Here is a 60,948-nt window from a genome sequence, read left to right on the forward strand (position 1 = left end):
TTGCATTTCACTCTACAGGGTGCATTAGTTTTAGATAGTTATAGAGATTATGGTTAAAATTGATATTTTACTCTCTGAGTCGAACGCTCACTCCTGTTCAATATTTTTTTTCAGGCTACAGGAGGATTTTATTTTTGGTTAACCTGCTTTTCTCCTTCGCAGGTTGTTTATCAATATTTGTGTAATTTTATTTACTCATAGAATTTTCGCATGTGTTAGAAGTATTTATTTGATTATGGTCTGTAATATTATTATCATGTTGGACCTGTAAACGTATAATGATATGTATGTTTGATGGATTGGATGAGGGAGCTGAACTCCCATTTATTTTTATGAGGATATGAGAATGTGGAGGGTTAGCTGAGCTCCCCAATTGAGTATTTATTATGTTTACAGGTCGGGTGAGTTGAAAACTCCCCGTTGGAAAGTCCATTTTATGGCCGGATTCTGTCCGTTTGGTTTCTTGAAATTGGGCCCAAATGGGCCTTAGAGTTGGGTTAATGAACAGTTAGGCTTACTACGGGCCTCGGGGGCTTTAGGCTGGCCCAGGTCCTAGTGCCGGTCCGGCCCATAGGTTGGGTCGTGACATAGATAATCAAAATATTAATTATTATTGCATTAGATATATAATTATAATAAAATAAAATATTAAAAAGTTTAAAAAATATTAAATAAGAAATTTGTAAAAAAAATTAATAATTAAATAAATATTAACTAAATATATTTAAATAAATAAATTTTAAGAATAATAACTAATGAATTTTGATAAAAATAGTATAAATAGTGTAAATAAAAAAAAAGATTTGAGAATATTTAGGTAAAATGAAAATATTTAGGAAGAGATGAGTGTTTGATTTGTATCAAATATCTCAACTAATTAAATAAAATATTAATTTATAATTAAATATTATTTAATTAAAAAATAATAAAAAAAATATTTAAATTCAATTTTTATAACAGTAAAACATTTCCTATTTATCTGACTGTTTCAATTAAATTATCATAAGTTAGTTATAATGATAATTATAATAAACATTAATTAATTTTAGAAATGTGAAATAAAAAAATAAATTATTAACATAAAAAATAATACATACTAATTATAAATAAGGCAAATTTCTATGTTTTATTTTTATAACTTTTGATATATACTATACTTTTTATCTATCAAATTTTTTGATAAAAATTTTATAATAAAAATAATAAAAAATGTACAATGTAATAAAAATATTTATTAAATATATAAAATAATTTTATTTTAATTAAATTATATAATAATTAATTATAAAATTATAAATTAATAATCAATTTTCTTTAAATTAATCGCCACCATAACCTTTATTATTATTATTATTATTATTATTATTATTATTATTATTACTACTACTACTACTACTACGACGTTGGTAGAGGGTAACATGCGGTAAAAAATTTTTCTGCATAGATGAATTTGTAAAAAAGTAATATAAATAAATTTAAGTATTATATTTAATCATAAAATATTTTAATTTTTAAAAATTAAATTTTAAAAAAATAATAATTTAAATTATAAATGTTAAAGTAATATTATAAATAATAATAATTAAAAAAAATAAAAAATTAAATAATAATTAGTATTTATAAAATAATATAAATAATTTTTAAATATTACATTTAATTATAAAATATCTTAATTTTTTTAAAATTAAATTTTAAAGAAAATAATAATTCAAATCATAAATATTAAGGTAATATTATAAATAATAATGATAATTAAAAAGAGAAATAAAAAAAATTAAATAATAATTAGTATAAAATAAAATATTTATAATTGATTATGAGATTACAAATTAATATTTTTTTTTAAATTAATGATTAATTTTTTTTAAATTAATAACCTCCAATAATCTTTTATTATTATTATTATTATTATTATTATTATTATTATTATTATTATAATAGAGGGTAATATGTAACAAATAATATTTTTTATATAAAAAAATTTATAAAAAATTATATAAATAATTTTAAAATATTACATTTAATTATAAAATATTTTAATTTTTTAAAAATTAAATTTTAAAGAAAATAATAATTTAAATAATAAATATTAAGTAGTATTGTAAATAATAATGATGATTAAAAAATAAAAAAATATATAATAATTGGTATTTATAAAATAATATAAATAATTTTTAAGTATTACATTTAATTACAAAAAGTCTTAATTTTTAAAAATTAAATTTTAAAGAAATAATAATTTAAATTATAGATATTAATATAGTATTGTAAATAATAATAATAATAATTAAAAGATGAATAAAAAATTAAATAATAATTAATATAAATAAAAAAATTTATAGAATGTGACACGTGATAAATTTTTTAAAAAAAGTGTCATATATTATTTTTTTAAAAATATCTTTCTGCTTTCTGTATATAAAAACGTTAACTTTTCAATGAATTTATAATAATAAAAAAGAGGTCAATTGATTTTTTTTAATTATTTTTATATATTTATGTAAATTAATTCCTTATAAATTTAAGTATTAAATTTTTTTTATGTACTTTTATTAATAGGAACTTAAAAACTTTGTTGACCCAGATTTTTTTTTTTTTTTTTCTAGATCCTCCACAAGGTTAATTAGGTTGGACTGTTTCATTGTTCATTAATGGCATGAATTAAAAAGTCCACAAATGCAAGTGTTTAATCGTCAGCAACCATATGTGCTCATCAATTTTGAACAGCCCATATTGCGATTTCAGTCATTTAAACAAGCCTTTTTAATAGCTAGTATTGTGACCCTTTTCTACCCTAAATAATAGGTCAAAGACGTGGACCAAAATTTTCTAATCATTAGACGAGCTCTATATCAACGCTTACAAATAGAGGCTCATTACTCGTTAGTAAAAACTCAAGAGGTATGTATAGTGACAATAATAATAAAGGTAAGCTATAATTTAATTTTTAAAATTTAATAAAATTTATAATTTATTCTATATATTTTAAAATTAAATAATTTAATTTATAAAATTTGATAAAATTATAATTTAATACTTAAGTTATCATTAATTTTGATAAAAATAATTTTTATCCATTTATTTAATAAAATTTTAGATATTAAAAAAATTATTATATTTTTAAAATGAGTTTAATTATACATACTTCAAATATAAGTTATAAATATAAAAATTTATTCCTTGAAGATGGCAACTTGCGAACCCGAAATAATGATTTTAATTTTTATTAATAAATGTTATTTACTGTTATTTTGAATTTAAATTATATATATTTTAAGTGCATTTAAATAATGAATTATTTTATAATTATATTTTTATTTATTTATATAATAAATAATATAATATAATAATTTAATCATTATATATTTATTTTAATAACAAACAAATAATATGATATAATAAATTAATAATTATGTATTTATTTTAATAATAAAAAATTATATATTATAATAAATTAATAAATAATAATAATTTATTTTAATAGTAAAATAAAAATATCATATATACTTTTATTAATCATTTTGTTCAGCAACAATAACAGTTAGACATAGTTATCACTTAACATACTATCAGTTATTAATTATCAGCGAACAACAATAATTATTAGTTATCAATTATCAGCAACATCTAGCAATTAAACCAAACAGACTCTTAGTCTTTTCAAAATTTTTCTAGCAACATTTTTTTTTAATAATTCAGAAATAGAAGAAAAATATACAAAATTAATCTCCTAATAAATATGAAGTTTGTTTAAAAAATGTATTTAAGTGGTGTAATTAAGTATTAAAAGTGTACTAAGGTTAACATTTTTATAATTAATTGAATACAATCAAACTGGACAATAATTTACATCTTGCATGCTTCAATTGAAGAAAAATGGAGAAGGTAACTAATTAGTGATATGCTTTAATTATTGGTAAATAGACTTTATGACTGCAATGAAACTTCAATTATTAAATGTTGCTCTCTCACAATCACTAATTAGTGCTCTATTTGTTGGATTGCATCTTCCTTACTTCATGGCTATACTTTCTTTTTATAGCTAATTTAATTATTTTTTAATTAATTAATATTATTATCTATTTTTATCTGTTATATTTATATTTTACAAAATAATTAAGAAAATAATTGAATAATCTTATTTTTATAAAAATATAATAGTAATTAATTAAATTATCATTTATCTCACATAAAAAATTATATAAATATTTATTATATTTAATAGGAATAAAGAATAAAATTAAAAAAATAACATTTCTTCATTTTTTAATAGTGATAAATAATTTTAAATAAAAAAAAAACTTAAACGCAACCAATAAAAATAAATGGAGATTGTATTATGTTTAAAATTAAAATTTTAATTATTTTTTATTTAAAAAAATTATAATAAAATATTTTAAAAAATTAAATAAAATTATAAGAAATTTTAATTAATTTTTTTTTATAGAAAATAATTTATTTTAGAAAATAATTTATTTTGCAAAATAATTAAATTAATGTTTATGACTAAAATTCAACGTTTATCTGGACTGTTGCTTGAAATTTTTAATGTTAATTTATGAGAGCAGGGAAAAAGGAGGACGCGAACGCAATGGGAAACAATATCAATATCAATATCAAGAAATAGCAAAAAAATTTGCATGCTTATACTAACCTCTATATTTGAGATGGCATTGAATATTTGATGATGCTGGAAATGAAAGTTTACCAGAACAAAGTGATCATACGTGGGTCCAAGGAATTTCAACACATTGTTATGGAGGGCTAAGCCATAATGGAGCCACGGGAGTACTAAGAATAGCAACGGGGTGAGTTAGGGAATGGAAATCGCTCCACCATATTTGTCTCACAAGAGATAAAAGTGAGGCAAATTTTCTTTGCAGGGAAAATATAAGTCTTAATAATATACATATATGGGAACCTCTATGACCATGAACCATCACTTTTTCGATCACCTCGAACCTCAAGTAGAAGCAGATCAACTGGGCAACCCGCTTTTCTTTTTTATTTTTTTATTAAAATATTATGCCATTTGCGATAATTTTTCCTCCTATTGCTGCCAATACAGACAAATTTATCTTTTTGAAATTTTTTTGATACATAATACATAATCTTCTGCAAGTACAAAGTTTTAAACACTATTAAGAAGAAGATTTCGACTTTAAAAGTTATTTTGTAAAGTTTTAATTGAATTAATTAAGTTGTACAGGGGAATTTTCTTGTCTTTTTACTATTAGAACTAGCAATTGATTATCAATATCATGAGCCTCCAAAACAATAATCATGAAAATTAATAAATAATAAGAGTTAATTATTTATAAAAAAATTTGAGAATCATGTGAAAAATGAAATATATGCACAAAAATGAAAATAATAGAAATATGAGACAACAAATTAAAAAAGTATGAAACAATTGTATGGTATTGGAAATGTAAAGTAAGGAAATTAAAATATTGATGATATAAATATACAAAACTAACATTTGCAAAGAAGTCCATTATTTAGAACATCAGTATTTATTTGTTTCAGGAGCAATTGGGATGATAGTCTTCAAAGATTATTAGACTTTTTTTTTTATTCCTTTTTAAGTTTTAAGTTTTTTTATTATTTTTAATTCATATCAAATATAGTAGAATTATATGTTACAAATATGGGATGCTAATTAAATAAGATACAAATATTAATTATAGGAGGGGCAAATTAGTCTATATGCAAAGAATATGATACAGGGCGATCCACTATCCCCATACTTGTTTTTGTTCTGTGTGGAAGGGCTCTCACATAAAATTGAGTGCTCTTCTTTACAAGGGCTAGCTATTTCAAGATATGAGCCATCTATCACACATTTGCTTTTTGCAGACAACTCAACTTTGAATTCTAGAGCCTCTATGGAGGAAGTAAGGAAGATTAGTTAGGTCCTTACTGAATACTCTCAGGCTAGTAGGCAGCTCATCAATTTTAGTAAATCTAGTCTCATATTTAGTGCTAACAGTCCTTTTGAGCTAAGATGCAGAATTGCTATTATTTTGAGAATTAAGAGAGTAGATAGACCGGACAAATTCCTTGGCCTTCTAGCTGATGTCTCGAGAAACAGAAGCCAAATATTCTCTACCATCAAAGAGAGAATTAGTAATAAAACTTCAGGATGGAAATACCAACTGCTTTCCAAAGAAGGAAGGGAGACCCCCATCAAAGCAATCACCACTGCAATTCCGATTTATGCCATGTCCTACTTTAAATTTCCATCTTCTCTTTGTAGGTCTATTAATTCAGTGGTAGCTAATTTCTGGTGGGGACAAAAGAAGGATGAGAAAAAGATGCATTGGATTTCATGGAACTCTTTATGTGATCCTAAGTCGAAAGGTGGACTGGGTTTCAAACATTTAAAGAGTTTTAATATGGCTTTTCTAGCCTTGCAGGGATGGAGAATCTTATCCAACCCCAAGTCCTTATTAGCCAAACTTTTTAAAGGGAAATATTTTCCATCCATATCCTTTATGCAAGCACAACAAGGAGGCAACTCGTCTTGGGTATGGAAGAGTATTTTATGGGGTAGGCAAGTTCTTGAAAAAGGGGTAAGATGGCATGTAACGATCGAGCTCCAACCATTAGAGGAATTGTCCACTTTGACCATAAACCTCACGATTTTGTCCCATAGGTGGAATGGAGAACTTCCCAGGAGGTCACCCATCCTAGGATTTCTCTTAAGCGAGCACGCTTAACCCTACAGTTCTTCCAACTCTCCAGGTCATTCCACCAAAAAGCACCTCTAGTGATTAGTTCCCCCATTTTCTATATTATTACTTTTTGAACCTAATACCATCTCCGTGCTTTGCCGATGTGGGATTTACCTAAAGGACCTTTCTCCCTCCCTTTTGAGACTCAGCGTCCTCGCTGAGGTTTGCCCCACCATCGCCCAAGAGGACACTCGAGCAGTTCTGATACCAATTGTAACGATCGGGCTCCAACCACTAGAGGAATTGTCCGCTTTGGCCATAAGCCTCACGGTTTTGTCCCATAGGTGGAATGGAGAACTTCCCAGGAGGTCACCCATCCTAGGATTTCTCTCAAGCGAGCACGCTTAACCCTAGAGTTCTTCCAACTCTCCAGGCCATTCCACCAAAAGGCGCTTCTAATGATTAGTTCCCCCATTTTCTATATTATTACTTTTTGAATCCAAGACCATCTCCGTGCTTTGCCGATGTGGGATTTGCCTAAGGGACCTTTCTCCCCCCCTTTTGGGACTCAACGTCCTTGCTGAGGTTTGCCCCACCATCCCCCACGAGGACACGCGAGCGGCTCTGATTCCAATTGTAATGATTGGGCTCCAACCACTAGAGGAATTGTCCGCTTTGGCTATAAGCCTCACGGTTTTATCCCATAGGTGGAATGGAGAACTTCCTAGGAGGTCACCCATCCTGGGATTTCTCTCAAGCGAGCACGCTTAACCTTGGAGTTCTTCCAACTCTCCAAGCCATTTCACCAAAAGGCACCTCTAGTTATTAGTTCCCCCATTTTCTATATCATTACTTTTTGAACCCAATACCATCTCCATACTTTGCCGATGTGGGATTTGCCTAAGGGACCTTTCTCCCCCCCCCCTTTTGGGATACAGCGTCCTCGCTGAGGTTTGCCCCACCATTGCCCAAGAGGACACACGAGCGACTCTGATACTAATTGTAACGATCGGGCTCCAACCACTAGAGGAATTATCCGCTTTGGCCATAAGCCTCACGGTTTTATCCCATAGGTGGAATGGAGAACTTCCCAGGAGATCACCCATCCTAGGATTTCTCTCAAGCGAGCACGCTTAATCCTGGAGTTCTTCTAACTCTTCAGGCCATTCTACCAAAAGGCGCCTCTAGTGATTAGTTCCCTCATTTTCTATATCATTACTTTTTGAACCCAAGACCATCTCCATGCTTTGCCGATGTGGGATTTTCCAAAGGGACCTTTCTCCCCCCCCTTTTGGGACTCAATGTCCTCGCTGAGGTTTGCCCCACCATCACCCAAGAGGACACGCGAGCGGCTTTGATACAAATTGTAACGATCGGGCTCCAACCACTAGAGGAATTATCTGCTTTGGCCATAAGCCTCATGGTTTTGTCCCATAGGTGGAATGGAGAACTTCCTAGGAGGTCACCCATCCTAGGATTTCTCTCAAGCGAGCACGCTTAACCCTGAAGTTCTTCCAACTCTCCAGGCCATTCCACCAAAAGGCACATCTAGTGATTAGTTCCCCCATTTTCTATATCATTACTTTTTGAACCCAAGACCATCTTCATGCTTTGCCGATGTGGGATTTGCCTAAGGGACCTTTCTTATAAATTATAGTTTTCACAATGAAAATTGATTTGTTATACATTGTGAATGTGTTTTATTCATTATAAATTTTGAGAATGTTGTGTTGCCTATTTTACAATGGAAATTTGAAATGAAGATTATTTATTGATTTGTATGAAATATTTGAACAATATGGTTTTGAATTTGGTTATGGCCTTGAAAATTTTAATTGAGAATTTGTGTATTGCCTACTTTGGAAATGGAGATTTGAAATGAATTTTGTTTAATTGTTGTATCAATTATAATTGAACATCATAGTTTTAAATTGTTTTTGATTCACACTTGGCATGGCAATATCACTATGTTCTTCCTCCATTTATGGGGTGAGTTTGACTATATTCCTCCCTCTCTGGCTTCCCAGTCTGAGGGGTGAGTTTGGATGAGTACTCATTAGCTAGCTAGCCACCTCCCTCATTGATTTCGATTAGTGGGGTGAGTTTGCCTTGTCGTGGTGTACAACACGGCATGTTTGAAAATTTTGTGTCATAGCCTAAGTTCTGTTATTGATTGGCAACACTATGATTATTAAATTGTTTGATCAAATTTGTGTTATATTAAGCTTTGAAAATTATGATTTGCTATAACTGTGATTTGAAAAATTGTGAAATGTGATTGTGAGATTTTTGAATTATGAATTGTTCATAATATTTTATATTATGCATTTTATACTTTATTGTGACCACTGAGTATTTTTATACTCAGCAATAGCTTTAACTTGCTGTCGCAGATAGAGAAAAGGACATAGCAGCAGAGTGAGCTGTTACAGTCAGAGAGGAGCATAGTTGAAAAATTTTTGTATTGGTATTTGTCTATACCCTGGTAGTTTAGTTTGATGTAAATATGATAGTATGCATATGTATCTCTATAGTTTGAGCAGTGGTACAGATAAAATTGTAATAACATTATTTTGAATTTTCTTTCTGTATATTAAGATTATGTATGTAAATTTAATTTTAATGACACGTTTATGAATGGAATTATCTTAACAATATTTGAAAAGTGAATTTTGATTTAAATTGTGATTGACTGTATTATTTGGGATATTATTAGAGATTGAGGCTGTGAAATGAAATTATTTAGAAGTGTTTTTCACAGGTTTTGAAGAACTGTTTTCTCAAAATATAGACGGCACTCTCCCAAAATTTTTATAAAATTCGCGAAAAAATAAAATGGGACAAAAATCTTAACTAGTTTTCAAACTTCAATTAAATGTTTTTAATTCCTACCAAAATACTCACCACTTCTAAAATGAAAGAAAATGGTTTTAAAATCCCTTGTAGTATATTTAATGGGTTACCAGTAGGCGAAGTATGGTAAATCATTAAATGTACTACGGGATCATGTTACATCTTACTGAGGGGTAGGGTGTTACATGTTTCGAAAAGGTCCCTTAGGCAAATCCCACATCGGCAAAGCACGGAGTTGGTCTTGGGTTCAAAAAGTAATAATATATAAGATGGAGGAACTAATCACTAGAGGCGCCTTTTGGTGGAATGGCATGGAGAGTTGGAAGAACTCCAGGGTTAAGCGTGCTCGCTTGAGAGAAATCCTAGGATGGGTGACCTCTTTGGAAGTTCTCCATTCCACCTATGGGACAAAACCGTGAGGCTTATGGCCAAAGCGAACAATTCCTCTAGTATTTAGAGCCTGATCGTTACAATTAGTATCAGAGCCGCTCGCGTGTCCTCTTGGGCGATGGTGGGACAAACCTCAACGAGGACGCTGAGTCTCGAAAGGGGGGGAGAAAGGTTCCTTAGGCAAATCCCACATCGGCAAAGCACGGAGTTGGTCTTGGGTTCAAAAAGTAATGATATATAAGATGGGAGAACTAATCACTAGAGGCGTCTTTTGGTGGAATGGCCTGGAGAGTTAGAAGAACTCCAGGGTTAAGCATGCTCGCTTGAGAGAAATCCTAGGATGAGTGACCTCCTGGAAAATTCTCCATTCCACCTATGGGACAAAACCGTGAGGCTTGTAGCCAAAGCGAACAATTCCTCTAGTAGTTAGAGCCCGATCGTTACATGGCATATGGGGGATGGATGTTCCATTCTTTGTAAAACGGATCGTTGGATTCTACAAAAGCTTCCCATCCAAGCCTATGGTCAAGGAAAATCACAATTTGGGTATTGTTTGGGTTCGTCAGCTCTTAGAGCTGCAAAGGAATACATGTAACCTCAATATCCCTAATGCAAACTTTGAGGAAGAAGAGGTTAAAAATATTCTAGCTATTTTGGTAGGGTTGTTTAGAAAAGAAGACGAACTAATTTGGATTTTGATAGGAAAAGTGTTTGTTCAGTTAAATCGGGGTATTATATAACACCTCGAACCTTCGAGTTCTGAATAGTACTATCTTTGTATATGAATAGTACTATTCAAAGCTATCTTAAGGATAAAAAATAAAGGGAAAATTAATTGAGATAGACACAGTAAAAATTCAAGTAAACCAAAGACCTAAGGTGTCACGACCCAACCTATGGGCCGGACCGGGACTAGGACCTGGGCCAGCCTAAAGCCCCCAAGGCCCATAGTAAGCTTAACTATTCTTTAACCCAACTCTAGGGCCCATTTGGGCCCAATTTCAAGAATTCAATCGGACAGAGTCTGGCCATAAAGTAGACCTTTCAACGGGAAATTTTTGACTCACCCGACCTGTAAACACAATATATAATCAATTGGAGAGCTCAGCTCACCCTCCACATACTCAATATGTCATAAAAATAAATGGGAGCTCAACTCCCTCATCTAGTCAAACAAACATGCATATAATAATAAGTTTACAGGCCCAACATAACAATTATATTATAGTTCCCAAAACAAATAAATATTTCTAACACATGCGGAAATTTTAGGAGTTAATAGATTACACAAACATTAATAAACAACCTGCGAAAAAGAAAAGCAGGTTAACCACAACAAAATCTTCCTATAGCCTGAAAAATAACGAACAGGAGTGAGCGTTCGACTCAGAGAGTAAAATATCAATTTTAACCATAATCTCTATAACTATCTAAAACTAATGCACCCTGTAGAGTGAAATGCAACATCAGTAATATTTTCACATCATAACAGCAAAAAAATAATTTGGAGCACTCACACACCCAGTAATGTTAAATCATAAATATATGGGAGCTGATCCCCTATACAGCTCTCTTTAATCCAACCTGTGTCAGCGAAGAACTCAAGCCAGACTTTCGCTTAATAAACCAAATCGGGGTCCCAGCGAAGAACTCAAGCCGTATCTACCCCGAAGGACTGGGTCCCAGTGAAGATCTCAAGCCGTGTCTACCCGTTTTGTCCATAGCCAACACCACACCACACGCACGCCAACTCATGCACACTGCTCCAAATTATCACAACAATATCCATGGCACTTTAACAATTATGAATGCAATATAAAATGTGCCTAGTGTTTAACTACATAGATACATATTTATAAGTGATGCATGGGCATGCTTGAACATATAATAATATAGAAATTACAATTAAAATTAATATTTTACTCACAGACTCAACCGAAGTCATTGTGGCAGCTGGACGGAGGAGGAAGGCTGTTCCGGCTTACCTGATAATTTTATTACAATCATTTAATAAATTTGACTCAATACAAACTAAGAAAAAGATCAAATACGTCTTAAGTCATGCCGAAAATCCGACAAAGTCTCCCCTATACCTAGGACCTACCCAACCTGCAAAAAGGCTTAAAATACACTTCTATATTCATAAATCATATATCCACAACTCAATCACATCACACAGCCCCTCCTGGGCCCATCCAAACAGTCATCAATCATAATATGTAAAATGACAGTTTAGTCCTTATAATTGACCCTTTTTGCAAAAATTACCCAAATAAACTCTAAAAATTCTAAAACTTTGCCCCGCCGTCCTTAGCAACATTACTAAGCTAATGCAAAAGAATCATAATTTTCTGAGCTACCACTAATATTTTATGGATTTTTAATCCCATTCAAGCACTAAAAATTTACAAAAAAGTGAGGTTCGGGTTTACCTATGCCGATTCTGATCTTAGAAACGCGCTCGGGACATCTGACAATGGTGAGGTAGCCAAAATCTCGATCCAATTCCAAGACTTTTTTGGTAGCTGGTCTGTCTGGTCGGAAATTCACAGACCCGAGTAACTGTCGAATTTCCATGAATTAAAGGTACCTACACGAAGCCCACAACACGGGGGTTAGTATAAAATTTTTACAGAATTTTTTAAGCTCATTTTATGCTCAGAAAAATACTATGAAATTTCGTAGGACCCATCGAAAAACGGTATCAAAAAATTTTAAAATTTATATTGTCGTGAAGCTCTCGACGAGTGGAGCGCTCTGGTACTCTCGATTTTCTCGTGGGGTTCACAGTTGTCGAGAAATCTAGCCCAAAAATTAAAATAGGCTAAAACTTCCTGGACAAAAATTGGGCAAACCGCTCGATGGATTTTGGTGTTCTTGGTGTCTCTGGAAAGCTCTCAAGATGTAGATGGTGTTTGACACAAGACCCGGCCCAATTGGTGGCCAGATCAACCGGATTTCGGTCAGAAAGCTGAAGCATTGCGCTCGTAAGGGAGGAGTTCGCGCGCACTTTCCGGCCACCTGGGACTACAGCCGGCCATGGGGAGGCACTGGGGAGGGGCGCCAGCGAGGTGGGGAGGGCTGGGAGGTGGCGGCACGGCCTAGGGAGGAGGAAGGAGAGAGAGGAGAAGAGAAATGCGCGCGGGAAGAAAAAGAAGAAGAAGGAGCTGGCCCGATTCGGCCAGTCCGATTTAGTCCGGTTTGATTCAGTCGGTTCGATTTAGGATACCCGAAATTAAATTTATACTCTGTCTTGGGACCAAAAACGAGGTCCAAAAATTCTGAAAAAATTTCAGAAAACTCAGAAAAATCTATAAAATCTAAATATATTTTTAGTTTTACCACGTGGTCTTTAAATTAATTTTTAAAAATCATTAAAGTTTTATATTTTTGGGAAATCAAACTCGATTTCGAAAATCCTAAAAATTTCAAATAATTTCCTAAAATTTAAATAAAAAAAATATTAATATTACTTACAAAATAATAAATATAAAAATTTGGGGTATTACATAAGGACTCATCGGGGATTATAACAAAGATGGATTATAACCCGATGAAGGGTATTTTAGTCAATTCACTTCAAGAGTTGATTTTTGACCAAAATATCGATTAAATTAAATAAAAATAATGTATTAAATTATGAAGAAATTTTAAAGGAAAATTCAAGTAAAAAGGTATGAAGGAAATAAAAGAAATGAAACTTAAAATTTTAATCCTATTATGACATAATCATGACCTAGTTATGACAAAATTAAAAATTATGATTTAAAATAAACTAATTTTGGGGATAAATATATATATAAGACAAAAAGTAAATGAAAAGGAAAAACAAAACCCTCTTCCCTTCCCACATAGGCCGGCCATCCTTCTCCCCCACTCTCTCTCATTTTTACTTCATTCCACCATTAACAACCTCTCTCAACCCTTGATTTCCCCACTTTTCTTCAATGGGTTCTCTATCTAATTAATAGAAAATGTTAAAGTAACCTTAGATTGAGGGATTGAAGCAAGAAGAACAAGAGTTTTGGAAGAGAATTAGAAGATTGGAAACTCTCCATAAGAGGTAAGTTTCTTTTCTTGCTTAATTAGTTACAAAGACTTTGAATCAAGTTAGATTGTGATAAAATTTCATGAGAAAGCATGAGAATCATGCATATATGAAGAGGTGTGATTTTTGGCCAACTTAGAGAAAATTAGGGTTTGATGTGTTTTAACTAAATTGATGATGAATTCAAGTTTAATTGAAGTGGTATACATGTTTGGGGTAGTGGAATTAAATGAGATTAGCATAAATTAGAAAATTGAAAATTAGGATTCATGAAAAATTAGGAATTTTATTGTATGAAGTGTAATTAGTGTTTATAATGGCAAATTATGGTCTTTTGAAGTTCTTTTAGTGTGAATTGACTATTGGTTGATGAAAGGAATTAATGGAATGGTATGGATTAGGAAAAATTTCAAAATAGGGTTTTGAAAAATTGGGGTTTTGTGCTATGAAGTACTATGGATGTATTAATGTTAAATTATGGTCATTTGTGGTGAATTAAATGTGAATTGATATTGATTAGTAGAAGTAATTAAGGGAGGTGACAATTGAACCTTAGGGTGGAAATTCTGGACACTGAGTCCAGTGTGCTTGGCAGCTCATAAGTTAAGCTACACAACTTCAATTAGTGTGAAACTAATTGAAAATGAAACTTAAGATATAGAGCTAGAATTTTTATGAAGATAACCTACCCAGAAAATGATCATAAGCTGCCCTAAATGAGCCTTGAATCCGGATGTAGGAAATCTGGACCTGGCAGAGTGACTACGTGAACAGTAATTTTAGAATTGTCACAACTTACTCTACAAAACTCCAAATTAGGTAATTCAAAAAGAGAAATAAAGATGAGACCAAAAGGAACAAATTTCATGAAGAACACCTCATCAAATTATGATTGGAATTAAGTAAAAATTGGGTTCAAATATCATGGTACTAAGCTATCTAAAAAACTAAAATTCATTAAAATTGCAAAGCTAACTTAGGGATGCATTAGACATTCTGTTATTAGTATGCCCTAGAGCATATCATTTAGTATGTATCTTGTATATGTTTTATTAATAAAAAGACAATTTCACTTTTTCATTTACATAATATATTTATGTGTAATAGAAAAGATCCATTTATATTTTATTAGAAATTCTATTATTAAGTTGTTAAGAATATGAGTGACAGTATTTCTAGCACAAAGTATCATAAATTGGTTCACAATTGAGAATACTTCACATAGGACATGACGTATCAAAAAATATTGTATTCATGTTTGTTCCCAAGGTATTTATATGAGATATAAATAAGATGGAATGGTGAGTCTCATGCCATTTAACAAACATGATAGGCACTTATACATGATAAGCAAGCCGAACCAGTGACACTTATGACAAACACGTGGAGTTTACTCTTGTCAATGCATTGTCATAAATCATATCAGTGCATATAATCTTTAGACCTGAGATAACATAATTATCTTGTATATAGGTGGTTTAAGTTTGATACTGCTTTCATACTTGTACTGTGTATGGGTATATGAGCATGTGTTGGCTCCTACTAGTTATATATGGAGGTAGGGATAAAATTCTATGTTTATTTAATTGTTCTTGATGTTTCAAGTTCCTGGCCATGACAGATAGATTTAATCAGAAAAGAGTTTCTGATGAGAAAATCTTTTTAATCAAGAACTATAATTAAAAGAGAACATAATATTCATGGCAAATGGGGTTTGTCATAAACCATGACTCCAACTTGAATTGAGATTTTGTAACAGAGAGATTCTAGTGTATGGTAACATATGATTAAAGGTTCATTTAAGGTATTCCTTATTACTGATTGGGTGGCCATGACATACTATGCTAGGTGTTAACCATGGTCTATGAGGTGCCTAAAGTGATTTAGAGAAATCATTTATGCCAAGAAAGAATTCTGATGATATTAAGAGTTAATATCATATCTCATTGCCTATTAGTGATGAGCCTAGTGAGTTACACACATACACAAGTAATCACCAAGTTAAATGTAATTTAATTAATTAGTTAAAGAGTTTAATTGATTAATTAAGTAGGTTTGGTTTGTAATTAGATTTCAAAGTCTCTAGCATGACTTGAAACTAAATCTAGGTTATTAGATGTATAGTATAAGTTAAATTTATATTTAAAGTGTTTAAATATGAATTTAATTATGAGAAATTAATTAATAGAGATTAATTAATTAATTTATATTTGATATAAATTGATTAGAAGAGGATAAATAATTATTTTGGGTTGAGAACTCAAAATTGAAACATAAGGGTAATTTGATCATTTCATAGGGTGACATGTGACACCATGAGATGGTGACAAATGGCACCATATAAGCTTGCCATTTGTCTTCCAATCATGTAAGATGATCAAAGTCAAGATTAAATATAGCTTTGACACTTAGCATAATGTGATTGGGTCAATTAAAATTAAGATGCAATCAGAAGATGACATGTGGCAAGGGTTTTAAGTGATGACCTAATTATATAATGTGATGTTATGAAAGAATAACACAACATTCTGATTTTTATCAAAGAGGTGCCGCCACCCTTGAAACCTTCTTTCTCTCTTCTTCTTCATCTCTCATCAATTCAAAGAGAGTTGCCCATGTTCTCTTGAATTAAAATTACTATAAATTATTTATAGTGTCCAGTATGCATCTACAACATCCCTAAAGGCAAATCCCTATTTTTTAATTGATTGGCAAGGCTTGAGAAGCTATTCAAAGGGCTGCCATTGGTGATCTTGGTGTGGACAAACTAGAGGGACAACATTTGGGGTCCTAGGTGCTTCCCAAAAGTACCAAACAAATCTACAGTGCATCAAAAAGTTAGTGCATATGTTCTTAAATTAATCTAGGGTTCTAATAAATTAATTTGTTAATTCTAAAATCTTAAATGGCAAATATAGATCCAAATACATATTAAAAGTTTTTTAATATGCAATTAAACATTGAAATCAATTAGGTACATAATGAATCTTGCATGATGCATGAGACCCAAGAAGGATATTTTTTAATTCAATGTTCTAATCTGATAATTTTCATATTTCCGCTCCTTCACATTCATGTATTGAATACTTAGCAATAGTTGAGGTGAGTATTCAGACATTCTACTTGTGTATTTTCAGTAGAAAAAGAGGTTGGGACGGACAAGAAGAAGTAAGTAAAGAGAAAGGAGATCATTGAATGTTTGCGCGCAACTAACCTTTTTCTTTATTTTTAACTTTGTAAATTGACTTGAATGAGTTTATTTTGAATGAGATATGATTTTTCTCTTGCATTGAGAAATTTGGGTGTTGTCACCTCTATATGGGTTTTATGATGATTTGAATGTGTTTATTGGTTGCAAATGTGATTATTAATTGAGAAACTTTTGAAAATTATTTTAAAACCACAGTTAGCATGACAGTCCCTTTTGGAACTCTTCAGTAGTAACGGCTATGTGGGGTTTAATATTTGATTATGATTATGTCCTCCATTAATAACGGTTAGTAGGGTAAGACTATATGAGTACTCATTAGCTAGCTAGCTAGCTCTTCCCTCATTAATAACGGTTAGTGAGACTGATTTGCTTTGTCGTGGTGTATAACACGGCATTGATTGTGAAATTTTGTGTCATGGTGTCACACCTTACCCCTCCGTAAGGCATAATATGATCCCGTAGAATACTTAATGAACTACCGAATTTCACCTATCGATAACTCATTAAGTACCCTACAAGGGATTTTAAAACGATTTTCTTACATTTTGGAAGTGGTGAGCATTTTGATGAGAATTAAAAATCATTTATTCAAACTTTAATACTACTAAAAATTTTGTCCATTTTAAATTTTACCGCAAATTTTATAAAAATTTTAACAGAGTTCTGTCTGTATTTTGAGAATCCAGTTCTTCAAATACCTGTAAAAAACACTTCCAAAAATATTTCACAACTCCCAACCACTAATAATTCTCAAATCAACTCAATACAAGGCACTTCAAATAATTTCACAATACAAATCCAGATTTCTCATCTCAAAATATTTAATATCTTCATTAACAAAACAAAAAGTAGTAAATTCATATGTAAAAATATTAAATTTACAAAAGAAAATCAAAAAAAATATTATTACAATTTATTTACAACTGCTCAATTTACATTGATACTTATGACATTACAGTATTTACATCAAAATAACCACAAGGGTATAAAACAATACCCGTACAAAAAGGAATCAAGAAATTCTTGTCAATCCCGCAGCTCACTCAGCTGCTTTCTCCTTGCTCTTATTTGCGACAGTAAATTAAACTATCGCTGAGTATAAACATACTCAGTGGTGCACAATAAACATTTACATTACGATACATAAATCATTTATTGATGAAACATAATTTGAATACTTCACAATCACATTTCACAAATATCAAAGCTCATAACAACTCATTTTGTCAAATAATATATTAAACACAGTTTAGTCAAATAATTTCATAAACACAGTGTTGCCAAAATCATACACAACTTAAGCCATGACACAAAATTTCCGATCAATGCCGCGTTGTACACCACGACAAAGCAATCTACAACCCCATTAATCGAAATCAATGAGGGAGGTGGCTAGCTAGCTAATGAGTACTCATCCGATCTACAACCTCAACCGGCAAGCCAGAGAGGGAGGAAAATAAACGATCTCAACCCCATAAATGGAGGAGGAAATGTGATACTGTCATGCTAAGTGTGAACATAAAATCCATTTCAAACATTTCATTCAAATATTGCATACAAAAATCAAATCAATTTCCAAAGTTACAATTGATCACGAGGTGGCAACACAAAAGTTCATAAATTCATACTGCATGCTAAATCAATTTTTCAAGGGTAAAATGCTTAAATAGGATTTATTGTGCACAAACCTGACTAGAGTCGCCTCTAGGCCTTGACTCAGTCTCTCCGAGCTTCCAAGTCTTTTTCAGCTGAAACACACAATTTCATAGTGTTTCAGTACCATAACTTAACATAAGTCCAAAAATAAATTTAACTTCTCTTTAACTAACTTTATTGCGTTAAATTCGACGTTCTCGAAGTTTTTGTGTTTCGGGTTACTATTCACTACACTATTCAAGTCAAATTGTTGACTTTTTAAGGATTAATAGGTATGGGAATTCCAACTTCACCCACATACCACATTTTAGTCACCAAACTTGTTGGTTTTGGTCATTTTTTTAAAGCGTAGGTCATTTTGGCAAAATTGCCAATTTTCAGTTTTGGTGCTCCGAAGTTGCACTGTTCCATTGGTCGATCTACTGTTGGAATTTGACAAAACTTCCTTCATAGAAAATGTTCCTTATTGTCTTAAGTGTATTCTCATTTTTGGATCATCTCAATCGGAGTTTTGTAGCTTAAGTTATGACCAAAATAAGTTTACTGTTCACGTGCACTGTTCATACTAGTATCTTGGGTTCTGGCACATTTTGATCCAACTTTGGTCAGTAATTTGATCAAGTTAAGTTCATAATTTGGTCTAACTTTCTTCAGATGAAATGTTCTACTATGTCTTAGGTTTCCATCGATTTAAGAATCGCCTAAATCCAAGTTTTTTAGAGAGAGTTATAGCCATCCAAACATTACTGCTCAAATGAAAATCTGCAGAGTTGCAGGTTTGGTAACTCAACTTTGCTCAATAATTTGAATGGGTTAATGGCATAATTTGGGGTGATTTTCTTCATGAAAGTTTTAGGTCTATATCTCCTCTAACCCCTGGCCAAATTTCAGGTCAATTTGACCTGTCTAACTCGAGTTATGACCAAATGAACAGCTGGTCAGTTTGGTGCAGTGGCAGCCTGCTCTCATTTCAATTTTGGTCAATTGTTTTACCAAGTTTTGGTCAGTTTTTTGCCATGGTTCCTTAATGAAAATTGTACTATTTTATGTCTATTTTCATCTCCAATTGGTGGCATATCAATTGGGCTTGTAAAATTTGAGTTTTGGTCCTTCAAAGTGGGTTTGGTCATGCTGCCAGCAGCATGACCATTAGACCTACGAATTTGATTTTCATTCCAACAATTTTCACACATCTCTTTTGGTCATTATTGACCATTTTTCATCTCATAATAGACTAAAGTCATCATTTAAGCATTTCTCCAAAAATTGGTTCACAAACCCTAGCCTCCAAACCCTAATTCACTTAAATTGTGCAATTAACTAAATTCAAAACTTTAAACCATAATCAATCAATTAAGTAGGGTTCCTAAACTCATTCAAACCCATTAAATTCATGCAATCCATACTCCCTTTAGGCTGGACGAAATTTCAGTTTAGTCCTTCTCCCATGTTTGTTTCATTTAATCAAGTTCTAACTCATTTTCAACCATCACATATGCATTTGAATGGATAAATGAAGAGTTTAGCATACTAACCTCAATTTAAATGCCAAGCCTTTAATTCCTCTCCTCCTTTCTTCTCTCTTTCTTGTAATCTCCTTCTTAAGTTGCAATAACAAGTTCTAGGGAGGTTTTTAAGGGAGTTATTAAGGTTGAGTGGAGGAATAAAGCTTGAGTGCAAGCTTTAATGAAAGATGGGCAATGGTGAAATGAAGAAGAAAGTGGGGCGGCAAGGAAGATGGAAAAATGAGGTTTTTAATTTTTTTTTCTTTTTGTTTTCTTTTATGTTTATCCCTTTTTGAAGAGCCAAAATTCCCCATTTAATAATTCACTTAATTAATTTGTTTATGACATCACTCATGATGTCATCAACTTTGACTTTTCCATCTTTTTCTCTTTTTTTTTTCTATTTATTTTTTTCTATTAGTTCTTTAATTTAATTCTCGATTCCGAAATTTTCTTTTCTCCAATTTTATTGGACAGTTAGGTCAGGAGTCAGCTCTCGGGGTCAATTGACCAAATCGCCCCTCGCCGGTTCATCCCGGTTTGCAAATAATCCAATATTTCTTCCGGCTCCCTGACCTAATTATTTGACTGGCTTAACAGTTCTTTTTCGTGATTTTCTCTTTTCCACTGTGTTCATAAGGGTCCTAAGGACTGCATCGTTACTTTTTACGGTTCGAAATTTGAGTTTAAAATGACTTCGCAGCCGTTCTCGAGGAGATCACTCATCGCTGTGACTCTCGGCTCGTTTAACCTCTTATGTTCTGTTTTTCTTATTTATAGTTAACTAATTAAACATTACTAATTATTTGTGTTTATGGCTTCTCAAGTTGTCTTAAGTGTGGCCCTAATCCCATTAATTGTCCGGACCGACACTACCACCGAATGTTGAAATTTACTGAGCTATGCAAACGGGGTGTTACAATTCTCCCCCCCCTTAAATAAATTTCGTCTCGAAATTTTACCTGGTATCAATCTCTGAACAGCTGTGGATGTTGTCTCCTCATGTCCTCCTCTCGTTCCCAAGTAGCTTCTTGGCTCGAATGATGGTTCCACAGCACTTTTACCAACGGTATCTGCTTATTCCGTAGCTGCTTCACCTCATAAGCAAGAATCTTTATGGGTTCTTCTTCATATGTGAGATCTGGATTCACTTCTATTTCTTCTACTGGTAGTACATGAGATGGGTCTGATCGATACCTCCTCAACATAGACACATGGAAGACATTATGTATCTTTTCAAACTCTGGAGGTAGTGCCAACCGATATGCCAAAGGATCCACTCTTTCCAGAACCTCATATGGCCCAATAAAACGAGGACTTAGTTTCCCCTTTCTGCCGAATCTCATAATTCTCTTCCAAGGAGAAACTTTGAGAAAACTTTCTCAGCCACTGCATACTCAATATCCCTTCTTTTCAAATCAACATAGGACTTTTGACGGTCTGATGCAGTTTTAAGTCGGTCTCTGATTACCCTGATTTTCTCTTCAGTCTGTTGAACAATTTCGGGTCCAATCATTTTTCTTTCACCCACGTCATCCCAACACAACGGGGTTTTACATTTCCTGCCATACAAAGCTTCATATGGAGGCATCCCAATGCTTGATTGGTAGCTGTTGTTGTAAGCAAACTCAATCAAAGGCAAGTGTGTATCCCAACTACCCTCAAACTCAATCACACAAGCCCGTAGCATATCCTCCAAGATCTGAATTACCCTCTCAGACTGGCCATCTGTCTGTGGGTGGAATGCAGTACTGAAGTTCAATTTAGTTCCTAGGGCTCTCTGAAGACTACCCCATAATCTAGAAGTGAACCTAGGATCTCTGTCTGATACAATGGATACTGGCACTCCATGCAGTCTCACAATCTCATCAATGTACAACCCGCCAACTGTCTAAATCGTAGTCCATCCGGACTGGCAGAAAATGAGCAGACTTAGTCAGTCTGTCGACAATGACCCATACTGCATCATGACTCTTCTGTGTTCGCAAAAGTCCCATTACAAAATCCATTGTTATTCTTTCCCATTTCCATTCCGGCACTGGTAGTGGATGTAACAACCCAGTGGGTACTTGATGCTCTGCCTTTACTTGCTGATAAGTTAGGCATTTGGACACAAACTCTGCCACATCCCTTTTCATACCCATCCACCAGTAATGTTCCTTGAGCCCTCTATACATTTTTGTGCCACCAGGGTGCATGGCAAAAGGAGACTCATGTGCTTCCTTTAAAATGATCTTCCTCAATTCAACATCATTAGGAACACACATTCTGCCCTGGTGTAGCAGTAAACCATCATCTCTGATTGAGAACTCTGGTTTCTTGCCCTGCCGGACTTCTTCCAACAGCTTCTGATACCTTTCATCATTCCGAGCAGCCATTCTGATCTGATCAATCAACACTGGCTGTACATGCTATGCAACTGCTGCCTGCCCATCATCATTAATCTCTAAACTGGCATGTAATAACCTCAACTCATGTACTAAAGACAAAGGAGTAACCCGTAGACTTGCCATAGTCTTGCGACTTAGGGCGTCAGCCACAACATTAGCTTTCCCTGGCTGATAGTCTATCAGATAATCATAGTTTTTTATCAACTCTAACCATCTCCTCTGTCTCAAATTCAACTCTTTCTGGGTGCCCAAATACTTCAAACTCTTATGATCTGTGTAGATGTAACATTTCTCCCCATACAAATAATGTCTCCAGATCTTAAGAGCAAACACAATTGCTGCAAGCTCCAAATCATGTGTTGGATAATTCCTCTCATGCGGTTTCAGCTGGCGTGATGCATAGGCAATGACATTTCGATCTTGCATCAACACACAACCTAACCCATTATGAGAAGCATCGTCAGAATCGTATATTCTTTACCCGGTGTAGGTAAAGTCAGGACTGGAGCCTCTGTCAAACATCTTTTCAATTCATCAAAACTTTGCTGGCATTTGTCCGTCTACTGAAATTTCACATCCTTTCTAAGCAACTTGGTCAATGGAGATGCCAACATGGAGAATCCCTTCACAAATCTACGATAGTATCCAGCTAAACCCAGAAAACTGCGAATCTCTATGACATTTCTGGGTGGCTTCCAATTAAGAACAGCTTCAATTTTGCTAGGATCTACCTTAATACCCTCTTCTGATACTACATGCCCCAAAAAGGATATCTCCTTCAGCCAAAATTCACACTTCGACAATTTGGCATATAGCTGTTTCTCTTTCAAAGTCTGCAGTACAATCCGCAGATGTCTATCATGCTCTTCTGCATTCCTCGAATAGACCAATATATCATCAATAAATACCACAACAAACTGGTCGAGGTATGGTCTGAAGATAGTGTTCATCAGATCCATAAAAGCAGCCGGAGCATTAGTTAACCTGAATGGCATAACCAAAAACTCATAATGGCCATAGCGGGTTCTGAAGGCAGTTTTAGAAATACTCTACTCTTGTACTTTCAGCTGATAATAACCCGATCTCAGGTCAATTTTGGAGAACACAGCTGCACCCCTCAACTGATCAAACAAGTCATCAATGCAGGGCAATGGATATCTATTCTTTATTGTCACCTTATTCAACTGCCGATAATCAATACACAAACAGAGAGTGCCATCTTTTTTTCTTTACAAACAACACTGGCGCTCCCCAAGGTGACACACTAGGGCGGATAAAGCCCTTGTCAAGCAGTTCTTGCAACTGCACTTTCAATTCTTTTAGTTCTGTAGGTGCCATTCTGCATGGTGTTATGGAAATTGGGTCCACACTAGGCATAACATCAATTTCAAACTGCACTTCTCTTTCTGGAGGTAATCCTGGCAATTCATCAGGAAACACATCCGGAAAGTCACATACAGTAGAATGTCCCTCAGTGCTGGACTCCCCACTTGGGTGTCTATCACATGTGCCAAGTATGCCTCACACCCTTTTCTAATCATTTTCCTAGCCAGTGCAGCTGAAATGATGTTTGAAGGCAATAACTGTCTCTCCCCATGTATTACTACATCACCATACTGAGGGAGACCAAAAGTGACTGTCTTCAGTCTACAGTCAATCATGGCGTGATGCCTGGCTAACCAATCCATGCCCAAGATAATGTCATAATCTCTGAAGGGCATTTCAATTAAATCAGACAGAAAAGTGTGTCCTTGGATCACCAAAGGACAATCTCTATATAGCCTATTTACCTTTACCTCCTGGCCTAATGGACTAGTTACTAGCACATCATAGTCCATTGGTACACACTGAATAGCAGTAGAACACATCACACTAGCACTAACATACGAATGTGTGGAGCCAGGATCAAATAACACATACACATCTTGGTCAAGGATGGAGAAAATACCAGCTACAACATCTGATGTTTCAGCCTCTTCCCTCTGACGCATGGTATATACTCTGACTGGTGCGCCACTAGGTACTGGCTGGTTAACATTGCTCTGACTTCCAGGGGTGTTACCAGGACCCCTACCTCTGCCTCTACCTCTAGCAGCTGGCGGTGACCCTCTAGGTGCAGAGACTTGGGCTGATCCTTCCGATGTAGTGAAACATCCAGACCGGCGTGGACTAGTGCAATCCTTAGCGAAATGTCCGCTCCCTCCACAGTTAAAACATGCACCAGTAGCTCTGTAACAAACCCCACCATGAGTTCTACCACAAGTTTCACACTGTCGGACTGATAGAGCTCCTCGGGGTGCTTGCTGGGTCTGCTGACCAGACCGGGGTGGTCGTTGGCCAGAAAATCTGCCTCTGCCTCTACGGGAGCTAGATCCCCCAAACTGTTTTCTCTTCCCAGAACCACTTCCAAATACTTGTTCAGTAGTCTTTTCAGTTTTCTCTTTCTCTTGTGAACCCTTCTTCACTGCCCCTTCGGATTCTATCCTTTCTAATTCCAAGGCTTGTGAGATCAATTCAGCAAAATTCTGATGTCTGAAACCCACAACTTGCATTCTCAGACTCTGCCTTAGCCCGGACTCAAATCTCTTGCATCTGTCTCTGGGGGTGGAGACTAAGCTTCCAGCATAGTGGCTTAGCCTCGAGAAATCTCTCTCATATTCTGCTACAGTTTGGTTCCCTTGTTTCAAACTCAAAAATTCTTGCAACTTCATATCCACATATGCATCGGGAACCCATTTCTGTCGGAACTCCCTCAAAAAGTCTGTCCATGTCAGCACAGGTGGCTCAACCAAGCTGTGGGGGATGGTCTTCCACCATTCAAACGCATCCCCTTGCAACAAGGAAACAGAATACTAAAACTTCAATTCTTATGTACATTGCAGCTTTCTGAAAACTCGTTCCATTCTTTCCAACCACTGTTCTACCTCCAGTGGATCCACACTGCCTTTAAACTCGGTGGCCCCAAATTTCATCAATTTTTCATACTGCCTAGCTGAGGGCTGTGGTTGGGCTACAGGTATTGGCATCTGAGCTTGGGGCGGCACATTACCCGCTATTTGCTGAAAGAAGGCAGCCATCTGCTGCATAAATTGAGCAGGAAACTGCGGTCTTTGGAGCAGAGTGGAGTGGTGACCCACTCACATTCAGAGTCTTTGGGCTTCCCTTTGAACCTCAGCCTCAACAGATTGTTCTTCGGAATGATCTCCTCCTTCCATTCCATTTTTCACAATTTTCTACTTCCTGAGATCAAACACAAGGAGGTTGACCTCCATTAGTGCATATTCATGATGTAAATATGTCATATGTATCAATTAAAGACACTTGAGCAGTTGTACTTATCAAAGCAATATTCACATACATAGTCAAAATTTATTGCAAAACCATGCTCTGATACCACTAAAACATGTCACACCTTACCCCTCTGTAAGGCATAACATGATCCCGTAGAATACTTAATGAACTACCGAACTTCACCTACCGATAACTCATTAAGTACCCTACAAGGGATTTTAAAACGATTTTCTTACATTTTGGAAGTGGTGAGCATTTTGATGAGAATTAAAAATCATTTATTCAAACTTTAATACTAGTAAAATTTTGTCCATTTTAAATTTTGCCGCAAATTTTATAAAAATTTTGACAGAGTTCTGTCTGTATTTTGAGAAACCAGTTCTTCAAATACCTGTAAAAAGCACTTCCAAAAATATTTCACAACTCCCAACCACTAATAATTCTCAAATCAACTCAATACAAGGCACTTCAAATAATTTCACAATACAAATCCAGATTTCTCATCTCAAAATATTTAATATCTTCATTAACAAAACATAAAGTAGTAAATTCATATGTACAAATATTAAATTTACAGAAGAAAATAAAAAAAAATATTATTACAATTTATTTACAACTGCTCAATTTACATTGATACTTATGACATTACAGTATTTACATCAAAATAACCACAAGGGTATAAAACAATACCCGTACAAAAGGAATCAAGAAGTTCTTGTCAATCCATGACTCACTCATTGCTTTCTCCTTGCTCTTATCTCATGATAAGAATTAAACTATCGCTGAGTATAAACATACTCAGTGGTGCACAATAAAAATTTAAATTGCGATACATAAATCATTTATTGATGAAACATAATTTGAATACTTCACAATCACATTTCACAAATATCAAAGCTCATAACAACTCATTTTGTCAAATAATATATTAAACACAGTTTAGTCAAATAATTTCATAAACACAATGTTGCCAAAATCATACACAACTTAAGCCATGACACAAAATTTCCGATCAATGCCGCGTTGTACACCATGACAAAGCAATCTATAACCCCATTAATCGAAATCAATGAGGGAGGTGGCTAGCTAGCTAATGAGTACTCATCCGATCTACAACCTCAACTGGCAAGCCAGAAAGGGAGGAAAATAAACGATCTCAACCCCATAAATGGAGGAGGAAATGTGATACTGTCATGCTAAGTGTGAACATAAAATCCATTTCAAACATTTCATTCAAATATTGCATACAAAAATCAAATCAATTTCCAAAGTTACAATTGATCACAAGGTGGCAACACAAAAGTTCATAAATTCATACTGCATGCTAAATCAATTTTTCAAGGGTAAAATGCTTAAATAGGATTTATTGTGCACAAACCTGACTAGAGTCGCCTCTAGGCCTTGACTCAGTCTCTCCGAGCTTCCAAGTCTTTTTCAGCTGAAACATACAATTTCATAGTGTTTCAGTACCATAACTTAACATAAGTCCAAAAAATAAATTTAACTTCACTTTAACTAACTTTATTGCGTTAAATTCGACGTTCTCGAAGTTTTTGTGTTTCGGGTTACTATTCACTACACTATTCAAGTCAAATTATTGACTTTTTAAGGATTAATAGGTATGAGAATTCCAACTTCACCCACATACCACATTTTAGTCACCAAACTTGTTGGTTTTGGTCATTTTTTTAAAGCATAGGTCATTTTGGCAAAATTGCCAATTTTCGATTTTGGTGCTCCGAAGTTGCACTGTTCCATTGGTTGATCTACTGTTGGAATTTGACAAAACTTCCTTCATAGAAAATGTTCCTTATTGTCTTAAGTGTATTCTCATTTTTGGATCACCTCAATCGGAGTTTTGTAGCTTAAGTTATGGCCAAAATAAGTTTACTGTTCACGTGCACTGTTCATACTAGTATCTTGGGTTCTGGCACATTTTGATCCAACTTTGGTCAGTAATTTGATCAAGTTAAGTTCATAATTTGGTCTAACTTTCTTCAGATGAAATGTTCTACTATGTCTTAGGTTTCCATCGATTTAAGAATCGCCTAAATCCAAGTTTTCTAGAGAGAGTTATAGCCATCCAAACATTACTGCTCAAATGAAAATCTTCAGAGTTGCAGGTTTGGTAACTCAACTTTGCTCAATAATTTGAATGGGTTAATGGCATAATTTGGGGTGATTTTCTTCATGAAAGTTTTAGGTCTATATCTCCTCTAACCCCTGGCCAAATTTCAGGTCAATTTGACCTGTCTAACTCGAGTTATGACCAAATGAACAGTTACTGTTCATTTGGTCAGTTTGGTGCAGTGGCAGCCTGCTCTCATTTCAATTTTGGTCAATTGTTTCACCAAGTTTTGGTCAGTTTTTGGCCATGGTTCCTTAATGAAAATTGTGCTATTTTATGTCTATTTTCATCTCCAATTGGTGGCATATCAATTGGGCTTGTAAAATTTGAGTTTTGGTCCTTCAAAGTGGGTTTGGTCATGCTGCCAGCAGCATGACCATTGGACCTACGAATTTGATTTTCATTCCAACAATTTCCACACATCTCTTTTGGTCATTATTGACCATTTTTCATCTCATAATAGACTAAAGTCATCATTTAAGCATTTCTCCAAAAATTGGTTCACAAACCCTAGCCTCCAAACCCTAATTCACTTAAATTGTGCAATTAACTAAATTCAAAACTTTAAACCATAATCAATCAATTAAGTAGGGTTCCTAAACTCATTCAAACCCATTAAATTCATGCAATCCATACTCCCTTTAGGCTGGACGAAATTTCAGTTTAGTCCTTCTCCCATGTTTGTTTCATTTAATCAAGTTCTAAGCTCATTTTCAACCATCACATATGCATTTGAATGGATAAATGAAGAGTTTAGCATACTAACCTCAATTTAAATGCCAAGCCTTTAATTCCTCTCCTCCTTTCTTCTCTCTTTCTTGTAATCTCCTTCTTAAGTTGCAATAACAAGTTCTAGGGAGGTTTTTAAGGGAGTTATTAAGGTTGAGTGAAGGAATAAAGCTTGAGTGCAAGCTTTAATGAAAGATGGGCAATGGTGAAATGAAGAAGAAAGTGGGGCGGCAAGGAAGATGGAAAAATGAGGTTTTTAATTTTTTTTTCTTTTTGTTTTCTTTTATGTTTATCCCTTTTTGAAGACCCAAAATTCCCCATTTAATAATTCACTTAATTAATTTGTTTATGACATCATTCATGATGTTATCAACTTTGACTTTTCCATTTTTTTCTTTTTTTTTTTTCTATTTATTTTTTTCTATTAGTTCTTTAATTTAATTCTCGATTCTGAAACTTTCTTTTCTCCTATTTTATTGGACAGTTAGGTCAGGAGTCAGCTCTCGGGGTCAATTGACCAAATCGCCCCTCGCCGGTTCATCCTGGTTTGCAAATAATCCAATATTTCTTCCGGCTCCCTGACCTAATTATTTGACTGGCTTAACAGTTCTTTTTCGTGATTTTCTCTTTTCCACTGTGTTCATAAGGGTCCTAAGGACCGCATCGTCACTTTTTACGGTTCGAAATTTGAGTTTAAAACGACTTCGCAGTCGTTCCCGAAGAGGTCACTCATCGCTGTGACTCTCGGCTCGTTTAACCTCTTATGTTCTATTTTTCTTATTTATAGTTAACTAATTAAACATTACTAATTATTTGTGTTTATGGCTTCTCAAGTTGTCTTAAGTGTGGCCCTAATCCCATTAATTGTCCGGACCAACACCGGTCACCGGAACAGTGAAATTTACCAGGCTATGCAAACGGGGTGTTACACATGGTCTGAACTGTGTGTTATTGTTAGCAACACTTATGATTTATGATTTGTGAATTATGATTTCTTCATTGAAAGGTGATTTCAATAAATGATTCTGATGGACTTAAAATTTATGGTGATATTTTCATGATTATGGAAAATGTGATTTGTTATGTTTTGATAAGTTGTGTTTTATCTTAAGTTTTAAAAATTATTAGTTGTGCACCACTGAGTGATATACTCAGCGATAGCTTCTTTATGCTGTCGCTGGTAAGGGTAAGGAGAAGGTTGCCGAGTGAGAGACTTGGGAGCATCTTTTCTATTGACTTTGGGTTTTTACATTAGGTATACCCCTGTAATTCCTTTGATATATTTTGTAGCTATATGTATGATGTACGTACATTGAGCAGTTTGTATTAAAAAGCATTACATTGCTAAAGCATTTTGAGTTGTAAATATTTGCACTTCATTTTGAGACTTATGTAAATATAACTTTTGTAATATTAAGTTTATTTCCTCTAATGAATATCTACTTGAAATATAATTGAATTTATTATGCTTGTGAAATGGGTTGAAGGAAATCTTTTACTTAATTTATTTTATGATTTCAACAGGTTATAAATTTTAGGTTTTGCTAAAGTTTTAACCACACCATGTAGTTTTCTACAAAATAAAAGTAAAATAAAATGTTATGTTTTGTTTAAAATCTCTTGTATTATATTTAATGGGTTATCGGTAGGTGTAGTTCGGTAATTCATTAGATATGCTGCGGAAACATGTCATGCCTTATAAGGGATAAGGTATGACATATTACATAGCTAGAAATATCTTAAATGCAAGTGACAATTGTAGTGGTGCTGGTCCTGGGCCAACTTCCCAAACTTGGACTGCAGAGGTATGGAAGAGGATATGGAAAGTACCAATGCCAAGTAAAATCTCCATATTCTTTTGGAGTTTAGTAAAATAAAGACTACCCTCCAGTGAAATAGTTCACAAGAGATTATCGCATAGTTCGCCTGATTGTATGGTTTGTGGAGTTAAGGAAACTCTCAGGCATATTTTTTTTGACTGCCCTAAAGCAACGGCAATTTGGTTTAACTCTCCCATCACAATTCACTCTACAATGATTCAGAGCAGTTCTACGATAGATTGTTGGAGAGAAATCTCTCAGGCTATGAACAATCATCCATTGAGTGAAGAATTAAATTAGTTGGTCATCTTCTTACTATGGGGTATATGGAAAGCCATAAACACTCTTCTATTCAATAGCAACAATGTGATATTAATAGTGTGATTAGCTCTGCTATTTCCTAGTTGCAGGACTTTAATGAAGCAAGGAGACCTCAGGTTAATTGTCATGTTTCACAAAATTCAGAGGCTAGCTTTCATGCATGGATGCCACCTCCTCACAATATCTTCAAAGTTAATTTTAATGCAAGAAAGGAAAAGGAGCCTCAGCTGTTATCCTACGAGACATTAGTGGTGTAGCAAGAGAGTGGATTGTTAAATCCACCAACACATGGTAGACCCTTTGATCTTAGAAGGCTTTGCATGTAGGGATGCTCTTCAACTAATAGTTTTCAGAGGTTTTAAGTGAGTGATTTTTGAAGGGAACTGTCTCATTTTAATCAAAGTTCCGCAAGGTGGAAACACTCCTTTGGGCATTCAAAATTTAGTCCACGGCATTCATGTGCTGAGTAGACACTTGGATTTTTTCTCTTTTGTGCACGTTGGTCGGTCTTGTAATAAAGTTGCACATAAATTAGCGCAATTGACTTTACATGATGTCTCATTTGCGATTAATCCTTTGTATCAACAAGAAGTTGTATTGGGCAGGATGCCCATTCCTTTCTTTTAATGAATTTTCAATCTTCAAAAAAAAAAAGTCGATATGATTTTTATTAATTAAATTAATTGTAACCTTAACAATCGTAGTTGTGGAAATAGGAGTTGCCTACATATTTTTTTGTTAAAATTATAATATATAAATATATAAAAATAATGTTTTTAATAAATTATTAGGATAGGTTATGAAAAATGAGAGTAGATCTTCTCGATATCTCAATTTTGCACAATATTAGAATCAAAGAAAATTAATCGAATTTGGATATCAAGTTGGGTTTGATAACAATTGCGCCGTTTAAATGTAACCCACAAACCTTGAAGAGATATGGGTCGGTGTAACTATTTTAACAGTCTTGAGAGACATAATAGAGTGATAGAGAAAGAAGGCTATGTGGATACACAGTTTGTGATAGATTCCTCCGGACGAAATAACAGTGTTGAAGAGAAATAATTTTGGATTGGTGTTTGGTTAAAAAATATAAAGAATTCCTTTTAAAAAAATTATTTGCAAGAAAAAAAATTAATTTAATTTTTATAAAATTATGTTATTTTTTACACAATTTTTTATTTATTTTAAAAAATATTTTTTGAGTTAAAAATAATTAAATTTTTTTATATATTTTTTCTATTTAGAATATAAAATTTTATAAAAATTTAATTTAATAATTTTTTTAATTTCTTATTTGAAATGAAAGAATTTAAGTTTTTAAAATTTAAAAAAAAAAAATTATCTTAAAAGAAACAAAAAAAAATCAAGTATGATTATATAAAAATTCAATTGAATTTTTTTTTTATGTAGATTTATTCCAAGGCAGAGGAGAAGAATTTGCTGAGAGGGCATGTGTTGAGGGTAATTCCTGTTGCTACGATTTCAGCATGGATTAGCTTGAGGGTGTCGAGTGTTCTGCATTTTTGCAAGAGTTGCAGGGTTTGGTGAGTTAAAACTGGGCTTCGAGATTTCATGGACAGGAGTCAGGGAGGACCTTGACGAACAGTCTAAGAGCCTGTTTGGTTTAACTGTTGGATACAACTGATAGCTGTTAGCTGATAACTGTTACTGTTAGCTTATAGCTGATAACTGATAGCTGATGATGGCTGTTTTATGTTAAGTGTTTGGTAAAATTATATTTAGCTGTTACTGTTGATATGTGAAATGACTAATAAGGGTATATATCATATAATTTATTTAATTTTTAAATAAATATAAAATTATAAATTTATTACATTATATTATTTATTTTATTATTAAATTAAATATATAATTATTAATATATTATATTATATCATTTATTTTATTATTGAAATAAGAAAATAATTATTTTTTAAGATAATTAAATAATTTTAAAAATATAAATAAAATAATAAAATAATTATTATTGTTAATAGAAAAATTTATAATTAATTTTAAATTTTTAGGTATAAATAAATATTTTATATTTTATGTTATTAATAAAAAATATTTTAACAAAGTTAAAATATGTTAATTAAAATATTAAAATTACAAATAAAAAATGAAAACATTAATAATATTAATTTTCAAGTTAAATAAAAAAAGATAATATGGTCAAAATAAAAAATAAAATAAAATCATTTATCACCGATGAAAACATTTCTAAAAATAGAAATGATACAAATACTGATGGGTATCATATCAGTTGCCCATCAGCTATCAGCTCTATTTTTTTAAGCTTGCCAAACACTATAATTTACCTATTTTGATGTCCATCAATTATCAACTGTACCTAACAGATAAATCAAACACCCCCTAATTTTATTCGTCCACGGAGGATGCAGGACAACACAAAAGTACATTTATGTACTTTCAGGTGGGCTTAGTTTTGGTATGCCAGTTGTGAGGCCTATTTACAAGGTAGATTTTGAGTTGGGCTAGTAAGAGCCCGTCTTTTATTTGGATCCCACTTCAACTATGACAATCCTTTCAGGAATTCTTTGGTTTTTTTTTTTTTTTAATAAAGATCAATTCATCCCTGTATTTATGGAAAAAATTTAATTTAATTTATTTTTAATTTTTAATTTAATTTAATTCATAAATTTTAGGTTATATTCAAATTATCCCAATTGATTAATATGTGTTATTTTTTAATATTTAATTATTATTTTTATATTATATAATTATTTAAATAAAAAATAAAAATATTATTTTTATTATTTAATATTATTAATTAAACTGAAAATATAAAAAAATATCTTTATATTTTTATATAATTAATTAAAATTTTAATTAATTTTAATTAAAAAATATAATTTTTGTATTTCACACTTTTAATTTAAAATTAAAAAATTATAATTAAATAAAACTAAAAATATAAAAATATTATTTTTTTTGTTTTCATATTATTAATTAATATTAAAAAGTAAAATATAAAAATAACTAATTATAATTAATTAAGATTAAAAATAATTAACTAAGATTAAAAATAATTAACTAAGTAATTAACATTAAAAAATAATTAATTTTAAAAATATTTAAAAAATTAAAGAAAAAGAGTAACTAATGCACTAAAGTAGTAAGTGAGTTACACATTTCTTAAAATTAAGATAAATTGGATATAAATTAAAATTTTTAAATTAAATTAAACTAAAAATTAAAATTATACTAAATTAAATATCCCAATAAATATGGGGAGAAAATTGGACTTTTTTTTTTATTCAAATATTTTCAGAAATTCTTAAAACATAGAAGAAATTATAATAGCCAAGCATTGCCAGGTTTTCAATTTTTTTTTTTAATATTGAAAGTATATAATTATTAGATTAATTGTAACACCCCAAATTTTATTATTTATGAGTATTTTTGATATTTTAATTTTATTTAAATTTTAGGAATTTTTTTGAGATTTTTCGGAAAATATAAACTTTGATGATTTTTAAAAATTAATTTAAAGACCACGTGGCAAAACTAAAAATATATTTGGAGTCTACGTATTTTTCTGAGTTTTACGGAATTTTTTCGGAATTTTTGGACCTCGTTAGGCGCAGTAAAAATTCAAAATTTTGTATTTCGAATCGAACCGGCCGAATCGAACCGGACCGGATCGGACCGGTCGAATCGAACCGGCTCCCTTTCCTTTTTCTTCTCCCGCGCGCGTCGTCCCTCTCTTTTCTCTCTCCTCCCCTCCCCTGCGCGCGCGCGTCGCTCCAGTTTCTCCGGCCAAATCCGGCCGATCCGGCCACCGATTGGACCGGGTCTTGTGTCTAAAATCATATACTCGGCGAGAGCTTTCCATAGACACCAAGAACGCCGAAATCCATCGAACGGTTTGTCCGATTTTTGCTCGGGAAGATTTTAGCCCATTTCGACTTTTGGGCTAGATTTCTCGAAAACCGTGAATCCCACGAGAAAATCGAGGCCACCAGCACGCTCCATTCGTCGAGAGCTTCGCAACGACATAAATTTCGAATTTTTTCGACACCGTTTTTCGGTGGGTCCCACGGAACGTATTTTCGAGCATTAAATGAGCTTAGAAAATTCTGAAAAATTTATGTACTAACCCCGTGTTATGGGCTTCGTGTAGGTATCCTCGATTCGCGGAAATTCGACGCTTGACGCAAATTTCGTACCAGAAAAGTCCCCGAATTGGACCGAGGTTTTGGCTAACCCCCCATTGTCAGACGTCCCGAGCGCGTTCCCGAAGTCGGAATCTGCAAAGGTAAACCCGAACCTTGCTTTTTCGTAATTTTCTAGAGCTTAAATAGGATTAAAAATCCATAAAATATTCGTGGTAGCTTAGAAAATTACGATTCTTTTTGCAATAGTTTAGTAATATTGCTAAGGACCGCGGGGCAAAGTTTTATAATTTTTAGAGCTTATTTGGGCGGTTTTTGCAAAAATGATCAATAATAAGGACTAAATTGAAATTTTGCGTATTGTGATGGATGACTGATTTGATGGGCCCGGAGGGGCTGTGTGATATGATTGAAGTTGATATATGGATTGTGAGTATAGAAGTGTGTTTTGAACCCTTTGCGTTGGGTAGGTCCTAGGTATAGGGAGACTCAGGAATTCACGACTTAGGACGTAATTTTTCTTTTTCTTTATTTGTATTGAGTCGATTGTATTAAATAAATGTAATATGATTGTCGGTGAGCCTTCTTCCTCCGCCCACAAGTAATTTGTCGTCAAGTCCGTGAGTAAAATATTAATTTTAATTGTAATTTCGATATTATTATATGTTCGCATGCCCATGCATCACTTATATGCATATATTTATTTAGTTAAACTCTAGGCACGAATTATGTTGCATTCATAATCGTTAATGTGCCATGAATGTTGTTGTGGTAATTTGGAGGCGGTGTGCGTGCGTTGGCGTCGTGTGATGTGGTGTGGACTATGGATAGGGCGATCCACGGCTTGAGTAATTCATGGGACCCGATCCTTCGAGGGTAGTCACGGCTTGAGTAATTGGGACCCTCGATTTGGTTATTAAGTGGAAGTCCGAGCTTGAGTAATTCTGGCACCAAAGTTGGATTTAAGAGAGTGTATAGGATCGGCTCCCATATGTTATGATTGATACTACAGTGTGTGAGTGCTCCAAATTACCTTTTGATGTTATGATGTGAAAATGTTGTTGATGTTGCATTTCACTGTGCATTAGTTCTAGATAGTTATAGAGATTATGGTTAAAATTGATATTTTACTCTCGAGTCGAACGCTCACTCTGTTCAATATTTTGGAGGATTTTATTTTGGTTAAACTGCTTTTCTCCCTCGCAGGTCAATTATTACTGTTTGTATAAACTTGTTAAATCTTAGAATTTCCGCATGTGTTAGAAATGTTATTTGATTTGGGTCTGTAAACTAAATTATTATTTTGGGACCTGTAAACTTAATATGCTATGCATGTTTGATGGATTGGATGAGGGAGCTGAGCTCCCATTTATTATTATGTTGATGAGTATGTGGAGGGTGAGCTGAGCTCCCCAATTGACTATATATTGTGTTTACAGGTCGGGTGAGTCGAAAACTCCCCGTTGGAAAGTCCATTTTATGGCCGGACTCTGTCCGTTTGTTTTCTTGAATTTGGGCCCAATGGGCCTTAGAGTTGGGTTAATGAACAGTTAGGCTTACTACGGGCCTCGGGGGCTTTAGGCTGGCCCAGGTCCTAGTGCCGGTCCGGCCCATAGGTTGGGTCGTGACAGATGTGGTATCAGAGCTTAGGCTCCAGATTCTTAGGGAATGTTGTCTAAAGTGTTGGGAAAAGTCTAATAGGAGTCACATGCGGAAAAATAGGGTCCATATTCGTCTTGCATTGTCGTCTTTGCTTCTAGTTTCTGCTTCATATATTGTGTATAAATATGAGTCTATAGAGCTGTGCAATGTGCAGTTTTGAATTTTGTGGGCTAATCTTTGAATTTCAGGAAAATGCGTAGAAGCGGGAGGCGCCACGCACGAGAACGGATGTGCTGATGAGGTGTCGGCACAGGATGAGGCGCCGGCCCCGAGGAGGCGGGGTAGGAGGCCTAGAGCTGCTCAAGTAGAAGAGCAGCTACCCACAGTTCAGGAACAGTCTTTCATGGCACAGGGTCCCATGGACCCCATGGCAGCTACTCTAGCTGGGTTGCAGAGGACCATAGATATGATGGCGCGAGATATGGTCCACCCTCCACCCACCGCACCAAGAGGGGAACCTTACAAGCAGATCATAAATTTTAAGAAGTTGGTGCACGGTACTTATGATGTGTCGACGATGCATATCGGTTGGATTCCGCAGACAGCAGAATCTGATTGGCATGTGAGACTGATAGAGTGTATCAAGATGTCATGGGGCCTATGCCTAGACAATGGATGAATGACTACGTGTTACCGGATGGAGGGTTTGACATGGGCTCGATTTGTGAAACTTTTATCAATCGGTTTGTGCGAAAGCTTCAGAGTTCGGTGGGCCTTTGAGGCCTTAAGACAGAATGGCAGTGCAGTAGATGAATATGCTCTGCAATTTCTAGAATTGAGCAGATATGCCCCTCCAGCAGTGGCTACAAAAACTATGAAGGTGAAGAGGTTCCTAAAGGGGCTTGACAGGAGGTATGCGAACCTGGCCATGATGTCGGATCAGTCTTTTGATGTGGTGGTTGATCGAGCATGTGATTGAGATTAGCTATCTTGTGGATGACATGGGAGAGCAAAGAAAACAGAGCAGAGGTTCCTCGGTGTCCCTTCCATGGGTACTTGGTGGCTGGGTAATTACAGAGGAAAGGGTAGGAGCAAGAGAAGTGGTTTGACCACGAGGATGTGCGGATTAGTTAGTGCAGTTTAGGATCCTCCTTGGCACCTTGTGCACAGTGTGGAAGAGGACATTTAGGACCTTGTTTGATGGGATCAGGAGTATGCTTCAGGTGTGGCCAACGGGTCACTTTGCTGAGAATGCCCCATGTTCCGAGCCACGGATGGGGTCACGTGGTTACATTGCGAATGTTCCTCGGCGATTGTATCCGGTGCTTCCAACATGGGCCGAGGACAAGGGGCGTGGATTTGGAGGCGGTCGGGAGGTAGAAGTCGATGTCGAGTTACGCCACTCGGGGTAGGTCAAGCTCGGGTTTTCACCACGACCCACCAGGATGCTCAAGCTTCAAATGCTTGTGGCGGTATTCTTTTCTTATGAGGCTCGTGTTTTGATAGATCCGGGTGCTACGCACTCATTTGTCTCCCCTGTGTTTGCCATGAGGTTGGGTAGAAACCCTACAACCTTAGAATGCCCTTTGTCGGTAGCTACCCCACTTAGTGACAACATAGATGTAGACATGGTATTTCCGGGCAGCCCAGTGGTAGTGGATGGAAGGATCCTCCCAGCAGACTTGGTTCCTCTACCAGTAATGGATTTCGATGTAATCACGGGATGGATTGGTTGGCAACTCATTATGCCACCTTAGACCGCAGGAACAAAGGTTTACTTCCACATACCTGGTGTGGAAGAGTTTAGCTTTGATGGTGACAGGAGCGTGGCTCCATATAATTTGGTGTCAGCAATTAGTGCTAGAAAAATGTTGAGGCGTGGATGCCAAGGGTATTTGGCATTGGTGAGAGATACATATGTAGAAGGTGTCAGCATGGAAAATGTTCCTGTTGTCGAGAATTTATGGATGTCTTCCCGCAGGAGCTTCGGGGTTGCCACGAGGAAGGGAAATAGAGTTTTGCATCGATGTTGTGCGGGTACAAACCCCATATCGATGCCACCTTACGAGATGGCACCAGAATTGAAAGAGTTGAAGGAGCAACTACAGGAGCTTTTGGACAAGGGTTTCATACGTCCGAGCACTTCACCCTGGGGTGCTCCTGTTTTATTTGTGAGAAAGAAGGATGGGTCATTGAGGTTGTGTATCGACTGAACAAGGTCACCGTGAAGAACAAGTATCCACTTCCTCGGATCGATGATTTGTTTGATCGGCTCAAGGAGCTAGATTCTTTTCGAGATAGACTGCGATCGGGCTACCATCGATTGAGAATCGGGAATGAGGACGTGTCCAAAAGCGGCTTCGAGGACAAGATATGGTCATTATGAGTTCTTGGTGATGTCTTTTGGACTCACTAATGCACCAGCAGCCTTCATGGACTTGATGAACAGGGTGTTCAAGCCATTTTTGGACCGTTTTGTCATCGTATTCATAGATGACATTTTGGTATACTCTCGGACCGAGGAAGAACACGTGTGGCACTTGAGGATGGTGTTGCAAACGTTGAGGGAGCACCAGCTATATGCCAAATTTTCAAAATGTGAATTTTGGCTAGAAAGCATCTCATTCTTGGGACACGTGGTTTCAAGTGACGGTATTCAAGTGGATCCCAAGGAAATTGAAGTCAGAATCGATTGGCTTAGGCCTACAAGTCGAGTTTTTCGGGTTTAGCTGGTTACTATAGGCGTTTTGTACAAGATTTCTCCAGGATAGCGGCTCCCCTAACTAAGTTGACCAGGAAGAATGTTTCATTCATTTGGACAGATGACTGTGAGGTGAGTTTCTAGAAGCTTAAGGAGTGTCTAACCACTGCCCCTGTGTTGACACTACCTGTGAGTGGTGAAGGATACACCGTGTATTGTGACGCCTCCAGAGTTGGCCTAGGGTGTGTTTTGATGCAGAATTGAAAAGTAGTGGCTTATTCTTCAAGACAGCTGAAGAGGCATGAGCAGAACTACCCCACCCATGATTTGGAAATGGTGGCTGTAATCTTTGCACTTAAAATCTGGAGACACTATCTGTATGGTGAAGTGTGCGAGATATACACCAACCACAAAAGTTTGAAGTACATCTTCCAGCAGAGGGATTTAAACTTGAGACAGAGGAGATGGATGGAGCTTCTGAAAGACTATGATTGCACCATCCAGTACCACCCTGGAAAGGCCAATGTTGTAGCAGATGCCTTGAGCAGAAAATCTTACAGCGATTTGGCGCACATTTGAGAGAAGAGACCATTGATTCATGAGGTACATGAGTTGATGGATCAAGGTTTAATCCTAGATCTTTCAGATGAGGGGGTATTGTTGGCTCACTTTTCAGTGAGGCCAGACTTGAGGGACAGAGTTAGAGTTTCCCAGCACAGAGACCAACAACTGATGAAGATTATAGAGAGAGTACAGCAAGGTGAAGGTGGTGAGTTTGGATTTGCCAATGATGGCGCCCTAGTACAAGGTTCTAGGATATGTGTGCCCGATGTAGACAACCTCAGGAATGAAATCATGCGAGAGGCACACTATACAGCATGCAGTGTCCACCTGAGTTCCACCAAGATGTACCATGATGTGAAAGATAGCTATTGGTGGAATGGCATGAAGAGAGACATAGCGGACTTTGTGTCCAAGTGCTTGACGTGTCAGAAGGTGAAGTTTGAACACCAGAGACCGTCAGGGAAGCTGCAAGAGCTCCCTATCCCAGAATGGAAGTGGGAAATGATCACTATGGATTTTGTGACTGGGTTGCCTCGTACCACGCGAGGATATGATTCCATATGGGTAATTGTAGACCGCTTGACCAAATCAGCTCATTTCTTGCCTGTAAAGACTACATACTCTGTGGCACAGTATGCGGCTCTACATTCGAGAAATAGTCGATTGCATGGAGTTAGCTTCCATAATATCGGCGAGAGGGCCCCGATTCACTTCGGTTTTGGAGAAAGTTGCGGGAGGCACTTGGCACCTGATTGAACTTGATGCGGCTTTCCACCCTCGCAGACGGACTGATCGAAAGGACGATCAAACATCGGAAGACATGCTTCGCATGAGTGTCTTGGATTTTGGAGGTCGATGGGATGAGCAGCTAGCTCTGGTGGAGTTTGCCTACAACAACAGTTATCACTCCAGCATAGGGTTGGCACCCTATGAGGCATTATATGGAAGAAAGTGTAGGTCTCCTCTGTGTTGGACAGAAATGGGGGAAGCGAAAGTGCATGATGTAGACCTAGTGCAGTACACTTCAGAGGTAGTTCCTTTAATCAGGGAACGATTGAAAACTTTTCAAGAGGCGGAAGAGTTATGCGGACCCAGGCGAAGGGATGTGGAGTTTGCGGTGGCGACTATGTATTCTGAAGGTTTCTCCAATGAAGGAGTCATGAGATTTGGAAAGAAGGGCAAGTTGGCACCTCGGTATATCGGACCTTTTGAGGTTCTTGATAGAGCTGGAGCGGTTGCCGGTTGGAGCTACCACCCAACCTTTCTCACGTTCATCCGTGTTTCACATCTCCATGCTCAGAAATACATTCTGATCCTTCTCATGGGATGTGATAGAGCTAAAGAGAACTTGACATTTGAGGAGCGACAGTAGCCATAGTGGACTACCAAGTGAGACAGTGAGATCCAAAGCAGATCCCTATGGTTAAGGTTTTGTGGAGAGTCGATCGGTGGAAGAGTGCACTGGAGTCGAGGCGGGACATGCGTAGCAAGTACCCTACTTGTTCAATGCATAATCATGTGTTTTATTACGCCTTGTGTAAAAAATTCGAGGGCGAATTTTCGTAAGGGGAAGAATGTAACACCCCAAATTTTATTATTTATGAGTATTTTTGATATTTTAATTTTATTTAAATTTTAGGAATTTTTGAGATTTTTGATTTTAAAAATCGGGTTCGATTTTAGAAAATATAAACTTTGATGATTTTTAAAAATTAATTTAAAGACCACGTGGCAAAACTAAAAATATATTTGGAGTCTACGTATTTTTACGAGTTTTACGGAATTTTTCGAATTTTTGGACCTCGTTTTGGTCAGGCGATAAAAATTTAAAATTTTGTATTCGAATCGAGCCGCGAATCGAACGGACGGATCGGACCGTCGAATCGAACGGCTCCCTTTCCTTTTTCTTCTCCGCGCGTCGTCCCTCTCTTTTCTCTTTCTTTCTCTCTCCTCCCCTCCCTGCGCGCGCGTGCTCCAGATTTCTCGGCCAACGATCCGGCCACCGATTGGACCGGGTCTTGTGTCTAAAATCATCTACTCGGCAAGAGCTTTCCATAGACACCAAGAACGCCGAAATCCATTGAGCGGTTTGTCCGATTTTTGCTCGGGAAGATTTTAGCCCATTTCGACTTTTGGGCTAGATTTCTAAACCGTGAATCCACGAAAACCGAGGCCACGGCCGCGCTCCATTCGTCGAGAGCTTCACAACGACATAAATTTGAATTTTTCGACACCGTTTTCGGTGGGTCTCACGGAACCGCAGTGTATTTTCGAGCATTAAATGAGCTTAGAAAATTCTGAAAAATTTATGTACTAACCCCGTGTTATGGGCCGTGTAGGTATCCTCGATTCGCAGAAATTCGGCTGATTGGCCGCAAATTTGGGCGCATGGACCCATTCTGGAAAAGTCCCGAATTGGACCGAGGTTTTGGCTAACCCCATTGTCGGGCGTCGAGCGCGTTCGAAGTCGGAATCGGCAAAGGTAAACCGAACCTTGCTTTTCGTAATTTTCTAGAGCTTAAATAGGATTAAAAATCCATAAAATATTCGTGGTAGCTAAGAAAATTACGATTCTTTTTGCAATAGTTTAGTAATATTGCTAAGTACCGCGGGTCAAAGTTTTATAATTTTTAGAGCTTATTTGGGCGTTTTTTGCAAAAATGATCAATAATAAGGAATAAATTGAAATTTTGCGTATTGTGATGGATGACTGATTTGATGGGCGGGAGGGGCTGTGTGATATGATTGAACTGTTGATATATGGATTGTGAGTATAGAAGTGTGTTTTGAACCCTTTTGCGGTTGGGTAGGTCCTAGGTATAGGGAGACTGGAATTTCGCACGACTTAGGGCGTAATTGGTCTTTTCTTTATTTGTATTGAGTCGATTGTATTAAATAAATGTAATATGATTGTCGTGAGGACCTTCTTCCTCCGCCACCGCCACCGTAATTTGTCGTCAAGTCTGTGAGTAAAATATTAATTTTAATTGTAATTTCGATATTATTATATGTTCAGCATGCCCATGCATCACTTATATGCATATATTTATTTAGTTAAACTCTAGGCACGAATTATGTTGCATTCATAACTGTTAATGTGCCATGAATGTTGTTGTGGTAATTTGGAGCAGTGCGTTGGCGTGCGTGTGATGTGGTGTGGACTATGGATAGGGCCAGGCGATCCACGGCTTGAGTAATTGGGACCCGATCCTTCGATGGGTTGTCACGGCTTGAGTAATTCGCTGGGACCCTCGATTTGGTTATTAAGTGGAAGTCCGAGCTTGAGTAATTCGCTGGCACCAGGTTGGATTTAAGAGAGCTGTATAGGGGATCAGCTCCCATATGTTATGATTGATACTACAGGGTGTGTGAGTGCTCCAAATTACCTTTTTGATGTTATGATGTGAAAATGTTGTTGATGTTGCATTTCACTCTACAGGGTGCATTAGTTCTAGATAGTTATAGAGATTATGGTTAAAATTGATATTTTACTCTCTGAGTCGAACGCTCACTCCTGTTCAATATTTTTTTCAGGCTACAGGAGGATTTTATTTTGGTTAACCTGCTTTTCTCCATAGCATGTCAATTATTACTGTTTTTATAAACTTGTTAAATCTTAGAATTTCCGCATGTGTTAGAAATGTTATTTGTCTGTAAACTAAATTATTATTTTGGGACCTGTAAACTTAATATGCTATGCATGTTTGATGGATTGGATGAGGGAGCTGAGCTCCCATTTATTATTATGTTGATGAGTATGTGGAGGGTGAGCTGAGCTCCCCAATTGACTATATATTGTGTTTACAGGTCGGGTGAGTCGAAAACTCCCCGTTGGAAAGTCCATTTTATGGCCGGACTCTGTCCGTTTGTTTTCTTGAATTTGGGCCCAATGGGCCTTAGAGTTGGGTTAATGAACAGTTAGGCTTATTACGGGCCTCGGGGGCTTTAGGCTGGCCCAGGTCCTAGTGCCGGTCCGGCCCATAGGTTGGGTCGTGACATTAATACTCCATTATTATCAGAAAGATGTCTGTTAATTTTTTTTTTATTATAATGATATATTATTTATAATCATTAATAGCTTGAATAATTAATTACGTTCAACTTTTAAAAACATAAACAAATTAATTCTTTTTAACTCGTTGTGCATGTATAATAATTATCGATATATTATTTAATTAAATAAAAAAATATGAATATATAACGTTTTACGTGTCTATATATAATTTATTTGAAACGCTTGAAAAAATAATCGTGAAATATGAAGAATATAAATAAAAAAATAAATATAAATTGAAATAAATATAAAAAATAAAAATAATATGTTAATAAAAAATATATATATAAATAAATTCTTATAATATGAAGACTACCTCAATAATATTTGTGTAAATTATTCTTTCACATTCTTTTAATATTTTAGTTACCAAAATATCATTCGATAAGTTTGAGAAAAAATCTTAATTAAACTATTTTTTTACCTTTTTATGTGTGATATTGAGTTTTATAATTTATAACCATGACTCTTAATTTTTTTAATAGTAATTATTATCATAAATTTTTTATTATAATAAATTAAGTACATAATTTTATAGCTAACAATAAAATATGGCTTTGGTTCATATAGTTTAATTTATAAGTATAACCTTTAATTTTTTTAGTATTAATTAAATTACAATTATTGTCATAATTTTTTTATTATAAGAATTTAAGTACATAATTTTACAATTATAATGGGCAATGGGTTTGTGTTTTGAAAGTAATTAGTTTGATATAATACGTAATTTAGTTTTAGTTTATAATAGAATGATAATATGCTATAACCATAAAATGACTTCAGAATGCACAATATACATTAAATGTATTCTATGATTACTTAATTTATAACAAAATAAAATTACTTTATTATAAAAAATAAAATAATTTAGCGAAATTTTACAATTTATGTCATCAAATTTTTTTAAAATGTTTTTTTTCTATAAATTAGTTAATTAGAAAAAAATTATTAATTTAATAGAAAAAATAAAATTTCTTTAATATTTTTAATTATCATATTTTTCGTAGCATCTTAAATTTTAATTAAAATAATAAATATTAAATGGAAATGCTAATAAGTATATTTTATTAAATTTTATTTATAATATTTTTTAATACTATTAAAAAATTATATATATTATTTTACATTAAGTAATTTTATTTTTTTTGTAAGAAAAAAAACATCATTTTATAAAAATTTAATGATATAAATTGTAAAATTTCATTATAAAATAATTTACTTTATTTTAAATTAAATAATCATATAATACATCTATATGTTATATTGGTATTAAAATAGCGCATTAAATAAGTAAAAAGAGGAAAAAAAAAAAAACAAATGAATAATTTTTATTGTTAAATCCTTGATATGATCTCTTATGATGCCAAATGGCATAGAAAGTCATATAGCAACATTAGTCAGCTTTATTACATTTATTATTTTCATTGATAATGGATAATTGGCAAACCAATGTGCTTCTATTTACACAGAAAAAGAAAGAATAAAAAAGAATGTGCACCATCAAAAGATAAATCATACATATGTAGGGCACAGCACACGTTCATCTATCTATTACCAGTCAGGGAAAAGCAAGAAAACTACAGTGTGCTGTCCATAATACATCAATTCTCACTTTGCTCTTTAGGTCCAAACAAACAGCCTCACCTTTTCTCATATCCAATAAAAAAAAATAAATAAAAAGTGAAAGCAAGAAACCCTTTGCTTTTGAATCTCCTTATCTAAAAGCAGCGCCACTTAATTTGACGAAAATGATGTAACCAATTTCTTTACTTTGCCCTGAATGAATGTTCTTTAATAAATTAAAAAATAAATAAATAAAAAGGATTTTCCAGCGAGCCCATGGTGTTTCGAGCATCCGATATATCGCTGTCAAGAGAATCAAAGAAAGCTGCACTTTGAATACCAAATATCGGTCAAAAGTGGAAAACGAGAATCCACGTATTCTCTTAGCTAGCCCATTTAACTGTACGGACTGGAGTTGGTCGATTGCATGGGCCCCCACTCAAACATATTCATTAGCCCATAAACTCTTGGAGTTTTGTGGGGTCCAATCAGACAACTACAAGACAAAATGTTTTCATTTTTTTTTTAATATATATATATATATAATTTTTTTTTATATGTTTCTAATTTTTTTTAAAGAAAATAAAAAGAGGTGATGATTAAAGTGGTGCGGTGTTTTTCGAGTTGTGATAAAAGGTATATTGGTGGCTTTTGATGCGGACGCATGTGTACATTTTCTCAAAGTTGATTCAAAAAGTAAAATAATGGCAAAACGACAGACATTTACTTAAAGTTTCTTTCGTTTTATTTTTTGGTGGAAAGACGACGCAAAACCCTTATTGCACTTCCATTTTTAGGTTTCATCTGTTCAAAATATTTAAAGAACAATTAGCAGAGCAGAGTATTGATTTTCTAAGATTTTTTATTCCATTTTTTTTTAGTCATTTCATCATTGTAATTTGTTTGGTTCCCAGTAAACCTTTTTTTAAAAAAACTTCAATCTGGATAATTCAATTGTGTTTGCTTAATCAAAAGCGCTTTTGCTTTTCATTAATTTTTGTTTGCATTACTTTATATATCGTTAACTATGAATTCACAAAAATAGCACATATGCATCTTATTCCCTAATCCCAGTTTTAATTTGGATCGATTTTAATAATTAATATTATTTTTAGTTTTTGCTTAAAAGGAAAATCTGAATTTCGTATAAAATTAAACTAATTTAATTACAAATTAAATAAATCTGAACCGGACAGTGCCCTGCTTAAGTTTTGTAGCAAGTAAAGGAAACAAGTTTACATCACTGCCTTCCCTTCCTGCCAACACTGTGAGGAAAAGAAAGAGGGAAGGAGTACTGATTACTGGAAAGTGAAAGAAAGTGCGAAGCGAAAAAAACTTTTGGTAATAATTTCCGCCGAAGCTGGCCAAATGGGTCCTTGTTCTCGACAAATAATTAGACTCTTTAGAAGCTATCTTTCCTTTTACATCAGCTGGGAGTGGGACCTCTGGCCCAATCTTCCTTATCTAGGCCACTGCTGGCTCTTGGGCCTTTGAGCTACTATATCATGTATGCGACCCTTTGCCCTAATTGTAAGCCATCACGTCCTCAGCCGTTTCTAAACTACACGTGGCAAAATCTTGTACCTGATAAAATAAACAGAGACCCAAGTTTTGAGGACTTCTCTCTTTTTCTTGTTGGCAAGCTGCCAGATTATCAGATGTTTTGAAACAACTGACATTGCCTAGGTCTAAAAACCAAAGTTTTTCTTTACCAGCAGCAGCTTTATTGTTTGGTAATTACTATTTTCATGTGAAAAAAAAAAATTATATATATATGTATATATATTTCTTTACCATCAACTTTTGCCACTCTAAAGGCTTTATCCCTAAACCCTCTTTATGGATTTAGATAATGGTTCTCTTTTACTCTTTACTTCCTAAATTTAGCAGATGCCTGTCTGCGGGGCATCTGCAGCAGCTTTCACCATATTGCTTAGCATATGCATGCTTTTTAACTTGTTTTTAGTGGTGGGTTTTGAGAATTGAGAAAAATTAGTGCACCCATTTGAATATTAATTAGTTTCCAAACCGATACATACATTTATAATTAAAATATATATTTCAAGTACAAAACCGCAAGTGTTTGCAAAAGTGAGTGGTTTTAACTGGGAAATTGAAGCATGGTTATAAAAGTAAATTAAATATACCATAGTGCCTATTAGTGGCGCGACTCTGGTTTGAGAGGCAGCAAGTTGAAATCTATCTGCTAGAGCTCTGTGGTGGTGCCGCTCATAGAAACTAGTGCCCCATGTATAAAACAAATAATTAATGATAGCTAGCTCGTTTGCTTTCTCTTTCGCGAGCAAACTGACAAGAGTCTAATTATTTAGTCATCAAATCAATTATTTAATGATAATTTGTTGTTATTGTATCAATAGTTTACAAATGGAATGTTTAGCACAGTAAATTCAGAATTTAATCCTGATCTTTTTTTTTTCTTATTTCTATGAAAAAATTCAAAATATATAAAAAAAGAGTCCATTTTATGATATAAGAAACCATACATATGTTAGGTGAAATTGCTTCAGAATATCAATAAATTGAGAATGTTGGATGATATATTCTGTTTGCAAGGACTGTTTGTTTTAGTGCAAGTTTACTGTAATTTGATGGAGATTGTTTCCACATTTATGGGAAACATTGGAGAACAGTGTGTCAAAGTCACGTAAACCCATTATATATGCTGGGGAATAAAACTTTGGCAAGTTAAAAGTTGTCAATACCAAAATGTCCAATCTAAAGAAACCTACAAATAGCTAATCTTCACGACATCTTTCTTGTTAGGTCAGTATATGGAATTTGCATATATGTATATAAGTTCGAATAGCTATATGTATAGCAACGAGCACCTGAATAATAAAACAATCATAATTTATTTTCATTTATAGAAAATATTTAATTATTATGATTAAATTATGATTGTGTGATGCATGTGCAGAAAAAAAAAAAAACAAAGAGAAACGTTAAATTTTTGCTACTCTACTCACAGGTGGTTTATTTTATAGTCTAACATGACATTAGAAATAAAAAATAAAAACCACCATGGAAGCTGCCAGGCGTGCAGTGGCAGACTACAAGAAGATAATTAAACTAAGATAATAAACAACACAAGAAAAATCATAACAGGAGCGGAATTCGAAACCCCTGAATACCTTCCGTGGTATACATATATATATCCTTGTTATAATATATAGCCATAGCCTGCTTGTTTCATGGTAGGGAGAATTCTATACATTCTTTTTCTATCCCTTCTATCCATGCCCTTCATTGATGTCTACCACTTGCTCCTAACTATTGAGATAGATATATATATATATATATATATATATATATATATATATATCTTTTTTTTTTTTTTAAGTTACAGAGAAAGGAAGTGATTAAGTAATAGAAAATCACACCTTTTTACTAGTTGACTTCATGTTTACTTTCAATGAGTGCACATTCCTCTCTAATCCAATATATATATAGAGAGAGAGAGAATGGGTCCAACTAACAATCACATTATCTATCACTTGCCAATCTCATAAAATGTTATGATTATCCAGCCTAAGCAGGAGTGTGGTTTATCATATATATATAGAGAGAGAGCACTTTCCTTGCTAGGTAGTTAGTACTTTAATCAGTAGTTGTATGATCACCCAATATGCATATTCTAAGGCAAAAAAGAATAATGAAGAAAAGAATCGAAGGGATTTTGGAGATGATGATTTTGATTTGTAGAGAGTCTCAACTAGGTTTCCACTTAATTATTACTAAACATAGGCCTCACATGACATGATAGGAACAACTCCTGTTAATGATTGGTCGTGTTCTAAATGCACCTCAAGGATGCGTTTGCACCTCCACAACTTCTTTTGGACTTAAGCACACAAATTGGGTGGAAAATGGAAATGGAAACATCATAGTAGCAGCAGCAGTGCAAAGCATAACTTGTACGATTTCAAGATGTGTGCATATTTTATTTATTATTATGGACCCACCCACAAGTAATCTCTTCTCTCTTCCTTCCTTTTCTCAATGGGGAGGAGGGCAATTTACTTGGGAAACCCTACACCATTCCTTGGGCCATCTTCACTCTCTAACTCTCAAAAATGCCTTTTCACTATTTTATGTGGCAATAAAACAAATCGCCAAGTGAAAAACCAAACACTGCCAATCTATCATTAGTGTCACTTGTCCCTAATATATGTATCTATGCATCGATAGTTTGATGGAATTAGGAATGATCCAAAACCCACCTGCATGTCAAAACAAAAGAGGCCCATACCCATATCCCAAATTCACAAAACCCTTTAACCCACTTCCTCCCCCGGTGGGAGTAATGATTTGGTGCATTTATGGTTTTGTGGGATTATGTCTTCTTCTAATCCAGAACCGTCCAACAAAAGGGTACATTCTCATTTATGTTGTTGTATGCTATGGATGATGCCACTCTCATTACAAAAAATCTTGTTGTGATTCCACTTCCCATTTCTGGCCCTTCATCCATAGACTTTCCCAGTAGAATCCTAGGTCAAGTGGTCCTATCCTCCTTATCAAGCTTTTCATCTCATGCTTAGGATTTTTGCTTGTTTGAGTGGTGCAACAGTTGTGTTTTGGTGGTTAAGAATTGGTTTTGGTATTGATATTTTTGAGCTTCTATTAAAAAAATATTATCATAATTATAATAATTGAAAGTTAAACTTAATGTTAATTAATTAATGTGTTTTAATATAAAAAATTAAAATAATTAATTATGTTTGAAAATTATATTTAAATAATATTTAAAATAAAAATATTTTAAAAAATAAATTAAACATACTGAATACATTTAATATAAATTCGATTTATATGATAATGAGTTTTGTAAAAGTTAAATTATATATATATATATATAAAAAGGGTAATTTGATTGGAATGAATAGAACACATAAATTAGGGTCAACAAAGTAATGACCTCAAGACCAACAAAAAAATTGTAAAGAAAGAACTTCCAATGGGACTTTATTTTGAACATGAGCTCAAAAATGGGACCCACCCAATTTCCGCCTCCTAAGTCTAGGACGTCATAATACGCAATGACTACTTCTTTCATCACCCTATTGCTCCTTTCTTTTTTTTTTTTTTTTTTCTTGTCCTCATTTATCAATCCCATATTTTTTTTTACAGAAAAATCCAAGGATATCATCAAGTACTTGCCTACCCACTTAACCACCCTATGCCTATCATCATAACTCATATCCGTACCCTTTTAATCTTTTGTTTCCTACACACAATGAGCAAAATATTGGTGTTACAACTTATGAACTCAACAATTATATAAAAGCAATGGGTGCATGCATGGTATGGTAGGGGACATGATGTGAAGTACCAACCCATTGGATTCATCATCATACCATTAATACAAAAAGCCAAATGGGGTCCATAAAGAGATAAAAAGTGGACCCGGAGTTCTAAAGGGCCCATTGAATGGACCGTTAAAGAACTTACCCAAGTTGAGACGGTGGTGGGTGGTGGTGGAATACATAAAAAGGATACATGGGAGGAGGAGCTAAACTAGCATTACACGGGGACTAGAGAGAGACTAATATAAATAAAAGAAAGAAAAAGGAAATAAAGCATATGAGAGAAAGAGAAATGTAACATTTGGAGAAGCCTGCAAGAGAGAGGACTGCAATTCGAATTATTCTTCTTCTGTGTATGATTGGGTTTTTAAAGAGTGAGAGAGGTGTTTTGGAATATAGCAAGACGGCTTCCCCACCGTCACTTTCCCTTTCTCTAACAATATATATATATATATATATACATACTCTTTAAATTACGTTATACACTTGGTCTTCGAACTTCCCCGAGGCTGCGCGATCAGTCAAGAACTTCAGAGAGAGAGAGAGAGGCTAATTTATAAAAGCAGGGAAAGGAGGGAGGGGGTGGTGGCAGGGGCCTCGAGCCTTTTACACGTGATAAAGAAAACACCAAAAGCACTTGCATGCGTGTATAAAGATTCATCATCATCATCATCATCATCTTCCCCCTCTCTCTCTCTCTCTCTCTCTCTCTCTCTCTCTTCTTTTCTTTACTCTTTGTGAAAACTGAATTCTTCAATTATTATTTTTTGGTTTTAAAAAAATACCAACTTTATCGCCACTTTTGCTTCTCTTTTAATCCAATCACGTTCTTTGCCACCCATCTCTAAAACCTCAGTGTGCGTTTCTCTTTCTTGCAAGCTCTTGGATTTCCTTCATTTCATGGTTGCTGAGTGAGTTAGGAGTTGGTTGAGTGATGCGAGTTCTGGAGTTGGTATTTATTGTTGGTTCCTTTCTATCTAGGCAATAAATTTTTGCATATCCTTGGGATAGTGATTTTACTTCCCTTTTCAAGGTTTATTCCTTCTCTTTGCATATACCTTCTTGTTGTTGCCTTTTGTTTTCTTCTGTGTAGTCTTGTGGTTTCAAAACTCTCTTGAAAAATAATTTTTTTTTAATTATTTTTTAATGCTCTTGCTGTGTTTTTATCTGCTTGGGTGTATTCTTGTTCTGTGTTTTTTTCCCCTCGCAGATTTTCAGTTTGGGTAGGACAGATATTAAGAATATGATTTCGTCAACGGTTTATATCTATTTCTTGGGTTTCTACTAGATAGTATTTTTTTTATTTTCATTTTTTGCTTTATTTGATTTTTGTCTCTCTGATTCATGGTCAGTCTTTTGCTAATAGAAACATCTAAAGAAAGATTTTGGGTTTGGGTGGTGATGTTGATTTTTGTCTTTGCATTTTATTATTTCTCGAGTTGCAGAGCTGATTGTCTTGTTTGGGATTTCGAGTTTGTATTTCCTTCTTCATTTGATTCTTTTGAATTTGAGCATAGATTCAATAATGAGAATTATTTAATTCCAAGTTTCTCCAAAAATAAAATATGCAATACTAATACTTGCCTACACTGTTTGTACATTACTTGTATTTATGTTTTTCCCTCTCCACTCAATCTGCAGTATCACCAGTCAGATGGAAACTGGGACTCTTGTTTTTGGGTTTTGGTTTCTTTTTTAATTTGTTTTCGTGAGTTTATCTGCTGAAACAGAGGTCAACAGTTTGGGTTCCAAATTTTTCGAAGGAATAGTAATGCTTGTAATGTGCAAAAAAGGCCTAGGCAATCTCCCATACCCTTTTACTTCTTGTTAACAACTATGATGCACTATCATCATCATCATTATTATTCCTTTTTCTTCACAGTTCCTACAAATTTTGGTCACTTGCCTGACATGCATTTTCCTCATTTGCGTTTATGTTTTTTCCAGCGAAGAAAATCTTAAATCTGTGAGGCAAATGTGGAAAGGTTAGAAGTAAAAGAAAGTATATTTTCTGCCATTTGGTGAACCTTTACTGTTTTGAACACCAGAACACCAGCTTTTTGGTTTTGCCTGTAAGTTTCGCCGAGCAAAGAGCACAAGGAGGGGAAAAAATCAGCAATGCCTATAAGGCAAATGAAAGAAAGCTCAGAGCAGCACATAGTGATAAAAACCCACTTGCAGAACACTATGAACCAACCTCAAAAACACCACAAAATTGCCCAAAATGGCAAGGGACCGCCATCTCAGGAAACCCACAACAGCAAACCCCAGAGCCAGACCTCATCTCCAGCTAAAAACAGAGGAAGGAGAAGAGGCAGAGGTGGTAGAAAGTCTGATCAAGGAGATGTCTGTATGAGACCCAGTTCAAGGCCGTGTACTGTCGCACATAAGCCTGTGAATCCAGCAGGTGATCTCTTGGCAAGTGCTCCAAATGGGTCTATTGGAAATGCTGGAAATATTTGTGAAATGGAGATGGGTTTGGGTTTCCCTACTTCTAGCAAGTCTTTGAGTTATGCTCCTAGGCCTAGCTATGGTCAACTGGGGACAAAGTGTATTGTTAAGGCCAACCACTTCTTTGCAGAGTTACCAGACAAGGACTTGAACCAGTATGATGTAAGTTACTGTACTTGATGGGGTTTTAGTTTTTACATTAAACATTGCTGTAAATATGCTGAAGGGAATTCCCTTGTTTTTTTCTTAATTTTCTTTATTTTTCTAATTTTCGGTTTTCTAGTGTAACAATTGGAGCCCGTAATCCGACATTGAACATGAATACTTCTTATTGCTTCCTCTCTCTCATGGGTTCTTGCCTTAAACACGGCTGTTAATATGCTGCTGCAGAGTTTTAAACTCGGGTTTTCTTTGTTTCATCCTTTGGCCTTTTTTTTTTCTTTTCCTTTTTAAAGAAAATTTATGTCATTGTGGCCCTTAATCTGACAGTGTACATGTTCATGTGTTGGTATTACTTTTGCTGGACGTTGCAGAATGAATTGAATAGGTTTCTGTTTTATCTCATATATTTTTCCTTCTTATACCATAAATGAGTCTTGAATTGGACGATAAATTTTGTTCTTATTGTTTGTTTGCCTTTTCTGTCTTCTCTTCTGATTCCTGCAGGTTACCATAACTCCTGAAGTGGCATCAAGAACTACAAACAGAGCAATCATGGCAGAGCTCGTGAGGCTTTACAAAGAATCTGACTTAGGAATGAGACTTCCTGCTTACGATGGCAGAAAGAGTCTATACACAGCTGGTGAACTTCCCTTTGCTTGGAAGGAATTTACAATTAAGCATGTTGATGAGGAGGATGGAATCAATGGCCCAAAGTAAGCGTACACACCCACACACACACACACACACACACACACACACACACACACATATATTTTAATCTGCTTTGGTTTCATTCTTTCCCGTTTTGAATTTTAATTCGTTACCTCTTGTGCAATCTATGTTTTGTTTCACTGTACTCTGTAAGTTAAAATTTTTTGCTTATAAAAATTTTAGAAAATTGATGATCATACTAATTAAACTCTGATAGAAGCAGTAACCAAAGAAAAATCTGACGGAAAGGATAAATTCTCTGTATTGTATATATAATGCACGCTAAGTTTTGCTTTGACTTTATCTCTGTATAAAACAAGTAATTTTAGCGGACCCACATACAATTTTACAGGAGAGTGAGAGAGTACAAAGTGGTGATCAAGTTTGTAGCAAGGGCCAATATGCATCATTTGGGTCAATTTTTAGCTGGTAAACGTGCTGATGCACCACAGGAGGCTTTACAAATTCTTGACATTGTATTAAGAGAGCTCTCAACAAAGAGGTATGATTTCTCACAAAGTCTATGATTGTGTTGGAACTGCTTAAGTTCTTAATAAGTAGAGTGTAAGTTGCCTTTCAAAAATTTTGCATTCTCAACTTCTGTGAAGGTACTGCCCCGTTGGAAGATCCTTCTTTTCACCAGATATTAGAGTACCACAAAGACTTGGTGATGGCTTGGAGTCCTGGTGTGGGTTTTACCAGAGTATAAGGCCTACACAAATGGGCCTCTCTTTGAATATTGGTAAAAAAATGACTAGAAATTAGAATACATAAGATTTTTTACATTATCCCTAAATGATCTCTCATTTCGTTTTTTTTCCTCTCTTTTACTTTGTTGTAATATAGATATGGCTTCAGCTGCATTCATTGAGCCTCTCCCTGTAATTGGGTTTGTTGCCCAGCTTGTAGGCAAGGATGCGTTATTGAGGCCGTTGTCTGATTCTGATAGAATCAAGGTACTTAAATTGATAGTAGTGATACAATCTTATCATTTTCTTGGTATTTAATGTAACTTGGGATGTTGCTGGCAACAAATAACAGATTAAAAAGGCACTCAGAGGAGTGAAAGTTGAAGTAACTCATAGAGGAAATGTGCGGAGAAAATATCGTGTCTCAGGATTGACATCTCAACCTACAAGAGAACTTGTGTAAGTTGAGTTCTCTCTTAGATACATCTGATCAATGGAGGCTGTACTTTCTCTTCTTCACAAGGAAGAATGAAAAGTTTAAGCCTTCCTTGGTGTTCTAATTGTAAAGGGTGTTCTAATTGTAAAAGGTTTTCTATTTTAGATTTCCTGTTGATGACAACTCCACTATGAAGTCAGTGGTTGAGTACTTCCAAGAGATGTATGGCTTCACCATTCAACATACACATCTACCTTGCCTTCAAGTAGGAAACCAGAAGAAGGCAAACTATCTCCCGATGGAGGTAGGTGAAGGTTACTGAAATTTCTTTTTTGGTTTCTACTTGTTGTTTTCGTTTTAGTTTTCACTTTACTCTTTCCACTTTCTTTAGATAAACCTGTATGGAATATGCATTGCTTTGCTAGGCTTGCAAAATTGTGGAGGGGCAACGATACACAAAACGGTTGAATGAGAGACAAATTACTGCCCTGTTGAAAGTTACGTGCCAAAGACCGAGGGATCGGGAAAATGACATTTTGCAGGTACTTGTTATTTCTGATCATTTCTCTTTCTGAAATCGGTAATTTTGTGCAAAAATAACATGGTAGATCTGTGAACCTAGTTTGATATGCAAACAGATATTTTAAGCTTTGCAGTGTCATGGATCGTGGAGCAAATGACAAAAAAAGAGACTTGCCACTGTCTGTCCTGCTAGCAGGCTAGATAAAGGAATTATGATCTTCTTACTTTATACAGCTTGTGGGGAGTTAGAATTTGCTGATAATTCAGTACCAATATGCAGTGCCTTCTTCTTGAGATAGAAATTATTATCTGAAAATAAAGAAGAAAGTTAATTTATTAGTTTGTTAAGGAAGTTAGGCTGTTATCCAGCTCAGCTATACTTACCACTTCTTTTCCTCTTCTCTTCTACTGTGTATATAAACTCTGGCGTAGCAGATATTATTCAATAACAAGATTGATTTCCTTAACAATTTCTTTTGTAATAGAAATAAACATTGGAATCTTGTTATGTTGAACAAACTCATTTAATTAAATTATCACTGTAGTTAATGGAAACAGCGGATCCTAGCCTGCTTAAAGATGTTTGCTTTATTATTATTATTTTTCAATGTGCTAAACTGCTCAAGTAAACATGCTAAATAGCGTTTTATGGTCTTGTATCATGCATGTTATGGTTTTTTGGTTTGTATTTAATTTATGACCTTGTATCCTCTAATGTTGAAACACAAGCAGACAGTTCAGCATAATGCTTATGATCAAGATCCTTATGCAAAGGAGTTTGGGATCAAAATCAGTGAAAAGCTAGCTTCTGTTGAGGCTCGAATTCTACCTGCTCCTTGGGTAATTCTACATCTCTTCTCTTCCTAGTCTCTATTAATTCAGAGAGAAAATTAGCATTATTCAATTTCCATCCTCTCTTTACACTCTTTCTGCAGCTGAAATATCATGAAACTGGAAAGGAAAAGGACTGTTTGCCACAAGTTGGCCAATGGAACATGATGAATAAGGTATTATAATAAAAAATTGCAATCTCCCTAAGCTTCTAGGGGACTCCATATGTTGGGATTCATGTGAATAACTTGATACTAATGATACCAATCAGCTTTAAGTAATTCTTTTCTATTTCATCTATATATTTAGCAAGTAGAAAACCTTCTTTTATATTGTTTCTTTTCTTGGATAAACTAATGAGGGCATGTCTTAGGAAGTTTTATGAGTTTTGATGTATAATTCAGAATTCTAGAATTACCTTAGCATATTTTGGTCCAATATGATGGTGCTGATAAGTCAGAAATTTTCTCAGTTTCATTTCTATTTACCCTTATTTATATGTGCAGAAAATGATTAATGGGATGACTGTAAGCCGATGGGCATGTATTAACTTTTCAAGGAGTGTTCAAGAAAGTGTTGCTCGAGGGTTTTGCAATGAACTTGCTCAGATGTGCCAAGTATCTGGCATGGTAACTTTTCTATAAGCTGCAAATATGTGCACTCTGCTTTAACAAACTGTTCTTTCTTCCTTCTCCTACCTTTTAATTAGATTGATGATTCGTTCCTGTTATATAGGAATTCAATCCAGAGCCGGTTATTCCAATCTACAATGCCAGGCCAGACCAAGTAGAGAAAGCTTTGAAGCATGTTTATCATGCTTCCATGAACAAAACCAAAGGAAAGGAACTGGAGCTTTTATTAGCTATTCTACCTGACAACAATGGATCCCTATATGGTATGCCATATGTGCTTATAAATTGGTGTTTATAGTTCACTTTTATGCTTCTTTAAATTTTTTATTCAGCTTGTGCTCAATTTGCTTGAATTGAAAAAAAATGAAGACATGATCTAGAACTGACATTTTTATTTAATATGATTCTTCCTTTGCAGGCGATCTTAAGCGGATATGTGAAACTGATCTCGGTTTAATATCACAATGCTGTCTTACAAAACATGTCTTCAAGACCAGCAAGCAGTATTTGGCTAATGTGTCACTGAAGATTAATGTTAAGGTTAGATTAACTCTCTTGATATTTGAGATACTATTCCCTACAAGTGTTTGAAGAAGTCAAGTGTAACTGTATAAGTGATTGTTATTTGGTATGGATATATATACTTCTACAAAGTGCTTGGTAAAGTTGCTAGAACGACTATGTTAACACATGCATCTGTTTGATTTTTCCTGGAATATACGCCATAATTGTGGTCATTTTCAGCTTGTTTTTCTATCTAAAACTAATCCTGAATAATTTTTTTTTCTGAATCATTCACATCCTCAAATTATTAATGTTTCGAATTTCCCCCACATCGTTGATGCAGATGGGTGGTAGAAACACTGTCCTTTTAGACGCCATTAGCTGCAGAATACCATTAGTTAGTGACATACCAACCATTATATTTGGAGCAGATGTGACTCACCCAGAGAATGGGGAGGATTCAAGCCCCTCAATTGCAGCTGTATGACTTCTTACCAAATTGACATCTATAACTTTTTCTCCTAATAAGTGTGGCGGTCTGGTTGCTTATAGATGTGTTTAACTGTAGGTAGTAGCTTCTCAAGACTGGCCTGAAGTGACAAAGTACGCAGGATTAGTTTGTGCTCAAGCTCACAGACAAGAACTCATACAAGACTTGTACAAAACATGGCAAGATCCAGTTCGTGGAACTGTTAGTGGGGGCATGATCAGGTATGGGAAATTCAATTTTTCTGGAGTTGGCATCTGAATTCTTATCTATTATTTTTTATAGTGTCTCTATTTGATCAATAACATATTTTCTTCTGTGCAGAGATCTTCTGGTTTCATTTAGGAAGGCAACTGGACAGAAGCCACTAAGGATTATATTTTACAGGTTAATACTCCAGGCACACACACAACATTTCCTTGTTGAACAGCAATTGCACAGGGCTATAACCATCTTGTGGTTTCTTCTCCCTATTTCTATTCAGTCATTTTAGCTGCACATAATTGTGTGCACACATGCGATTATGCATGCACTTCTGTGTGTAGTATCTCTATGTGCACATATGAAATATGTGTGCATCTAAAGACTTTTTGTACTTTAGTCTTTATGGTGATGTTCATGCCATTTAATTTGAGCAGGGATGGTGTTAGTGAAGGGCAATTCTATCAAGTTCTACTTTATGAATTGGATGCAATCCGGAAGGTGAGAAATGGGATTTTATCTGTCATATTCCCCTGTAAATTATGTGTAACAAACAGAGAGAACTGTGGTTCTAATAAATAATTTTTCTTGCAGGCTTGTGCTTCTTTAGAACCAAACTATCAGCCACCTGTGACTTTCATAGTTGTACAAAAACGACACCATACTCGATTATTTGCTAACAACCACAGGGATAGGAGTAGCACAGACAAGAGTGGGAACATATTACCTGGTAAATTTTTGTAGTTTCTTGCTTTTATATTTCTACACAAAGGTGTACCATTCTGTTTCTTTTGCTTCTATCTATTTAAAATATTTTTCTTTTCTGATTATTTATCTGATGACACTGTTTTTATTTCAGGCACTGTGGTTGATTCTAAAATCTGTCACCCTACTGAATTTGATTTTTTTCTGTGTAGCCATGCTGGTATTCAGGTAAGCCTCTGCCTGTCTTGGGTCTATTAAACAACTTGATTTAAAGTTGCTATTTTACAACACATCAACATAAATCCAATGGAGGAAATGGGCAAAAATTAGCTTGTCCTGGTAGACCGAAATCAGATCAATGGACAGAATAATCTCTCTGTCCAACTCCAATATAATCTTGTATAGGCACGTCTTTTGGAGGAATGGATATAAAATTTGAGATTTGAGTAGCCTATAACTCTTTGTAACATTTGGTTTATTGCTTATGCTGATGCTGCCCTATGTTGTTAGGTCTTAGCTAAGGAATTATTCAGAATGAATGAGGGGATAAATTGAGGAGGATTTAGCTTGCATGTATTACATGTTACTACTTTTACAATTATATACAACTGTTGTGGTCTGGCCGTCCGGGTACTTTCCAATTGAAATAAATTTTTCTTTTTGATGTGACAGGGGACAAGTCGGCCTGCTCACTACCATGTTTTGTGGGATGAAAACAACTTTACTGCTGATGGAATCCAGTCATTGACAAACAATCTATGTTACACATATGCAAGATGCACTCGTTCGGTTTCTGTTGGTATGTCTTGCACATAGGTTTGAAAATATATGCAACTTCTAACTAGTGCCTCACCTGCACTCTGACTAATTGAAGTACAGAAAAATCATGATCATTGTTTCAATTGTTCTTTTTGAGGTCATTGAATATTTACAATTTTTTACTTCAAGTGGCTAATTGGAGGTTTCCATGCAGTTCCTCCAGCATATTATGCACATTTGGCTGCTTTTCGCGCACGATTTTACATGGAGCCAGAAATGCAGGAAAATGGTTCGACAGGTGGTGGTTCTGTTCACGGTACCAAGGGGACACGAGCAGGAGAATCTGGAGTCCGGCCATTGCCTGCCTTGAAAGAAAATGTGAAGAGAGTAATGTTTTATTGTTAAAGACCTTAGATGGAGGTTCGCGGCAGTTGACAGCAGGAGATGCAGTGGTAAAAAAATTTCTCTTGTATACGTAACAGGGTACATGGTTGGAGACCTTCTTAACGCCCATGACATAGGTGATAGTTCTAGTCCTCTGGAGTAACCATTCATCTCGGAAGAATGTCAAAGTTGGCCTTGTAAATTAAATGTTTATTTATGATCAATCTATAAATGTAGGAAATTTTGCCTCATTCAAGAATGTGAATTTTCGTGTCAAGATTGTATATGCAAGTTTCTAGAGGTCTAATTTCATTATATTAAGCTGTTATATAAATAGTAACAATAGTTAAAAAAAAAAAAAGCTCAAAATCAAAATTGTATGGCAGATAATTCCCAAGAGAAAATTTTAAGTCCCGTATCTTGTAAAGCTGAGGCCAGACGGATCAATTGCAAAATTTGTGGGGTTTTCGTTAATGTAATTGGATTAAAATGTTCATTCACA

General features: G+C 34.8%; 1 protein-coding gene across 2 annotated transcripts; it reads left to right on the forward strand.

Annotated features, from left to right (window-relative positions):
- Positions 1–51,459: 51,459 nt before the first annotated feature.
- LOC110671314 (protein argonaute 10) lies at positions 51,460–60,697 on the forward strand. 2 transcript variants are annotated; one of them, XM_058136161.1, is made up of 22 exons: positions 51,460–52,005; positions 52,920–53,585; positions 54,090–54,298; positions 54,649–54,798; positions 54,905–55,038; positions 55,143–55,252; positions 55,338–55,444; positions 55,587–55,725; positions 55,847–55,963; positions 56,676–56,783; positions 56,879–56,950; positions 57,281–57,403; positions 57,510–57,669; positions 57,825–57,946; positions 58,254–58,391; positions 58,479–58,621; positions 58,722–58,784; positions 59,036–59,099; positions 59,193–59,328; positions 59,458–59,531; positions 59,976–60,102; positions 60,277–60,697. In XM_058136161.1, the coding sequence occupies exons 2-22, from the start codon at positions 53,091–53,093 to the stop codon at positions 60,465–60,467; spliced, it is 2,982 nt and encodes a 993-aa protein (XP_057992144.1). In that variant the 5' UTR covers positions 51,460–52,005; positions 52,920–53,090; the 3' UTR covers positions 60,468–60,697. The 2 variants fall into 2 exon arrangements, with proteins under 2 accessions (XP_057992144.1, XP_057992145.1); XM_058136162.1 differs by lacking the exon at positions 51,460–52,005 and adding an exon at positions 52,044–52,771.
- Positions 60,698–60,948: the final 251 nt, after the last annotated feature.

Source organism: Hevea brasiliensis, chromosome 15 (genome assembly GCF_030052815.1).
Source record: "Hevea brasiliensis isolate MT/VB/25A 57/8 chromosome 15, ASM3005281v1, whole genome shotgun sequence".
Taxonomy (NCBI): domain Eukaryota; kingdom Viridiplantae; phylum Streptophyta; class Magnoliopsida; order Malpighiales; family Euphorbiaceae; genus Hevea; species Hevea brasiliensis.

Coding starts and splice junctions, on each gene's coding strand:
- LOC110671314 (XM_058136161.1), top strand. CDS start 53,091: ATGCCTATAAGGCAAATGAAAGAAAGCTCAGAGCAGCACATAGTGATA. Junction 55,253..55,337: donor CTGATTCTGATAGAATCAAG/GTACTTAAATTG, acceptor AACAAATAACAG/ATTAAAAAGGCACTCAGAGG. Junction 56,784..56,878: donor GAATTCTACCTGCTCCTTGG/GTAATTCTACAT, acceptor CTCTTTCTGCAG/CTGAAATATCATGAAACTGG.